This window comes from Vombatus ursinus, unplaced genomic scaffold (genome assembly GCF_900497805.2).
Source record: "Vombatus ursinus unplaced genomic scaffold, bare-nosed wombat genome assembly UNPS02014804.1, whole genome shotgun sequence".
In the NCBI taxonomy this organism is placed as follows: Eukaryota; Metazoa; Chordata; class Mammalia; order Diprotodontia; family Vombatidae; genus Vombatus; species Vombatus ursinus.
In genome coordinates this window covers 13,107,024-13,168,366 of record NW_020954582.1, presented here as the reverse complement: position 1 = coordinate 13,168,366, position 61,343 = coordinate 13,107,024, and the positions used below count along the sequence as shown (strand labels likewise).

The following is a 61,343-nucleotide window of genomic DNA, read 5'->3' as shown; positions in this document are numbered from 1 at the left end:
GGCCCCGGGGCGTGGTGCCCCTGGGTCCTAACGGAGGGTCTATCACAGTACGATCCTCCAAAATAAAGAATGGAGGAACTGGGGTTCTCTGGACTTGTGATTTGACCGTAGCTCTAGAGAACCGCCCGTTCTGGAATGCTTTCCACCTATGCCCATCAACAACTCGATTTCTGGGTCAGTTTCTAAGAGCTGTCTGAAATCCCTGAGGGTTAAAGTCACTGGCTCGAGGTCACAGAGCTCGTAGGGAGGGAGGGAGGACGGAAGCCCGGCTCTCTTAGCCAAGGCTGGCCCAGTCTCCATCACACCAGCCCGACTTGGTGGTCAGGAAAGATGTGTGTGAGCGTGGCTAGGGACCGGCCCGAGGTACATCGCTCTCTTTCTTTTCCTCTCTCAGTCCCAAGTCCATTGCTTTGACCGATCCATCTTTCAGCATCTTATCGCTCCGAGACCCTTCTCATCCCTTCTCTCGTTCTTTTCAGGAAGTTCTCGGCCTCCTTTAACAGTAACCGTGTCCCTTTCAGAGGGGGTGGCGTGGGTAGGAGGCTCACGGGCTGGGCTGGGCTCTGATTGGGCCGGCTAGGGATGGGGAGCTCCTAGTGGGATGAGTTTGGGGCGGGAGTTGGCTCGGTTCCGTGAGGCGGGAAGAAGGCTGGGGCCTGCTCCTGGCTCCTGGCTTCCCATGAGGTTCAGATGAGGTGGGGAAGGATGGGGAAGGAGGACAAAGGCGCTGGCGCTGGCGCTGACGTCGGGGCCCAGTGGAGGGCTCAGAGCTCAGACCAGGTACAGCAGCAAGCTGTCAGGGCTGGGCAGGGGGCGAGATCTGGGCTTGGTGACTGCTGGGGCTCGCCGGACGAGGAGCGGGGGGGGCGGACGGAAGAGGAGGGCTCTGTGCTGGAGGCCAAGCGGGGTCAGGATGGGGACCCCAGCGGGAGGCTGCCGCGTCCTGGGCCTGCGACGCTCTGGGATGGAGATGTACGAGGTGGGGCGGCTGGCGGGGGGGAGTATGGCCAGACGGGGCGGGGCGATCCTAAGGAGATTCCAAGCCGGGGAGCTGGGTGGGGTGCGGGGTGCATTAGCCCTTAGCGAGATGCTGCGGGGCGTGGTCAAACTGAAGGCTGTGGAATGAGGATGCGAGGGCGCGGGCCCCCCCCTCCGAAGAGCTTGGTCCAAAACCAGACGTGGGGGGTGTGGCCAGGCGGGTCTCGGGGGCAGGGGGGCCGGTCCTGGCTTTGAGCGAATAGATCGGGATGCTGCGGGGCGTGGCCAGGCGGGGGGTGGGGCGAGATGGGGGGGGGGCGCGGCCCTGGGGGCGGGGGGCGGCGCCCGGGGGGGCCGGGGGGGGGGGGCGGGGGGGGCCGGGCTGGCCCCGCCAGGCACTGGCTCACACAAGGCGGGGACTGCCCCGGGCTGTAGCAGGAAGCCGGAAGCCAGTGGGGCTCCCGCTCTGGAGACATGGCCGGGATTAAAGGTACCCCCCGCTACTCCCCCGCCCCCACCGCGATCCCTGCGGGGGGCCAGCCCCAGAGGCTGGGGCCATCCGTCCCTTCGCAGTCGGCGTCTGGCCCCGGGAGCCTCTTCTGCGCCCCAGGACCGGCCGTGTCTCCCTCCCACCCCAGCGAGCCGTCCTTCTTCCCTACCGTCATCCTTTCCTTTTCCTCGTCCTGCCCCCGGGACACGTCGTCCAGCGGGCGGTGCGGCTCCTTCCCCGGGAGCCCTCGGGGTGGGACTGGGAGGGCGGACGAGGAGTTGTCCACGGGCGGGAGTGAAAGGGACGCCCTGCTCGGGAGTCTGGACTCCAGCTCCGCGACGCTGGGCAAGTCGCTGTGTCCCTTAGCCTCAGCAAACCGGGGGGTGGCACACTGGGACGGCTGATGGATTGGGAGAGAGCTCCAGGCTTCCGTTCCGGGATCTGCTATTTACTCCCTGTGGGGTCTCCAGCGTGCCGTTCAATTCCTTTGGTCTCAGTTTCCTCGTCTGTAAAATGAGGGGGGTCGGACTGTATGGCTTCTCACGTCCCTTCCAGCCCTCATTCTAAGTCTGTGATCCTGCGGGATGGGCCCAGACCTGGGGTTTCACTGAGACAAAGAAAGCACCTTCACTAATGCAGTCTCACCTTCTTGCCAGTTTATAGTTTTAGAGAGCCTTCACCCTAGAGCACTGAGAGGTGACTTGTAGACGGTCACAAATTTTTGTTCAGCTGGGTTTCAGTCGTGTCTGACTCGACCTCATTTGGGGTTTTCTTGGCAAAGATACTGAAGTGGTTTGCCTTTTCTTTCTCCAGCTCACTTTACAGCGGAGGAAACTGAGGCAAACAGAGTGAAGTGACTAGCTCAAGGTTACACAGCTAGTAAGTATCTGAGGGCCGATTTGAACTCAGGTCGATGATTCTTCTGGCTCTAGGCCTGGTGCTGTATCCATTTCGGGGAAGTCAGGAAGATTCATTTTCCTGATGACAGCTTCCAGATGGGACTTGAAGCCAAGTGTTTCTAACGCCAAGCCTGTCTCCCTAACCACTGTCCTACACTGCTTCTCAAACTAAAACCGCCCAATATAATGATACTGACAGTTCACATTTATATAGTACTTTGAGGTTTATAAAGGACTTTTTTTTACATACATTAAAATATACAAGTATCTATAAATTTAAGGGCTATAGGCTGCTGTCCATAGACCATCTGAGCTAAGTTCTGAGTTCAAGTTTGCTGCAAGGCAGTGAATTTTGTCACTGTAACCCTTAAAGAGGGTGAGGGAGAGTGGGAGAGCTGCTATTAGTGCTGGTGGAAGGACTGTCTGAACTGAAGCAAATAGAAAATAGAAGAAAGAGAAAATGGAGGTTTTGGATACTCAGTATGATGAGGTCTGCTTGTCCCAAGTCAGCAGCTCGGAGGTTGTGTTCCACTAGAAACTAGCCTGTGTTTTCTTCTGGGTCGATTTTCATTTTTAATATCAATTTGTCAGCATTGGGTTCTTGGACTGTTCCCAATGTCAAATGTAAGCCAGAAGAAACTGACCCAGAAAAAAAGAATCTCATTACAGCCCCTTCCCTCCTAACTATGGAGCTCTTAATCAAACTCAAAACATAGACATCCAGGGAGCATGTGAACAGGAAGTGCCGTAGATCAGAGTGGGCAGTGGGAAGGAGGGAGAATAAGGCTTGTGAAGGAAAGACTTCCTGTTGGAGAGAGCATATGGGGAGAGAGATCCACAAGATGAAAAATAAGAAGGGTCAGTTGTCTGTCCATGTAAATTGAGCCTTCCTGCCATTGGGTCCTAAGCCAGAGCTGGGGAGGATGGGGTTTAGAGGTCAACCTTCCTCATTTTCCAGATAAGGAATTTGAATCCCAAAGAAGGCCAGAGACCTGCCCAAGGTCCCAAAGGGCATAAGTGGTGGGATCATAGATTTGGACAGGGGTGACTTGTCTAGGGTCCCACAGCCAAAAAGTAACAATTAAGGTAGCATTTGAACTCCAGCCCTTGACCTCCAGCACCTGTGCGCTTCTCACTGTACCGTGCTGCCTATCAGTGGGAAGTAGCCCATGCCTCATTACTTGCAGGGACATTAATGTAGCACTCAAGCTCCAAGTTGGGGCAGGCGGGGACCTAGACCTAGGTTTTCTGTCAGCTGGGAACACTTTGGTCCATCTGTTTGTAACAGGGAGACAGAAAATTGACTGGGGCAACGAGAAGCTAAGTGACTTAGTGCCTTCTGCCCCACAGCCAGTATCATAAGTGCCAACAAAGGCCTCCAGACATTCAGAGACATTTAGGCTGAGATGCTGCCCACTTTCTGTTGTAAATGGCCACACTGTGCCTGGCACATAGTAGGCATTTAAATGCTTGTTGGTGACCTTCTCAGTAGTCCTTTAGGAGTCTTTTCTCAGTTTTTATTTTGGAAACACACACACACACACACACACACACACACACACACACGTGCTTTGTTATATTGTGCTGAAACAGTTTTTTTTTCCCCTACCCTCTGTCAACTTTTACAAACCATTTAATGGCTACTAAGATTGAAACTACTCTAGGAACACTTTGTGAGCAGCAGCATGGTACAGTGGGAAAAGCCTGTGATTTGGAATCAGAAGTTGTGGATTCAGATTCTAACCCTGCATCATCTATGAAATGAGAGCATTGAATTAATTCTTCTGGGAATTTCTCAACCCAGAGGTCGTCAGATCCTCCTGGAGAGTAATTCTTCCTGTCTTAGTCCCTTTGACTGGGGGAATCAATCAATCAATCAATCCATAAGCATTTATTAAGCATTTACTGTGTGCCAGGCTCAGTGCTAATGGCTGAGAATACCAAAAGAAGCAAAGGACAGGCTACTCTCAAGAAGCCTGTAATCTAACGGGAGACAATGACATGCAAACAAATGATTACAAAACAAGTTATATACGAGATAAATAGGAAATAACTTTAAAAGGGATGGCGCACTGGAATTAAGAGGTTTTGGGGAGGTTTCCTGTAGGCAAGTCTCAAAGCTAAGAAGTTCAGTCAGGCTTAGCAGATGGACAGAGTTGCCAGGTGGCTAAGACCCCCCTAGAACAAAAGGGAGACTCACATAAAGAGGGATTTACACAACCTTGGGCCAAGAGGCAAAAGGAGCCTGTTGGGTGAGACTGCTTGGCCACTTTCCCAACTTGGGAGATTGAGTAATAAAGAGGAACAGCATACCCAGTGATTTGTGGGGAGAAAGGGGAAGAAAATGTCTTAACCAGAGGTAACTTGTTAATGTTGGTGTCCTCGAGTTTCCCTGTAGATAATCTCATCAAGCCTTCTTGGTGGGGTGGGAGATATCTGTTTATCTCATCTCCATCCAAATGCCTTGGTGGAACTAGAAATTTAAGCTAGTGGAGGCCTCCCTTTGAGAAAGAGAAAAGGGCAGAGAATCTCTCCTTGTTCTACCCAACCCTCTAGCTTCCTTTCTTTGACCAGAAATAATAACCCTAACTTCATAATAACCAGACCTAATAATAACCAGAAATAGTAACCCTAAGGTGAGAGAAGATGTTTCCTCCAAACTCATGGCACACAGGTTTTAGCCTCAGTGTCTTCATCTGTGAAATGAGAGGGCTGAGCTAGATGATCTCTTTGGGCCCTTCCCATCCTAATTCTTAGGATTTGGGCAAGGGGAGGGTCTTCAGCTCTCTGGTGTTATGGCTGTGAAGTCAAAGCTAAGCTGGCTTCTCACATGTACAGATTAGATCATTGATTTTGAACTGAAACCGTAATAATAGCAGCCATTAAAGGACCACCTAAGGAAAGTAATGAAAGTAAGCATCTCAACAAGTATTGGCCACGGTGTAATTTTGTTTGGTTTCGGTTTTGGCCGTGGTACTGTTAGAGCATCCAGGGGTTCTGAACTGTCTGAGGCATGAGGGTGGCCCCCAAACAGAGGGAATTAGAGATGCCAGGAATATGAATATGAAAATGAAAATGTATAGATATACAATATGTGGTGAAAGGTGGCTGTTCTTAGAAATCACAAGGTTGCTGTCCTATTTATGTCTCACAGTAGTTATCTGATGCTACTGAGAAAATCAAATTGATTCTGATTCCATTTTGGAATCACCCCTTATAGGTTGAAAAATCGAAAAATTTGTCTCTGAGTTAAGTTCAGATGTTCAGCTTTCCTCTCTGAATTAAGTTGTCCCATAAATCACCCTAATTTAAAGAAATATGTTGTCTCTACACATCTTACTGCCCATGTACAATTAAGGGAGACTTGTTGTCTTGCTAACAAGCCTTGCAAGAGGCAGATGGGTGCCCGGGAGTCTGCTATCTCTGCAAAACTGTCCGTCCTTCAAGTAAGTCTGGACTGTTACCCATGTAGGTGGATACCACCCGGGAGCTTTCTGTAGCAACAAGATAAAAGCAGGGGTTGAGGCCAGCTCTGCATTCCTGACTTCCATGCAATCATGTTGTTATCTATTATCTATGGTACTTTAGACTTTGTAACCAATCATCTGGTTTGATGCTTTCTGTTGCTGGTTCTTTTGTACTTCCCAAAACTGTACGAAGGCTGGTAAACCCCACCTTAGGGTCCTCGGTCATAGAGAGAGGCCATTGACCCAATTTCTGGAGAAGGAAATCCCTAACCCCTCCAGTATCTTTGCCAAGAAAAACCCAGATAGGGTCACCAAGAGTTGGACAGGACTGAAATAATTCAACAACAGCAATTGATCCAACTTACTGGTTTCTGCTAGCCTAACGAAGAAATTGATCAGCTCAAATCATTGCTTCTCAGTTCACATGAATTTTCAAATGTAACAGTTGGTGCCTGTAGGAAAGTCACTAAGGAAGCCTTTTCTAAGTCTCAAGTTCCTCATTTGTAAAATGGAAGGGTGTCCTAGATCAGAGGTGTCAGACACACTGCTGCTGGCTGGTGGCTATACCAGATTAAAATGTAATTGGGAAATGTTTAACCAAGTAAATGCAAATACAATGGAATATAGATAATGTTACTGTGTGGTTTTCCAGTTCAACGTGAGGCTGGCATGGATCATTATGTATGGTTGGCTCATTTCTATTTGAATTGGACACCAGTGCCCAGGGTGAGCTCCACAGATCTGGGTAAATTTAAAAAACAAAACAAAACTAGAAATATTACCCTTTAATTTTTTTTTTTAAGATCACAGCAAGGTCAGTTTGGTGTAGTAGATGGAGAGCCAGCTTTGGAGCCAGGAAGACCTGGGTTCCAGTCATGTCTTGGATACATAGTGGCCATGTGACCTTGAGCAAATCATTAATCGTTGTGTTCTAGACAAATCTCTATGACTATAAGTTACAGAGCAGGTGCTGTCTACCTTTGTCCCTCATCTGGGACCTCCTTATACCTTTGAAATCACAGATCCAGCCCCTTAGCCTAACAATGTCTTGTCCAAATGTAAAAGGAAAAACTTGAGTCAGAAAATATAAACATACTGGCTATAAATCGACTGAAACTGGCACATGTAAAACCAGAAGACAGGAATTTTAGTTCATGAAATAAAATAAAATCATCTTGACAAATATATCTTTTCCAAGCAGAACAAGAACAATGATCTCACAAATAACTATAGCAGGATAAAAGACAGAAGATCAGGAAAGCAAAGAAAAATGTAGTCTGTGGAAAACTTCATTAGGTTAGAAGAAACTTTCTCATTGACTCATTCGATCAGCACACATTAAGCACTTGCTGTATTCAGTATACCTTGGGATCATTGATTTAGAGCTAAAAAAGATCTAATAATGAAAACAGCCGGCCAACCCTTTAACGTTTGCAGAGCTCTCTGCAGGAACTAGCTTATTTGATCCTCCTGACAATCCTGGGAAGCAGAGGCTATTCCCATTTTGCAGATGAGAAAGCAGCCTTGTAAAAGGTGAAGTGACTGCCCAGGGTCACATAGGTAGTGAGTGACTGAAGCAGGATTCACACTCAGGTCTTCATAATTCCAAATCCAGCATCTCTCCATTACACCCCCAGCCCTTCATCTTACAATTGAGGAAACTGAGACACAGAAATGTGAAGGTTTTAACAGGATCTTAGAGTGGGAAAATTTCTCAGGAGTCTTCCAGTCTGACCAGGACCTCAACAAGAATTGTCTCTGTTAGTAATAGCTCCCATTTCTATATGCTGTCTTCATGCTGAGTCTCAGGCAGTGGAGATATCATCCCCATTTTACAGATAGGAAGACTGAAGACTTAGAAAACCTGCTCAGAATTACACAGTTAGTAAATATCGGAGGCATCAGTACATTGATCATCCAGGCTGTCCTTGAAGACCTCCAGGGATGGGGAACTCATTTCAAAGCTGGCCATTCCATTTTTAGATAGCTCTAATTGTCTATGAGGCTGAGGTGAGGAAGGAGAGTTCTAGGCATGGGGGCAGTTTATGAAGAGGAGAGATGGAATGTGTGACCTTTGGGCAATTGACTGAACCTCCTCGGGCCTCGGTTTCCTCATCTGTCAGGAGAAAGGGTGGGACTTTGTGGCCTATGAGTTTCCTCCCAGTTCTAGACCAATGTTCTTCAAGGCCTATGCCACTTATGAGAAACAGTGAATAGGATAATTCTGAATGGAAAATCCGAAAATACTGAAACATAGAACCTGTCATGGCCTCGCCAGCTTACCTCTTCCCCTTTGTCTCCCACAGCCCTTGTTGCTTTGTCCTTCACTGGAGCCATTGGCCTAACTTTTCTGATGTTGGGATGTGCCCTGGAGGGTTATGGGTAAGTTGTCCTTGTCCTTGGAAAGCTTTCTCCTCTGTTCTCCAGGCCTTTCTCCCTCAGATACATCAAGGCTACCCGTGGGTCTGGGCCAGTTAGCTCAACTGGCCAAGGTCATGGGTTCCATTTGTGCCCACCATCTTAGGATTTAGAGGCAAAGGGGACCCCGGGGGTCAGCCTGCTCTCCCTCCCTCTGCCCATTGGTAAAGGAAAACACTGAAGTTTAGAGATGTCACTTAGTGAACAAGCATTTTTTTTTTATGAATTTATTTTGATTTATCAACAATCCCTTCCATAAGCTTTTGAGTTTTAAATTTTTCTCCCCCTCCTTCCCTGGCTCCCTCACCAAGACGGCGCACAATCTGATACAGGCTATACATATATATTCCTATTAAACATATTTTCACATTAGTGATATTGTAAGTAAGACTTAGAATTAATAGGAGGAACCACAAAAAAGAGAAAACAAAACAGAAGAAAAAAGTAACAAATAGTATGCTTCGATCTGCATTCAAACTCTGTAGTTCTTTCTTTGGATGTGGATAGCATTTTCCATCACGAGACTTTTGGAGATGTTTTAGATCCTTGCATTGCTGTAAAGGGCTAAGTCTATCCAAGTTAGTACCTAACTGATTCTGTTACTCCCTTCTTGAGCCAAATCTGATAAGAGTAAGGTTCAAACTATGCTCATCTCCCTCCCTTCTTTCCCTCTGCTGTAATAGGTTTTTGTGCCTTTTCCTGTGATATAATTTACCCTTGTCTGCCTCCTCCTTTCCTTTTCTTTCAGTACATTTTCTTAGTTAGATCAGATTAATCCACTTACTTGGATCCATTTAACCCACTTGATTAGATTTTTTTTTGATCGTTACATCAAAGTCAACTTATACCCACCCCCTTTATGTATACCCCTTTAACTCGGTGTAATAACAATACAATTCTCAAGAGTTGCAAGTGTCATCTTCCCTTGTAGGGATGTAAACAGTTTGCCCTTATTGATAACATGTTATTTCTTTCTGTCCCATTTACCTTTTTATGTCTTTCTTGAGTCTAGTATTTGAAGATCAGATTTTCTGTTGAGCTCTGGTCTTTTTATCAGGAAGGTTTGGAAGTCCCCTATTTAGTTGAATATCCATCTCCTCCCCTGAAAGATCACGCTCATTTTCGCTGGGTGTGAACAAACATTTATTAAGTGTTTACTGGCATTGTGCCAAGTGCTGGGGTTACAAAGACAGGCAAAACCCATCTATTTTCTCAAGGAGCTCACATTCTAACGGGTAAGGTAACATGTAAATAACTCAGTACAAAGAAAATAGGCCCACACTAGATGGAAGGTCATCTCAGAGGGAAGGGTCTAGCTGGGGGCCCAGGAAAGTCTGCCTGCAAAATGTGGGATGTGAGCTGACTCTTGAAGGAAACCAAGACCTGGAGTTGAGGAGGGAGGGATTCTAGGCATGGGGCACAGCCAGTGCAAAGGCATGGAGTCTGGAGATGGGGTTTTATGTGTAAGGAATAGCAAGAGAAGAGACTGGATGTAGGTCAGGCAGGTAGTGAGTATCAGAATTGGGACTGATTCTGGATACCATTGCTCCTGCTAACCATCCATGTGGCCCTGGGGGGTGTATGTGTGTGTGTGTATGTGTGTGTGTGTGTGTGTGTGTGTGTGTGTGTGTGTGTAATACATTTCACCCATCCAGGCTCTATTAGCTTCGTACAAGAGAAAGTTGAATTCTGTCTGTTACATAATGAATGAGTGAATGGGTGGGCATTCATTTATATAGGAGTAACATCACTTCTCTCTTGTTACCTGATATCCTGCTAATTCGGAGAAGTTATCTCACAGATGATTGTAAGGCACGGCACCTTGTATGGTGGCCTGAGTGCTGTAGGCCCCCTCCCCCCCAGTAAATGAAAACTGGATGTCTAAGTAAACCATCACGGCTTCTTACAATGAACTTATCCTGCTCATCTGATTCAGAGCATAATCCCCATGTATGAAGGATGTCATAGGGTTGGTGAGTGGTTTTTAGTGTATTATCTGGAGAAAGGCAGTGTGCTGTCAGGACAGGAGAGCAGGCTTTACAGGCAGGAATTAATTAATTAATGAGTGAAAATGAATGAATGAAAAAAATTATCATGGACTTACTGGGCTATTTGCTGGAGATACAAATATAAAAATGATATAGCCCCTGCCTTCAGGGAACTTACGTTCTTTTAGGGGAAGAAAGTATGTATAGGGAAGTGGAGTCTGGAGAGGTGTGTTGTGGTTTCTAAAAACACAGGTTTGGTGAATGGAATCATAGGGGTTTAGATCCATAGACTGAACCTTTTCCAGTTGCCATGGTACTATTGATCTGATTATGGTTCCTGAGCTTGAAAGTTGGGTAGGGTGGTGGGGGCTCACACTCACCAGCAGGGCAGAGGTAAGAAGGTGGCCACATGGCTGGAGACAGCTTGGATCCTGGGAGATGAAAGAATCAAGTCCTCCAGGGTAAGACCCCTTGGTTTATGTCCTGCCTCTGACAGATGCTGGCTGTGTGTCACTTAATCTCTCAGCACCTGAGGAAACCTTTTGAGATACTGAGTTGTAGAGCAGTTACTGATCCAAATTGGTAGAGAGAGGGCATTGGTAAAGGGAGTTTCCTTGATGGGAGTTCCTTACACTGATGAAATTATGGAGCTGATCCCAAATATGAAAATCTTTCAGCCTCTTCCTGCTCCAGTTCCTGAAGTTGCCAGTTATCTTCCTAAACTTTTCCTAAGTCTGTCTTATTCCTGTGCTCAAGAACCTTCAATGGCTCCCTGTTCCTTACAGGTCAAACTACAAACTTCTCAGCCTCTATTTTAAGGCCCTGTATAGTCAGGCTTCTGCCTTATTTCATGTTAATTCAATTCAATAAACATTCATTAAGTGCCTACTGTGTGCTGTGCTAAGCCCTGGCATACAAAAAAGATAGTGTGATATCTAGTAGAGGAAGACAATACACAAAAGGAGGCTGAAAAACCTGGCTAGGGGCCCCAGGAAGTACCCAACATGAGGTCATGATGGTCCATGGGGAAACCAAGCTGAGCTGCTAATGGAAAATGGAGAGTCACCGGGAAGTTCTGAGAGCTCTGAGCCCTCTCTGTAAGGGAAGGTGTTGGAGGAGTTTCTTGCTCCCCTCCTCCAGTCCTCCAGTCCTCCAGTCAGAGGCTGCTGAGGGAGCTGAGAAGGTTGGTGAGTATCCAAGGCTGAGTCAGCCAGCCAGGTAATGAGATTTCAGATGATCAGTTTATCCTGGAGGAGGCATCATTTCCTTGAAATCCTGCCTTATTCTCTCAGTTGTCAATGCCATCTCCCTATCTGAATTACTTTGTATTTACTAATCTGGGTCTGTTTTTTAGCCTCTAGGAGAATGTAAGTTCCCTGAAGGCAGGAAGTATTTCACGTTTTGCCTTAGTATCGCCAGAACCTAGCCTGCAGCTTTCTACAAAGTTGCTTAACAAATGATGGTTAGATTGAACGGAATTGAAAATCATTGTTACTGAAGTAACAACATCAGGAATGGAGTCTTGTTGCTTTTAATAATGCCAGACAGTATCCCAGTTCCTGAGGGTAAAGAGGCAAAGATGAGACAGTTAACCTACTATCAAAGGGGACATCACGTACACTTCTAAGTCCATACAAAATAGGCATGAGGTCCTTTTTGCAGCGATGGGACAGGATCAGGAAAGATCCACGTAGAAGCCATGAGCTTGAGAAGAGCTTTCATGGAAAGTAGGGATTTGAAGAAGCAAAGGCCAGGAGGGAGTTTCTCCCTAGCATTGGCGACCATGGAAATGTGAGGAAGAGCCAGAAGGCCAGTTTGTCTGGATTGTTTAGTGAGCGAAGGTGAAATAACCCCAAAAAGCCTGGGAAGGTAGACGGGGGCTTGCTCATGAAGGGCTTTACGTGCCAGGTGGAGGAAGCTGTATTGGATCCTAGGCGAAATAGGCAGCCCCTTGAGTTATTGAGGAAGAGAGTGACATGATCACACATCTAGGATAGTTACTTAGAGCAAGTTTCATATTTATGGAGCCCTTAAATATTTGCAAAATTCTATGCATGTGCTATCTCGTTTGAGCCTCACAGCAACTCTGTGAGAGAGATGTTCTTATTATCTCCATTTCACAGATGAGGAAACTGAGGAAGACAAAGGTTAAATAACATGCCTAGGGTGACAACTCAGAAGAGGCCAGACTGAAACCGAGGCATTCCTGACCCCGAGTCAGGTGCTTCCTCCACGTGCCATGTGTTGCAGGGAGGGGAGCTTATCAAATAGCTCGTTAATGTGAGAGCTGGAATTTGGACCAAGCCCAAGTCTGGGGCTTTTTCCGCTAACGTGGGCTGCCTCTACACCATTTTATCTGGCAAGATCCTCTCCAACTGAGACATGCTGAGAATTTGGGATGCCACTGGCTTCTCCTGTGCCAATTTTGACTGTTTGTTGTTTCTCCTCCACCTTCCCCGACAGAGTGTACTGGCCTCTGTTCGTGCTGATATTTCACGTGATCTCCCCCATCCCTTACTTCATTGCCAAGAGAGTCACAGATGACTCGGATGCCTCAAGTAGTGCCTGTCAGGAACTGGCGTACTTCTTCACCACAGGGATCGTTGTGTCTGCCTTTGGACTTCCTATCATCCTCGCAAGAGTTTCTTTGGTAAGAGATACCTTGGGTGTGTTCGTCTGCTTGTGTGTGAGGTCATGCTGAGGCCTGTGACTGAGCTTGGTGTAAGGGGAGGTGCCCTGGCCTTCGAGTCAGGGGCCTGGGTTGGAATCCTGCCACTTAAACCTGTGACCTCGAACAAGTCCCTCCTTGGGTTCTCATCTGTAAAATGAGGAAGTAGGACCAAATGGCCTTGGAGATCTCTTCCAGCTGTCAATCTGTGTCTGTGTCATCCACAGACTTCATTTTTAATCCTTCCATTTAGATTTTTAGCTTTAATTCTCAGGACCAGATGTATTTGTCTGTCTGTCTATGTATCTATCCGTGTGCTTCCATCTGTCTATTGATATTCATTGATCCATCCATCTATGCATCCACCCATCCATCAGTCTATCCATATCTATCCATACATCTAGCTATCCATCAGTCTATCCACACCCATGTATCTATCAGTCTATTTATCCATCTGTACATCTATCTATCCATATATTCATCAGTCTACCCATATCCATTGGTTCTGAATTTCTGATCCTGGGATTCAACATACAGGGTTTTCCTCACCAGGCACATTAAATTTGACAAGGGGTTGACAAAATTGCTCCATTCCTTTTGTCTCCCCTTTGTCCCTTTTCTGTATCGTATTCCTTCCTGGTATGAATTGGACCTAATATCTGCTGAGACCCTGCCCAGCTCTGGGGCTCTGGGATCCTGAGCCAAGCAATCTATCTTAGTAAATACATTCTTGTGGAGCTGATCACTGACTGTTGAGGGATCTAGTACGAAATGATTCTCTTCATCTTAGAAAAGACAGAATCAAAGAATCAACCCAATCCTTCTCAAGACAACAAACTCAACAATCCAATCCAATAAACGTTTGTTACGTGCCTATTATATGTCAGGTACTATGCTAAGTTCTGGGGATACAGTTAATAAAAAGAAAGACCACCCCTGCCCTCAAGGAGTTTATAGTCTGAGGTAGAGCAGTAAAGACAGCGAGATTAAGGAAGTAGGAAAGGGAAAAATTGGATGGAGACAGGGGTAACTGATGGAAAGGCATCCTAGAGCCAGGCCAAGCAGCAGGTGCAGAGAGGAATGACCCGAGAGTCCTGTATCTGCTCTCTATAAAGGATGGCATTGGGAGGAGTTTGGATCTCTCCTTTTCAGCTCTCTAATCAGAAGAAAGATGAAGCTGTGGGAGGTGGTGCCAATCACAGCTTGAGTTAGCAGCATGGAGTATGGGGTATTCAGGGAGGACTAGCGCCTCTTATGAGAGGGCTTGCCAAACCCTTTTTCAGGGCTGCTCATTCATCTTTGCTGTCTACCTGGCACCCAGCTCTCACCTGTGGCTCCAAGAAGCTGTAGCATGAACATCGACCACACCCTGATTAACTGTCTCAGCAGGTGGGGTAAACCAGGTTGAGGGTAACCGATGGGCCTCAAACCCATCAGTGAGTTAGGGGGGTCTCTACCCCATGCATGTGAAGACTTCCCCCTGGCAGAATGAACTGAAGCAGGCACTGTGGAGGGCTTAGAGGTTGGTCAGAAATGGAAGATGCCAAGGTCATCCATCGAATCTCGGGCCATCACCAGTCGCTTGACTTTTGTGCTGCCTCTGGACTTTGATGACTCTGGAGGAGAGAGTGAGGCTGAGGACTTTGTGCAGCTCTGCCTCACTTAAATGCAATTCACATATGAGTCAAGACGTCACCCCTAGGTGATGGATAAAAAACAACAACAAAATATAAACAACAGAGTCACATGGTGCTGAGATTAGAGGTGATGAGCTTAACCCGGGAGGGGCATCTTGCTTCTTGGAGTTGAAATCAGGCAGCCTCCCCAGTAAATAAATGGTCATCCATCCTGTTCTTGAGGACCTTTAGTGAAGAGGAATCCATTACCTCCCAGACATCCCAACTTGCCCATTTGACAAGTCAACAGTCATTATTAAGTGCCTGTGGGGTGCCACGCACTGTGTTAAGCATTGGGCAGAACACCCCCCCCCCCACCCGCCCCAAACAAGAGCATGTTGTTTTTGTTTAGTCATGTCCAACTCCATGCCCTCACTTGGGACATGCCATTTCTTGGCAGAGATCCTGAAGTGGTTTGCCATTTCCTTCTCCAGCTCATTTTACAGATGAGGAAACTGAGGCAAACAGGGTGAAGTGCCTTGCCCAGGGTCACACAGCTAAGTGTCTGAGGCCAGATTTGAATTCTTCCTGACTCCGCTTTGCACTATGGCACTACCTAGCTGCCCCTCAAGGAACCTCACACTCTAACGGGGCTCCAGATGCAAATAAAGATGTACACACCAGAAGCAGATGGGATAAATGTGTGATAATCTTAGAGGGCATTCATCGATAACGGCTCTTTGTTACATTAAATCTAAATCCTGCTCTTTATTACTGTCAGTGAAGCATTCTAATGAGCAAGTCATTCTCTACTGTTCTAATGGCAGTGGATACAGCTAATCCCTCTTCCATATCTGGTCTTTCAGACACTTGATCTCATCTATCTCTTCCCTCCTTAATCTTTTCTCCAGGGTAAATCATGTTTGTTGAACTGATCACATTGCATTAGAGATTCAGAACAGAATTAGAGTCTGTGTCTCAGAAAGGACCGAAACCAAAACCCAGAGCCACTGAATCTCCTAGTTGGAGTTGAACTGGGAGGCCCAGTTCACAAGAGTCTAGTACTCATCCTCTTAATTCTGGTCTTTTCTTCACTTCTGACCTCGCTATTTCACTTCAGTTAGGAGAAATTATTTTGGACATAATGCCGATTCTCCACTGCATTTTTTCCTGTGTTGACTTATGTTATCTTTTCTTAAATTTCTCCTTAAGGGTTTGCCTTTCTCCTCTTCTTACAATGAACACTGCATTATGTCTTGTGATCTATAGCATGGAAAGAACATTAGATTGAGAGTCAGAGGACCTGACTGAAATCCCAATTCTATCACTTACTGTCTGTGTGACCTTGGGAAAATCTTGATACCTCTCTGAGCATCAGTTTTCCTCATCTGTGACACAATGGATAGAATGCCGGGCCTGGAATCAGGAAGACTCATCTTCCTGATTTCAAATCTGGTCTCAGACACTTACTAACTGTGTGATCCTGAGCAAGTCATTTAACCCTGTTTGCCTCAGTTTCTTCATATGTAAAATGATCTGGAAAAGGAAATGGCAAAGCAGTCCAGTAACTCTGCCAAGAAAACACCAAAAAGGAGTCAGGAAGAGTTGGACCTGACTAAAAACAACAAAAATGAGAAATATACAAAATGCAAATTCCTCAAGGACAGGGACTAAATTTTTTTTTGTTTGTTTTTTGTTTTGTTTTTGTTTTTGTTTTTTCTGTTTTTTGTTTTTTGTTTTTTGTTTTTTGCACATCTAGTGCCTAGAATAGTGCCTGGCACACAGCACTTGTTGAATGTATTGATTCCGGGACCCCGAAGGTTTCTTCTAGCTCTAAACTGATGACCGTCTTATCCTGTGTTGGTTGTATCTGAACCAGATTTTCCATTTCTCTAATGATACTTAACTTGGTGTGCATGAACTTAAAAAAAGTTATTTTGGTAATTGTATTTAAATATAATTTATTTTCTTTGCAATCTTCTGTATTTTATTTTATACATTTAAAAATGGAATAATGAGAAGGGGTCCATAGCCTTCTCTAGAAGCTGAAACACTAATGTCCACTAGAGGGCTCTCTCATCTCTCTGTCTGCCATCCCTCAAGACAAAATGTCTGCATCCTGTGTTATCTGGTTTAAGACTCCCCAACTCCAGAAAGCTATTTGCCCGTGTATCAGAAATGATTATGGTTGACATTGTTTTCTCAAAAAACCAATCTCCTACCCTGACTGAGAGCTCTGGATGCATAGAATGGTGACGGGCCTCATTTATTGTTACAATTTTGTTAAGTTAGAGCAATCCTCTCCTTTGAGGGGAAAAGTAGATTGGAGAGATGTGCCTAATGGGGAAAACATTGAGGCTGTTATCGGGCTTAATTAGCGGCCATTGCAGCAGTAATTAGTCTAACAGCCCCATAGTTCTGCCTTTTAGCATCTGCATGTGGTATTTGGTTTGATGTTCTTAATGAGTAAAAATCACAGAGATTTTGTAAACAGTGGCCTGTGTCTAAAATCCAGGTTGATGTAATGGTCTTTCTCCTCTTGCATTTCAGATCAAGTGGGGAGCCTGTGGCCTGGTGTTAGCTGGCAACGCGGTCATTTTTATCACCATTCAAGGCTTCTTCTTTGTATTTGGGAGAGGGGATGACTTTGGCTGGTAGCAGTGGCAGGATGTCGGAGAGTGGCCACTTTGGACTCAGCTCGTGATCACTCATACTCTAGGAGTTCCTCCCGGTAGAAGCGTGTGGGGTGATATCATATCACCTTCCCACATTTTCTTATGCCTTTTTTGTATCTGTATAATCCAGTTTATTAAGGGAAAGTACCAGTCACTTAAAGCCATAGTTCCATTACCAGCAGATGGTTCTTTCCCCATATTCATTTTTATGAGTTATAATATTTAGTTTCCTTTTGTTTCCACTCATTTTCCAAGCTGGGTTTTACGTGCATGTGTGTACGTGCGTGTGTCATTTTTAAAATTATTTAAGACAGCTTTGTAATCCATTACTGCTCACCAGTGCCACACAGCTGGGCAGGTGTGCCTACGGAGATTGCAGGTGGCTTTCGATCTGGGAGTCCCATACTGAGGGAGAGGCATGAAGGGAATTGGCCTCTCAGCATCCAGCACAAACCCCTCACCACATAGTAGGTGCTTAATAAGTGCTGATTGCATAGAGAGGAATTGAATTGCTAAGGTCCCTTGCCCCATCCAACTATGAAATATGAAGGGGGAAAATTCTTTAGAGCAGGGGTTCTTAGCCTGGGTCCACAAATGTCTGAGGATAGGTTTCTGGGGATCTGGGAATTTAGATGGAAAAACAAGTTAGCTCTTCATTCCCACTAACCTTAGGTTTCCTTTGTAATTCTATGTATTTTATTTGATTCTGAGAAAGAGTCCCAAGGCTTTGCCATTTTACAAAGGGAGGGGTCCATGACACCAAGGTTGAGAGCCCTTGCTTTAGAGGGACAGCGGAGTGCAGTGGTTAGTGGAACAGCCTTGGTGTCAGGGAGACCTGGGTTGAAGTCCTTTGGGTGCATTCGAACTGCGTGGCCCTGAGTAAATCACTTCATTCGTTGGGGTCCCCAGGCAACTCTCTTGAAAACAGTTTGAAGGCAAATTGCTGATTTGCATCAGTAGAAGGAAGTCTCACAGGGCTCTTCTCTGCAGGATGAAATAATAGGTGTGGGACACCCCCCAAAATTATTTAGAAGGACTTTACTGGGAAGTAGGAGCCCTGGGTTCTAGTCCTGACTGCCAGTTGTGCCTTATACTCTTTGGGCCTCACTTGGCTTCTTTGTAAAATGGGGCTAATGCTCCCACAGCAGCTTGAAGGCAGAGAGCTAGGTCATGTGCTTCCCATGGGGTCCCTTTCAGTTCTAAGGTTTGTGATGATTTTTGTCATAGTGCATTGCTCCTATGCCACTCTTAGTTGGTAAAGGAAGTTCCCAGTAGGAGATGACCTCTCTTCCCCATCCCTCATTCATTAGACCTGGGTTCAAGTGCCAGCTCTGTTATTGACTGCTTGCATGACCTCATGCAAGTCACTTTCTCTCCCCTATGCCTCGGTTTCCTTATCTGTAAAATGAAGGTATCAGACTACATGGCCTCTAGATCTCTTCCAGCTCTAAATCTATAATCTATAACCTAGGAACATTGATCATTCTAACACAGGTGGTGGTAGATGTGAGGACACTGGTCAGAACACCCCCCACTTCCCCACCCTGAGTCATCGTGGGATGGAGAAGCAGTCTAGAGTGAGTCCTGGTGCGAGAGGATGACTCTTCTTTCCTTCTCATCACTATCCCTTTATTTCTTGTTCTCCCTTATCAGCAGGGTCACTGGGCAGAATTGAGCAGGGATTCTCATACACTACAATTCTTCCTTTTGGGTCCATTTTCTTCTGACTAGTTCTCTTTGTTTTCCTTATTAGCAGGGTCATTGGACAGAGTTGAGCAGGGATGCTTTCTTTCTTTCCTCAGTTCTTCCTTTTGTGGTCACTTTCCTCTTTCAAGTTATTCCCTCGCACCCTGTCCCTTTCTCCAGTGGAACAGTGAATGCAGCATGAGGCAGGTGTGAGGCAGGGTGAACCAGCTGCTGCTTCATTTTAGTAATATGCCTGTGTAATTGAATGGCCTATGTACCTTATACAATCTGTCTGTAGAACTGACACCTTTATACGTCCTGTAAAATATTGTATATTTGATATAATCAACAGACATTTCTGCCTTATGTTTATTTTACTTTTTATGTATATCATTCTGAGTGGAATATAACCTTTTTGAAAAACCTTATTGATGTGTGATAACTCACTTTAGCTTATACATTGAAAAAAATTTCCGTCTTATTATCCACAATTTTAAAAAGCAAACACACACTTTTAGATTCCAACAAGACACCAGAACCTGGACACAAAAGTCATAGCTGTTTTATGGCTAACTTTGAAGATAGCTCTGTGTGTGTGTGTGTGTGTGTGTGTATGTGTGTGTGTGTGTGTGATCATATATACCTTTCTACTTTGTTTTCCATGTGTTTAAATCAACAGTGAATAGCTTCCAATTTTTAGAGTACAGAATATGTATAAGCATGTTGTCATATTTAATAGTTAAATATTTGTACAAATAATAATTTCATTATGATTTCAGATGAATTTGATTTTGGAAAGAAAATATGATTGTAAGGCTTGTTACCAGGACGGGCTTGATTTGAGGCTGACCATGTGACAACGTCAGTTGTCTCCCTCTGAAAAGGGTGCACTTTTGGCACTAGAACATTCTCTGGTAGAATCATGGGCACAGCCTTTGAGATATACATTCTGGATGCAGTACTCTGGCAGGGCTAGCTTTGTTGTTCCCAGGCTGATTCAGCCTAATGCTTTGATGTTGACGGGTGAATAATTTATAATAGATTGCTGTCAACCCTTAAAGGCCTCACCGTTTTAAGAAGGCCCACCCACCCACATCTTTGCTTTGTCTCCACATTTTCTGGGTTTTTTTTTTGTGAGGCAATTGGGGGTTAAGTGACTTGCCAGGGGTCACACAGCTAGTATGTGTCAAGTGTTGGGTCTGAGACCGGATTTGAACTCAGGTCCTCCTGACTCCAGAGCCAGTGCTCTATTCACTGCACCACCTAGCTGCCCCCTTGTCTCCACATTTTAAATGAGCACAGAAGTCTGAATAAAGGATGGCACCATGGTGCCTCTGGACTGGTGAGAAGCCCTCCCCAAGAACTCTGAATGATAGCAATGGCTTAAGGCATGGAGATGTTTAGGTCTGTATGCTTCACTGTCCATCGTGGGCAGAATATTCTCTGCTTGGCAAAAGACACGCTTGATAAATGCATTTGGGGGCTCCAAATACACATGACTAACATTTTTGAGACCTGTGATTATGCTCTTAGGTTATTTTTCGCTAGGAAAGGAAATTGACCTCTCCCACTCCACTGGAAACTTTGAAGATAGCTATGAGCCACTTTCTAGTTGTTTTCCGTGTATATTTGAATAGACAGTGAAATAGTTGCTTCTGATTTTTAGAGCTCCATGTACTACCCATGTTAATCATTCTGTAGAGTCAATAATTTAAGAGTCTGAAGGAAGCTTCATGGCCATTTAGTCCAGTCAATCACTGTCGAGCAAGAAACCTCTCTCTGCCATCCTTGAAGAACTCCAAGAGACAAGGAAGTTGCTCCCTCCTGAGGCAACCCACTTTTGGGGAGGGGAGGAGCTTGAATTATTAAAAAGTTTATCCCCACATTGAGCCCCAGATTTCTTCTTTGTTGTTTCAGCGAGCTGTCCTTGGTTCTGCTTTCTAGCCCTATGGCTAGCCAGGCTAATATGACTTCCATGCCAAGCCCTTGAAACTTGAAGCAGCTAGGTGATGCAGTAGATAGAGCAGCGGGCCTGGAGTCAGGAAGACCTGACTTCAAATTTGGCCTCAGACCCTTACCTTGACCTTGGGCAAGTCAGTTAACCTCTGTCTGCCACAGTTTCTTCAACTGTAAAATGGGATAATAACAGCAGCTACCTCCCAGGATTGTTGTAAAGATCAAATGAGATTATTTTTAGTGCAGTACCTGCCACATAGTAGGCTCTTAATAAATGCTTCTTTATGTTCTTCCTGTCTTCAGGTCTGCCTTAAGTTTTTTTTTCCTTGGCTTTGATATGTGGCATAACCTTGAGCCCCACCGCCATCTTGATAGCCGTTCTCTGGACATCCTCCAGTTTATCAATGTCTTTCCCAGAACTGATCAAAGTATACTAGATGTGATCTCACCAGGCAGAGTGCAGCAACACTCTGGCCTTCATTTTCTTGGACACAATGCCTCTCCTAGTGTTGCCTCAGGTTGCATTAATTTTTTTGCCTGCCACAACACAGTTGACTCATATTGAAATTGAAGGTGACTAAGACCCCAAGATCTTTTTCAGATAAGACAGACATGTCCCACCAGTTTTTACTTGTAAAGTTGACTTCTTGAACCTAAATGTAAAGATATTTTCTAGTAAACTTAACCTATGAGCTGATTAAATTGCCTCTTATTCTATTCAGTCTGACAAGATTTTTTTGAATCCTATCATCCAGTATGCAAGCTATCCTTTCCAGTTTTGTGTCTTCTGTAAATTTGATAGGAAAATTTTGATCCAAATCATTGTTTTCATTTTAGTCACACATGGAGAATGTTTATGATGTTTTCACATCATACCCCAAGGAGATCAATGACCAAGAGAAGGTTTCCTAAACACAAAAAAAATAATAGCAGGATTTTTTTTCACAGAATCAAAGAATTGGAAATGAAGTAAATGCCCATTGATTTAGAAATGCTAAGCAAATTATTGTGCTTGATTTAATGAAATATTATTGTGTTATAAGTAGCCATTAAAATGATAAATTTAGAGACGCGTGGGAAGACATAATGCAAAGTAAGTTAAGCCGAAGCAGGAAAATAATAACCCACAACAAATCAAATAGAACATCAAAATCAAAACATAATGCTTTAAAATGAGAATTATAAGTTTAGCTCCATGTGAGCATGAAAAAAAACCAATCATGTCCTGGGAGAGTTAAGAACAATGGGTACAGCAACCTGCATACAATAGACTTTTTCAATATGTTGGTTAGTTTTGCTTTTTTTTTATTCCTTTTTCCCTCTTTATTATAAGTGATGGCCCCTGGGAGGCCATGGAGAAGGGGATAGCGTCAGAAATGGAAGGTGCGTAAAAACAAAGATATCAATATAATTTCAATTTACAAATGAGAGAGGAATGAATGTCTAGGAAGCATGAGGGTGGTCTACAGTGTCAGTTGTAACATAAGCGATCAAGGAAGATGAGTCTTGAGACAAGACCATCACATTTGGCCTTTAAGAGATCATTGGCACCTTTGGAGAAAGCAGTTTTAGTTTATAGATGTAGTTGGGAGCCTGTCTGAAAGAGGGTTAGGGATAGAGGGAGAGGAGAGAAAGTGGAAATAATGAGTACAGATGACTGAGAAATAGAGGATGGACACAGGATGATAGATTAAGGGGATGGTAGGGTCTAAAGAAGGTTGAAGAGCTATAGATGGAGACAGATTGACTATTACAAAGGGGAAAAGTGAGCAATTTGCTGGGTAGGATGAAAAGGGGTTGGAATCAGCCCCTCCATGTGGAGGGGCTGGCCTTGTTTAGGAGATGGGCCATATTAATGGAGCTTGGAGGAAAGAAGGAGAGGAATGATGACAAGGGATTTTGAGGTGAAGAGAAGGGCGAAAGTGAAAGTTCACAGTGAAAGACTCCAATTTTCTCAGTTAAAAAAAAAGCAAAGTTTTCAGTTGAGAAAGTGGAAGGAAAGGAAGGGGTAAGAGACTGGAGGAGAGAAGGGTTACCTGTTCATAATAGGCTAAGGAATCACGGTGAAACAATTGCTAGTCTGATTGAGAAGAGGCAGTGTGAATTTATAGTGGACTCAATCAGTACAGCTGTGTGACTTTCTTCAGCCCCACTCAGCAACAGATGGTGAGAATAATCCAGGGATAGGATCTGCTGACAAGGAATAATGTTGGGCTAAGGGAATGAGGGAAGAAACCATGTTACAAATGGGGTTTAGGTTCCCAGGCTAGCCCATGGAACGTTGTTCGTGGATAATATGATTATAGGATGGATAGCACTAGTCTGAGTTCTGGAGAGCAGAAGAGGAGGAAGAGCGGTGGTTCTTTCCCTTTTCTTCATCATAGGACTGACTCCAGGTAAAATTTGCAAGTAACTACTTTGTCAGTGATTCCCTCCCTGCTCTTTTTTTTCGAATAGCTTTTCCAACCTTTAGGCTTCTTTTTCTCAAGTGCCCAGCATGCTCAGGCTACCAAACTTGCCAACTCTTCCCCTACCCTGACACACATACGGAGACTCAGGATCAGCCTGAAGGAGTCCAGCTCTGCCTCTGTGGCCTGTTCTAGCTCCAAAAGTCTATGGTCCTACACAGCTGCTCTATTTGGGTGGGGGTGGGTGAGGCCACCAGAGCTAATTTAATGAATCAGTCAGTCAACAGCATTTCTTAGCCACCTATTATAGGCCAGCTGCTGTGCTAAGTCCTGGGTATACAAAGAAAAGAAAAAACCAGGTCCTGCTCTCAAGGAGCTCAAGGGGGAGAGCAAAGAAACAGCTATGTATAGGAAAGACTGAGAGTAGTCTCTAAGGTTAAAGAGTGCTGGGAAAGACTTCTTATGGGAGCTGGGACTTTGACTGAGACCTGGAGAAAGCTAAGGAAGTCAAAAGGTAGAGATGAGGAGGGCAAACATTCCAGGCATAGGGGACAGCCAGAGAGAGTGATGGGGAGTTGAGAGATGGAGTGTTGTGTGCCAGGAACAGGAAGAAGGCCAGTGTCAGTGGATCACAGAATATGTGAAAGGGAGAGAGGTGTAAGGAAACTGGAAAGGTAGGAGGAGGCAGATTATGAAGGGCTTTGGAAGCCAAAAAGGATTTTTTCTGGGATGAAATCAGCAAATGAAACAGTCTGGAAGAAGAAGAGAAGAGGGCCCAGGACAGGGTCTGGGGAGATTACAATGGTTAGCAGGTGAGACCCAGATACAGGTCCAGCTAAGGAGCTTGAGAAGGAGTAGTCAGAGAGGTAGGAGGAGAACCTGGAGAGAGCAGTGGCCTGGAAATGTAGAGAGTAGAGAGTTTCAGGGAGAAAAGGGTGATCGACAGTTTCAAAGACTGCAGAGAACTCAAGAAAGGATGAATATTGAGAAAGACCATTAGATTTGGTAATTAAGAAATTATTAGTACGAGGCATCTGCACAATCTGCAGTTTTAAAGAAGAGCCTTTATTAATTCATTAGGCAACACAAAAATGTGAAACCAAAAAAATCCAGATAGGGTAGGGAAAAGACATTTTGGGCAGGGACTTAGGCAGATGGGTGAGTGTCCTTAATCTGTTTGTTTTTCGTAGCTTCTCTTCCTCTCCTTTTGAACTCTGAGATTCTCACAAAGCTTCAAGTTTTGCTTTTTCCACAAAGAGTTATAGTGTTCATATAGTAGTGAGATCTCAAGATGGATTAAGGATGAAAGTTGGGGAGTAGGGAAGGGAGGGTGAGGAACAGCTATTTACATGGATAATGGTGATTGGCCAGTGATGGCCTGGCCCTTAGAGCATGTATGGATTTGTCCTTCCTTGTGGGTCATACGTGCAAGTACTATATTCCCTGACTGATTTCAGTCCAACGTATGGAGGCTTCATGGGCCCATTTCTGGCCATGAATAACTGAAGGGCTGGTACTGCAGCAGTAAAGAGTCTTCTGACTGTCTGAAGAGCTAGACCTCAATGTGCATGCAAAAGGTTTGTCATCTCTCTCTCTTCCTTGAAGATGATCTACTTCTCTTGGTCCAGTAGCAGATCGAGTCATGAGATGAGATGCTACGTCCTAAAGTGAGCTTGGTGGGGACTCATAGAATGGAAAAAGGGACGTCTGGTACCAGAAACCACCATCCCCATATGTGTGCCTCTGTCTTTGTGCTTTGAGTTTGGGCCTGCCTTCCCAAGATGAGAGTGTGCTGTGAATTGGGTAATTAAAAACAACAACAAAAACCGAACCTGTCTTTGCTATGCATTCTTGGTAAATATCCTTTTGTAAAAGCTAATTGATGTCAATTAGTTGATAGATGTTGGGATGATCACAGCAGATGGGGACCTACACACAATAATGTTGGAAATCCCGACCTCTCTGGGTTACCCTTGGAGTCATAAGGAGAATAGTAAGTCTCCCCTTGGAGTCCTAAACTACCAGTGCAAGTAGAGATTTGTAGAGAGAGCTCAAAGAGCTACATATATGTGTGCTATTTGTAAACTGGGCACTGCTTATGAGTTGAATATTCAATTTGTTTTTCTAGACTCTTGCTGCTCGTTGATTTATTGGAGTGGAATCCAATACAATTGGTATTTATTAAGCATTTGCTATGTGCCTGGCACTGTGCTAGGCATTAAGATAAAAAGACAAGACCAAAATAATCCCTATCCTTAAGGATCTTATATTACGCTAGGGGATCCCAGCATATGTAAAAAAGATAAGTGTATATGTGTACATGTACTTATACACATATGTACACCTATGTGTGTATGTATACATACATGGATACACACACATAAACTTAGGGTCTTCACATAGAAACACATATAGGAAGACTCCAATCATCCTATTGTATAACATCTATATGTTCTTCATATGTATAAACACATACATATAAAGACCCTATTCTCTTGTATATCTACACATACCTCATTTATATATATATATGTATTTATTTTTATTTCTATACACACATACATATATGCACATGCATATAGTGCCCCTAAGTCTAGGTGGAGTTTTAAGTTTAATAAATAAGTGTGTGTATGTGTGTGTGTGTGTGTGTGTGTGCATGTGTGAAAGTCCCAATCATTCTATCATATGTATTCTTTGCTTTTGGAATACCCTGTATGCATGTATACATACATATATACATACATCCCAATCATCTATCATACAATATCAATATAATATTCGTGTACACACATGTGTATATACATAGATATTGACCCCAATGATTCTATTATATATATATCTACCTAAATGTATATCTTGATGTATCTAGATATGCATGTTTATATCTACATCTATCTGTATGAAGACTTCAATCCTTTCATCCTTCTCAAGGTCCATTACAATGAACATTATCCAGTATGTACTAAAACTTGCCATCAGAACCCCTGAGTTCGAATCCTGGCTGTAACCTATTGACTTGTGAGAATTTGGTCAAGCCTCCTAATATCTTCCGGTCTCCTTGCTCCTCTGTCAGATGCTAGGGCTGAACTAGACGAGCTTTTAGGATGCCTTCCAGAGCCAACAATCCTCAGGAAAAGGTAATTATCTTTTAATTTGTCTGTGGATATCAGCATTGCTGTTACCGTGTAACTTTGTTGGAAGATTTGCCAGCTTAAGTAATCGTAATATTCACACATCTACTATTACTTTGCTAAGAAATATTTATAACAATTTCACTGCTTTCCAAGCAGAATTATCAGGTTATGGCCAGGGTCCCTTTGATTTCTCACCATTGTGTGATGTGGATTCCAGAGTCCATCATTCCAAGATACTGTCAACTTTCTGTTTTGGGTGGTGTGTCATTTGCAGAATCTCTGGAGTGCATTTTCCAAGAATTATGGCCAACTTTGCATCACCAATGCTTACGGTGAAGAAGGCAGCACAGATGATTCCCAAGTCTTTTATATTTGACTTGCCAATGGTTTGTACCATTTGTAAGGGATAAAACAGCCAGATAGGCTAGATATACCTTCCTCTTGATGCTTTTCTTTGGGGAATACTAAAGTTCACTCATCTCAAGCACATACCTAGAGGACTTTAGTCTAGGAGTGGCCCAAGGTAGCAGGAACTAGACAGTTTGTGATGGACGTAATAAGAGCTAATAATAATTGCTACATTTATATGGCACTTAAAGGCTTGCCGAGTGCTTTACATTGTCTCATTTGTCTCTCAACAACCCTAGGAGGTAGGTGCTCTTATTATCTTCATTTTATAGATGAGAAAACTGAGGCAGCAGAGAACGTGCCTGAATTCACACAGCTGGTCGGTATCTGAGACCAGAATTGAACTGAGCTCTTCTTGGTTCCAGGTCTAGATCCTTGCTGCTCTGATTGACTAGCAATTGGCTGTGACTAATCCACCTGCAGACAGTTCAGAATTTCCTCCCCTGGGGAGAGATGTGGAGAGATACAGGTCGGAAGAAGTAAAAACAACATATGGACAGGCTAGAAAGCCCACTAAGGTCGTGGGACCCTAACTTTGGGACCGAAAGGACTTTGGAGATGATCTAGTCCTGTCGCTGTCCTTTCTTATATCACAGACTCCATTGGCAGTATGATGAGGCCTATGGATTCCTCAGAATCATGTTTTTACATGCATAAAATAAAGTAAATAGGATTACAAAGGAAATAAACTATATTGAGATACAGGGTGTAGACAGGAAGGCTGTGATTATATGTGATTAGAGGCAAGTCTAATGATTGCTGTAATTTTACTGTCATGATGACTGTAAATGCAATATCAAGCTATCTACCATGACTGGAATGTGATATGAAAAGATTCATGATTTCTGGTCACAAAGTCACAGATACTTCTACAACTACCAGGGTTCGTTGCCTACATTCATAATGGAAAGAAATGCTCAATTTCAATGAAAGGTTAGCACAAATAAAGATAGAATTTTTCCCCTGTCCAAGTTCATGGATTCCCTCAGATCTATCCATGGACCCTCTTGGAGGTCTGTGGACTCCCAGTAGAGAGCACTGGTTCTAGATCAACTACTTCATTTTATAAATGGGGAATTTGAGGCTCCAAAAGTGAAGCTACCTGTTGGTGGACGAGAGCAAGGATCTGAACCCAAGTCCTCTGATTCCAAACAACAGTGTGCATTCGTAGAGTGCTTTAAGATTTGCAAAGGGTTTTATGGATGTTATCTGATCCTTACAATAACCCTATGAGGTAAGTGCTATTCTTTCCCTCATTTTACAGATGAAGAAATCGAGGATGAGAGATGTTAAGTGACTTTCTTAGGGTCACACAGAGAGTTACATATCTAAGGCAGAATTTGAATTCATGTCTTCCTGACTCCAAATCCAGTACTATCCACTTTCCCACATAGATCTATTTTCCCCTGTTTCCCAAAGTCTCTATTTTAAATTGTTTTACCCCCTCTCCTCTAAATAACCCACTTGGCACTGAAGCCAACTTTGTCTTACAAAACATGACTCAAATGAATACTTTATTGACCTTATATTGAACCTTAATTGGAAACACAGCTTTGTTCCATACAATTAAGGGAAGGTTTGTGTAACTAGCTTGAAAACAGAATATGGTTCCAGTTATTTCTTATTTATGTCCTCAGTGAAGGGCAAAGTCAACATTTCAATGGAAATATCAGGGTCAAGGGATATTCAGGAGACCATCTGAGTATATATGATTGATGAAAGTGGCCCATTGGCTGTGTAGGGAGAATGGATGATCATGAATGAATAGCTGGTCCCCATAGAATGCTAATAGCAATGTGAGATAAAGACTAAGGGGTAGCAACTGGGGAAGTTCATGGAACTCAGCATGACACCATAGAAAGAGAAATTCATTTATTGTGAGAGGATGTGGGTTCAAATCCTACCTTTAATACTTATTACCTGTGTGACCTTGCACAGATTTCTTCACTTCTTGGGACCTTAGTTTCCTCATGTGTCAAATGAAGGGGTTGGGCTGGTTGACTTCTATTCTAATGTGGCCATCCACATGAGTTTTGGACAGTCTTAGATCTTCACTTTTTCTGCAATGTTAAATTCCTTTCCCATTGGTACTTCTTGCTACCATAAGTCCCTTCAGCCACAGGGTGATAGCAACACCTCTCTGAAGGGCCAAGGAAAAGACATTGGGAAAACTGCCCCAACCCGTAGGCATCCATCCTGTTTTTCCTGATCTCCTTAGAGATGACTGCAGAACAGTGAAGACAGTGTTACCTTAGGGTGGCTCTTAAATGCCTATTCCTTTCAATGATTGAACAAGGTTGATCCATTTTCTTTTTTCCTAACTACAAATGAGAGGCAGAGATGGCCCAATGGTTAGAGCATTGGGCTTAGAGTCATAATGACACAGATTAGAATCTAACCTCTGAGGCTTACTAGCTGGGTGTCCTTAGGCAAGTTTCTTTACTTCTGAGCCCTAGACAGCTCCATAAGGTTTATCAGAGATGGTTTGCAGTTGTCTTGGTAGAGGGAGCCATGGATGAAATTTCCACATTCAGTTTCTTCTCCTTAACCCTTCAGAGTTTTCCATGGAAATGATCCACACTGAAGACATTTTGACTAGTGTGGGAAATTTGTGGAAGGAGTCCTGTATTAGTGGAGGGAACGGGTAGAAAAAGTTCCTTGGTGTCCCATGCTGAAGTCACAGAGGCATCTGGAAAGGGCATTGAACCTAGAGTTTGAGGATCTTGGTTCAAATCCTGGCTTTGCCATTCATTAGCTCCATAAAATTGAGTAAGTCACTTCTTTGATATTGATCTCCCTTTCCTTATCCATAAAATGAGAGATTTGGACAAGATAAACTCTAAAGTCCCTTCTAATTCTAAATCTATGACCCTGTCATATAATTTCTACAATGTACCAACACCCCCCCATTTTAACAACCAGTGAGTAGAAAATTGAATCTCATGCTTTCAGTTCCTGTCACTCCTATACTATTTTGTACGTTCCTTTCGAAATTCCCATTTGCACAGAAGTGTGGCATTCACTCATTTGAGACAACGGACCTTAATCCTTTTTATCACACAATCAACAAGCATTTATTAAGAACCTTAATTAAATGTACCTGGCATTGAACCCTAAGGGTGCTCACCAGAAGCTGGTGAGTACATTGGAAGTTACTGTCAGATTTAATGGAAGCTGTGTGTGTGTGTGTGTGTGTGTGTGTGTGTAAAGCATGAAGCAGACATTCACAGTTCCTTATCCTCAAGTGGCCAGTTAGGAGAAGGTGGGCTAAGTTTTATATATGAGATAGGTAAAGTTTGGGCTACCAGAAAAGTACAGAATCAGAGGAACCTGGATTCTTTGGGTCCAAATCCCAACACGGGTATTTACTTCTTGTATGATCTTGGCCAACTCACAACTTCTCTTGGCCTCAGTTTCCTCAGCTGTGAAAGGAAGGGTTAGATTAGATGGCAACTGGGGTCTCTTCCAGTTCCAAGATACTGGAATTTGATTGTCCATGGTTTTCTAATTCTAAGAAGGCATTGTTACACATTTCACTTTCAGGGTTGACTATTCCTGAATGAAAGTACAGAGGCCATGATATGAAATCTTGAATTATTAAAGTCTATTTATAAAACTTGCTCATTCATGTTTCCCATAGGAGGTATACATCATAAAACTGCCTCATTCAATTATTGTTGCAAAATTGTTTCACTTATTTAGCAGAAAAAAGCGAAGGCCTTAAGGCTTGGGATTCTAGTGTTTTTACATTTTCTGCATTCCACAAATCCAGTTAAAATGAGTCTGTGGCCATTTGGTATTTCTATGTATGTGATCAGCCCAAAGGCTGCAATAAGAGTGGGCTGCTTGATACCATGGGAAGGACAGTTACTCTCGCATCAGAGAACTTCAGTGGTTCAGTGGATAAAAGGCTAAACTTGGAGTCAGGAGGACTTGAATTCATATCCATCCACGCCCTGTGGCCCTGGCCATGTTGCTTAAGCTCATCTGTAAAATGCAGGAGTTCCTGATCCTCTGCTATGAATTGGAATCCCAGGTCAGCCTTGGTTTTCCCACCTGTGAAATGAGGTGTGTAAATATGATGACTTTTGAGATCTCTTCCAGGTCTAAGTGTCTGAACCTATGAATGACAAATGACTCAGGAGACCTCTAGTCTGTTGGGTAAGTTCTCAGTGGGTGACTTAAGGGAGAGACATGAAAGAGGATCTTTCAGGATAAAAATGTGTGGGTGGATTTCTTCCTTTGTCCTCAGGGTAGGGGCTCATATTCATGAGATCATAGTTCCGTTGAAGTATGTGATGCAGATGAGAGAGCTCTAGATCCAGAGCCAGAGAACCTGAGTTCAAAGCCTGGCTCTGCTACTTATTACCTATGGGACCTTGGACAAGTCACTTCATTTGTCTGGGCCTCAGTTTCCCCAACTGTCAAATGAAGAGGTTGGATCTGATGACTTCCAACATTACTCTCAGCTCTAAGTCTGTGACCTAACTGTGATCAAACCTTGAGTTTTATTCAGAAACAGACAAGAGGAAATTACTTGCCCCAATTTAGAAAACTTTTGTGAATACATGTTAGATTTTATTTTAAATCTTATATCGTTGATATCTTTTATTTTTTATATCACTTTGCTTCCTATTATATCTCTATCTTCTCCATTATCCAGTGATCCATCTTTTATAATACACATTAAAAAAGGAAAGAGAAAATAAGGCATTTCAGTAAAATCAGCCAACACACCAACTGTCTGGCTGAAGATGCAATATTCCACACCTCTGCAAAGGCAGGAGGGAGGGGCATTTTCTTAATTCTTCTCTGGAGTTAATTCTTTTCTTGGCCATTTTGATTGAAGTCTTCCATTTCACTTTATTCTTTCCACTTTGATGATCTTTTTGTATATTGGATTCCTGGTTCTGCTTGCTTCACTGCAACAGATTTATTTTAAGTGTATCAGGAAAGAAAGACAAATAGATAGAAATATATTAAGCTCCTTAAGGCAGAAATGGTTTAATTTTCATCATTGTATTCTTATCACCCAGCAGAGGACTTGGCATATAGTAGGTGCCTAATATATACTTCTTGATTGGTTGATTAATACTTTAGATTTCCAGGTTTTCAGGAAAGTCGAATGAGAAATCATTTAATGTTCTAGTTAAGATGTAATATATACCTTACCATATATATCATTGGTAATACATGCCAGTATAAGATTTAATATATAGCATATTCTACCTTGGAATGATGTAAATTTTAGCTCCTATTACAACTCTGAATCTAGCCTTTTTGCACATATGTAGAATTTTATTTACTAAATACAAATGTTTATTCATTATAGTTGGAGCCATGTGGTTGAATGAAAAGGATCTTGGATCCAGAGTCAGAGGAAGTGAATTCAAGTCTAAATTCTGCCATTTTTGTGATCTTGGGCAGATCATTTCTCCTCTGAGCCACAGATTCCTTATCCTAAAATGATGGACATAGATTACTTCATATCCAGTCCTAAACCTATGAAACTATATTCCTCATGGAGAGCTTGGAGATTTATTTCTAGGGAAGCATTTTAATTTTGGCTTGAATTTTAATGGGTACCTAAAAGAAAAGGGAAGAGAAAGAAAATTATTTTCCCTATTAAATTCTTACAGCTAGCATGTATATAACCCTTTAAGGTTTACAAAGCACTTTATACCCTATGAGGTAGATGTGATTATTATTACAACCATTTTAGGAAACAGACTCAGAGATATTAAATGACTTGCCCAGGGTCACTCAGGTAGTGTATGAGGCAAGATTTGAATTCAGCAAGATTGTTATTACTGTATCATATAACTTATCTTCCTGAAGAAGATCTGGGTTGTAGTTTGACCTGGATGTGTGATTCTGGGAAAGGTCATAGCCACTTAATTCTATAGACCACTCTTTAAGACTCTGAACAGAGAAGGCTTGTGGAAGATGGTAGAATAAGGAAGGAAATTACCTGGCTCTCCCAAATTAACTTCCAAATAACTTAAAATAACACCCCAAATTGAATTTTAAAGCAGCAGAAATAATTAAAAGTTGTATCATGACAGTTGTCTAGACTAAGACAACTTGGGAAGATGTTAGGAAAAATCTGACCTGGGGGTGGTGGTCTGGCCTGAGTGAAGTGCAGATACCCCAGTTTCAATAAAGAGCAAGCTCTGGGGGTAGCTTATTTGGCTACTCTCAGACAGTGGGGAGGTTCAGGTGGCTTATCAGGGGAAGACTGGGGGGCCTTCCACTGATGAGTTGTGGACACAGAGGGGTGGGAGCCCTGCTTGGGGTTCTGTTGTGATCACTCATACTAGAGCAGAATCACTGGTTTTGGTTCCAGGGCAGAGGGGTGAACTGATGCTTATGGTCACAGGAGAATGGAGACAAGTGGTATATTTCTGGGACCACAGAGAGTTAGAGTGTTTGTGGTAGAGTGGCAGTGGTGGGAGGGGGGTAAGTCCTGGTCATGGCTTGGGGCTTAAGAAAAGTACCTGAGGTAGCTTATAAACCACAGTGTAGAGAGGCAGAGAGCATACCTGGTTTTAGATCACAGCACATTGGAAGAACCAAAAAGTCAAAGATAGAGTTTTAAAAACAAAATGAAAAACTTGAAGCTTGAGACATTATCCCCCACTCCCTGGGAGCTGAGTCTGACCCTAATATAAAGTTAACAGCCAGGAAATTGGCCATTGAACATGAATAAACAACAGAAAAAGAACCTGAAATAGAGTTACTTTGATGGCAGAGAAGATCAGGGTTCAAACTCAGAAAAAGACAATAAAGTCAAAACAGCTATTTGTAAAGCTTGTAAAAAAGAAAATGGTCACAAACCTGAAAAGAGTTCTTAGAGAAGCTTTAAAAAAACTTTAAAAATCAAAATGAAAACTCCCTATAGCCGTTTCAAAGTTCCTAGGTCAAGGAAAAAATATTACAATCAACTAGAAAGAAACAATTCAAATATTGTGGTGCTACAGTTAGGATAATACAAGATTTAGCAGCTTCTACATTAAAAGACTGAAGAATGTGGAATTTGATATTCCAAAGAGCAAAGGAGCTGAATTCATAACCAAAAATAACCAAAAATAACTCAGCAAAGCTAAGTGTAATCCTGAAGGGAAAAAATGTATATTTAATGAATTTTAAAAATGTTCATTTTTAAAAAATAGTATTTCATTTTTTCCAATTACATGTAAAGACAAATTTTAATATTCATTTAAAAAAATTGAGTTCCAAATTTTCTCTCTCCTTCCCGCCCCCCTGTAAAACATGTGAAACATATTTACATATTAGCCATGCTGTAAAAGAAGAAACAGAACAAAAGGGGGAAAAAACTATGAAAAAATAAAGTGAAAATAGTATGTTTTGATCTGCATTCAGACTATATCATTTCTTTGTCTGGATGTGGATAGAATTTTCCATCTTGAGTCTTTTGGAATTGATTTGGATCATGGTACTGCTGAGAAGAGCTAAGTCATTCATAACTGATCATCGCACAATGTTGCTTTTACTGTGTATAACGTTCTCCCGGTTCTGCTCACTTCACTTTGCATAAATTTATGTAAGTCTTCCCAACTTTTTCTGAAATCTGCCTGCTCATAATTTCAGTACATTAGTGTCTCAATTTTCCCACATCCTTTCTAACATTTATAATTTTCCTTTTCTGTTATATTAGTCAATTTGATAGGTGTGAGGTGGTACCTCAGAGTTGCTTTAATTTTCATTTTTCTTATCAATAGTGATTTAGAGCATTTTTTCATGTGACTGCAGATAACTTAGATTTCTTTATCTGAAAACTGCCTGCTCATATCCTTTGACCATTTATCAATCAGGGAATGGATTATATTCTTGTGAATTTGACTCAGTTCTCTATATATTTGAGAAATGAGGCCTTTATCAGAAACACTGACTGTAAAAATTTTTACCCAGCTTTCTGCTTCCCTTCTAATCTTGGTTGCACTGGTTTCGTTTGTGCAAAACCTTTTTAATTTAATGTAATCAAAATTACCCATTTTGCATTTCATAACATTCTCTGTCTCTTGTTTGATCATAAATTCTTCCCTTCTCCATGGATCTAACAGGTAAACTTTTCCTTGCTCTCCCAATTTGTTTATAGCATCAGCCTTTATGTCTAAATCATGTACCCATTTTGACCTTATCTTGGTATAAAGTGTAAAATGTGGGTTTATATCCACTTTCTGCCTGTTTATGCCTAGTTTCATACTGCTTTCCAATTTTGCCAGCAGTTTTTGTCAAATAACGAGTTCTTATCCCAGAAGCTGGGGCCTTTGGATTTATCAAACACAAGATTACTATGGTCATTTACTACTGTGTCTTCTGTACCTAATTTATTCCACTGCTCCACTCCTCTGTTTCCTGGCCAGCACCAGATAGTTTTGATGACTACTACTTTATAATATAATTTGAGATCTGTTAAGGCTAGGCCACCTGCCTTTGCATTTCTTTTTCATTAATTCCCTTGATATTCTTCGCTTTTTGTATTTTCAGATGAATTTTGTTATTATTTTTCTAGCTCTATAAAATAATTTTTGGTAATTTAATTGGTATGCTGAATAAATAAATTAATTTAGGTAGAGTTGTCATTGTTATTATATTGGGTCAGCCTACCTGTGAGCAATTGGTAATTTTCTAGTTGTTTAGGTCTGACTTTATTTGTGTGAGAACTATTTTGTAATTGTGTTTATATAATCCCTGGGTTTCTGTTGGCAGGTAGACTCCCAAATATTTTATATTGTTTATAATTATTTTAAATGGAATTTTTCTTTCTTCCTCTTGCTGCTGGGCTTTGTTGGTAATATATAGAAATGCTGCTGATTTGTGTAGGTTTATTTTATATCCTGTGACTGCTGAAGTTGTTAAATTATTTCAACTAGTTTTTTAGTTGATTCTCTAGGATTTTCCAAGTATACCATCATTTCACCTCCAAAGAGTGATAGTTTTGTTTCCTCATTGCCTATTCTAATTCCTTCTTCATCTCTTATTGCTGTAGTTAACATTTCTACTACAATATTGAATAATAGTGGTGATAATAAGTATCTTTACTTCATCCCTTGTTCTTATTGAAAAGGCTTCTAGCTTATCCCTATTACAGATAATGCTTGCTGATGGTTTCAGATAAATTCTACTTATCATTTTAAGGAAAGCTCCATTTATTCCTGTGCTCTCTAGTGTTTTTAATAGGAATAGGTGCTGTATTTGCTAAAAAAGCTTTTTCTGCATCTATTGAGATAATTATATGATTTTTGTTGCTTCGTTATTGATGTGGTCACTTATGCTGATATTTTTCCTAGTATTGAACTGGCCCTGTATTTTAGTATAAATCTCTCCTGGTCATAGTGTATGATCCTTGTGATATATTGCTGTAATCTCCTTGCTAATATTTTATATAAATTGTTTGCATCAATATTCATTAGGGAAATTGGTCTATAGTTTTCTTTCTCTGTTTTGGTTCTTTTTGTTTTAGGTATCAGCACTGTATTTATGTCATAAAATGAATTTCATAAGAGTCTTTCTTTGTCTATTTTCCCAAATAGTTTATATAGTATTGGAATCAGTTGTTCTTCAAATATTTGGTAGAATTCACTTGTAAATCCATGTGGTCTTGGATATTTTTCCTTAGGGAGTTCACTGATGGCTTGTTCAATTTCTTTTTCTAAAATGAGGTTAAGTATTCTATTTCCTCTTCTGTTAATCTGGGCAATTTATGTTTTTGTAAATATTCATCCATTTCACTTATTTGTCAGATTTATTGGCATACAATTGGGCGAATAGTTCCTAATCATTGCCTCTTCATTGGTGGTGAATTTACCCTTTTCATTTTTGATGCTGGTAATTTAGTTCTCTTCTCTTCTCTTCTCTTCTCTTCTCTTCTCTTCTCTTCTCTTCTCTCTTAACAAATTAACCAGTGCTTTATCTATTTCACTGTTTCCCCCCCCATAAAACCAGCTCTTAGTTTTATTTATTGGTTCAATGGTTTTCTTACTTTCAATTTTATTAATCTCTCCCTCAATTTTCAGGATTTCCAATTTGATGTTTAATTGGGAATTTTAAATTTTTTCCACAGTTTTTTTTAAAGTTGTATGCCCAATTCATTGATCTACTCTTCTTCTATGTTATTGATATAAGCATGTGGAGCTATAATTTTCCCTCTAAATACTGCTTTGGCTGTACAACCATAAATGTTGATATGTTGTTTCATTATTGTCATTCTCTTTGATGAAATTCTTGTTTCTATGATTTTTTTCTTTGACCCACTCATCCTCTAGGATTAGATTATTTAGTTTCCAATTAATTTTTAATCTATCTTTCCATGACCCTTTATTAAATGTAATTTTTATTGCATCATGATCTGAAAAGGATGCACTTAACATTTCTGCCTTTCTGCATTTGTTATTTTTATGGTCAATTTTAAATTTCTGCATTATGCTTCAGCTGATGTAAAAAATGCAGGGTTAGCAATCATGATCTCAGACAAAGTTAAAATTAAAATTGATCTAATTAAAAGATATCCAGGGAAACTACATTATGTTAAAAGGTACCATAGATAATGACATAATATCAATACTAAAAAAATTGCACCAAATTCTATTGCACCAAATTCTAAATGAATTGCAGGTGGAGATAGATAGAAAAACTAGAATAGTAGGAGACTTAACTTACCCCTCTCAGAACTAGCTAAATCTAACTAAAAAATAAATAAGAAAGAAGTCAAGGAGATGAATAGAATCTTAGATAAGCCAGATAGGATAGACATCTGGAGAGAACTGAATGGGAATAGAAAGGAATGCAAGCATACCTCATTTCATTATGCTTCATTTTATTACACTTCACACATCATGCGTTTCTTACAACTTGAAGGTTTGTGACAACCATGTTGAGTAAATCTATTAGCACCATTTTTCCAACAGCATGTGCTCACATCGTGTCTCTGGGTTCCATATGATAATTCTTGCAATATTCCAAACTTTTTCATTATTGTTATTATTACTGTTATGATGATCTGTGATCATTGATCTTTGATGTTACTGTTGTAATTGTTTCTGGGGTGCCACAAGCCACTCCCATATAAGATGGCAAATTTAATCCATAAATGCTGTGTGTGTTCTGGGTGATCCACTGACCTCTCCCACATCTCTCTCTCTCCTTGGACCTCCCCATTCCCTGAGACACAACAATATTGAAGAATATTACATAAATTTAGTTGATAAAGCAGAGGCAGGGTTTGAGAGAATTGTCTCCAATTTTGAATGAAGTTATACCACTGGTTAAATGTTATCAAATAGCATCACATGCTACAGAGAAATCTTTCATAAAGGGAAGAATCAAATAATGCAGCCAATTTTATTATCATATTATTTTAAAGAAATTGCCACAGCCACTCCAACCTTCAGCAATCACCAACCTGGTCAGTCAGCAGCCAACAACATCAAGCCAAGACCCTTCACCAGCAAAACAATTATGACTTTCTAAAAACTCAAATGATGGTTAGCATTTTTTAGCAATGAAATATTTTTTAATTAAGGTATGTACATTTTTGAAGTGGGGGCAGTTAGGTGGGTACTGGGCCTGGAGTTAGGAAGACTTCTCTTCTTTAGATCAAATCAGGTCTCAGACATTTGCTAACTGTGTGACCCTGGGGAACTTACTTAACTCTGTTTGTCTGTTTCTTCATTTGTAAAATGAGCTGAAGAAAGAAATGGCAAACTACTCCACTATCTTTGCCAAGAAAACCACAAATGGGGTCACGAAGAGTCTAACATAACTGAAAAATGACTGAACAACACATTTTTGAGACATAATACTATTGCACACTTAATAGACTACAGTATAATGTAAACATAACTTTTGTATGTACTGGCATATCAAAAAATCCATGTGACTCATTTTATTTGTGATATTCACTTTATTGTGGTGGTCTGGAACTGAACCACAATATCTCTGAGGTATGCCTGTATACCTTTTTCTCTACATGGCACTTTAACAAAAAGTGATCATATATTAGGGTATTAAAATCTTATAGTCAAATGAAGAGAAGCAGAAATAGTAAATGCATTCTTTTCAGATCATAAAGCCATAAAAATTACATTTAATAAAAGGCTATGGAAACACAGATTAAAAATTAATTGGAAACTAAATAACCTAATCTTAAAGAATGAGTCAAAGAACAAATCATAGAAATGATAAATAATTTTATTAAAGAGAATGATTATAATGACAATGGGATGCATCAAAAGCAGTAATCAGAGGAAAATTTGTATCTTTAAATGCTTACATCAATAAAATAGAGAACGAGCAGATCAATGAATTGGGTATGCAATTTAAAAAAAAAAAAGAAAAAGAACAAATTAAAGATCCTCAATTAAACACCATATTGGAAATCCTGAAAATTAAAGGTGAGATTAATAAAATTGAATGTAAGAAAACCATTGAGTTAATAAATAAAATTAGGAACTGGTTTTATGAGAAAGCCAATAAAATAGATTAACCCTTGTTTAATATGATTAAAAAAAGAGAGAGAAGAAAACCAAATAACTAGTAATAAAATAAAAAAGGTGAATATATTGCTAATGAAGATAAAATTAAAGTAATTGTTAGGTGTTATTTTGCCCAATCACATGCCAATAAATTTAACAATTTAAGTGAAATGGAAGAATATTTATAAAAATATAAGTTACCCAGATTAACAGAAAAAGAAAATCTAAATAAACCTATTTTAGAAAAAGAAATTGAATAGGCCACAAATGAACTTCCTAAGAAAAAAGCATCAGGACCAGATGGATTTACAAGTGAATTCTACCAAACATTTGAAGAGTAGCTAATTCCAATATTAAACATATTATTTGGAATAATAGGCAAAGAAGGAGTCCTACCAAACTCCTTTATGAAGTGAATATGGTTCAAATACTCAAACCAGGAAGAGGAAAGAAAGAAAATGATATATCAATTTCACTATTGAACATTGATGCAAAATCTTAAATAAAATATTAGCCTGGAGATCATGGCAAATGTATGACAAAAATTATACATTATGACCAAATGGGATTTATGCCAGGAATATAGGACTGGTTCAGTATAAGGAAAACTATTAACAGAATTGATTATATCAATAACAAAAGTAACAAAAATCACATAATTATATTAACAAATGCATGAAAAGCTTTTTGACAAAATACAATGCTCATTCCTTTTCAAAACACTTGAAAACATAGGTACAAATTGATTTTTCCCTTAAAATGATAAGAAATATCTACCAAAAAATGTCAGCAAACATGAAGTCATTCTCCAATTGATAAATGGTCAAAGGATATGAACAGATAGTTTTTTTTAAAGAAATCAAAGCTATATATAGTCATGAAAAATACTCTAAATCATTCATTAGAGAATGCAAATTCAAACAACTTTGAGCTACCATCTCACACTTATCAGATTGGCTAAAATGGTAGAAGGGGAAAATGACAAATATTGGTGGGGAAATAGAAAAATTGGGACACTACTACACTGTTGGTGGAATTGTGAACTGATTCAACCATTCTGGAGAGCAATTTGGAATTATGTCCAAAGAGTTATAAAACTGTGTACAACCTTTGACCCAGCAATACTACCATTAGGTCCGTTTCCCAAGATGATCAGGGAAAAAGGAAAAGAACCAGTATGTTCCAAAAATATTTATAGCAGCCCTCTTTGGAGTGGTTAGGAACTGGAAAGTGATGGGCTGCCTATCAATTGGAGAATGGCTGAATAAGTTGTAGTATATGATTGTGATGGAATACTAGTGTGCTCTAAGAAATGACGAGCAGGTTGATTTTAGAAAAAACACAGAAAGACTTGCATGAAATAATGAAGAATGAAACCAAAAGAACCAAGAGAATGTTGTATATAGTAACAATAATATTGTTCGATGAGTAATTGTGAATGACTACACTATTGTGAGTAATATGAATACTCAAATCAATGACAAAGAACTTATGAAGGAAGGTGCAATTCACCTCCAGAGAAAGAACTGATATACGGACGTATGTATTGTATGGTTCCACATATATATCCACATCAAATGTTGGTCTTCTTTAATGTGGGGTTAGAAGGGAGAAACGTGAAATTCAAAATGCAACAAAATAAATTATTTTTTCTTTTTATTATTTTTCCTTACTATTCTTCTCACCCTATTCCTATCCCTTCTCACTCCTCTGTTTTACATCTACCTGCTACTATTTCTTGCCTTCCTATTTCTTAACCTACCCACCCTTCCAAGAGTCCCTCCCTTATCCTCTCCCCTTGCCCTCTTTTTACTTTCTGAATTTAGAAGACTTTTATACCCTTCTAGATAAATATGTTGTTCCCTCTTTAACCCAATCTTGATGGGAATAAAGTTTCAGCACTACCCACTCTCCACCCCAACTAGTTTCTTATGTATCAGTTTTTCCTTTTATGTCTCATTTGTATGAGATAATTGCTCCTTTTTATCTCTCCCTATACAGTTTTTTTTAGAATCACCCCATCATACTCAACTCTGCCCAAACATTTCTTTCAAACTACCCAAATAAAAATGACAGTCATAAAAGAACTAAATTTATTTTTACGTATAAGAAGTAAACAATTTGACCTTATTGAGTCCCTTATAATTGGTCCTTAATGTTTACCTGATATTTCTCCTGGATGTTATATGTTGAATTTTCCCTTAAGTTTTGCTGTTTTTGTCACAAATATCTGAAGGTCTTTCAGTTCAGGATTATACTTTACTGGGTAAGTTACCATTGGTCATAACCCCAGCTCTTTTGCTCTATGAAATGTAGTATTACAAGACCTACAGTCCTTTAATGTAGTAGCTGCTAGGTCTTGTGTAATCCTCATTGTAGCTCCACAATATTTAAATTGTATTTTCTTCTTGTTGCTTCCAATATTTTCTTCTTAACCTGGGAATTTTGAAAATTGGCTATGATATTCCTATAAGTTTTCCTCTTGGGCTCTCTTTCAGGTGGTGATTGGTGGATTTTTTTTCTATTTCTGCTTTGCTTTCTTGTTCTAGAACTTCAGGGGAATATTCCTTGATAATTTCTTGTAATGTTGTATCAAGATTTTTTTAAATCATAATTTTCAGGTAGTCTGACTATTCTCATATTAGTTCTCCTTGATCTGTTCTCCAAATCAGTTATTTTCTGATGAGATGTTTGATATTCTCTTCTATTTTTTAATTCTTTTGATTTTGTTTTATGATTTCTTGGCATCTTAGAATGCCATTAGCTTCCCTTTGCACAATTCTAGTTTGCAAGGAATTATTTTCTTCCTTAAGTTTTCGATTCTCTATTTCAAGTTGGTTGACTTTCTTTTCATAATTTTCTTGATTTTCTTGGATTGCTCTTATTTTTTTTTCTATTTTTTATTGATCTCTCTTATGTGATTTACAAAAGTCCTTTTTAAGTTCATTCAAAAACTTTTTGTGCTTGGGATCACGATGTTTCTCATTGAAAAAGGAATGGTGTTTTTTTTTTTTTTAGCTCCATTATCTTCCTCTGAATATGAACCCAGATCTTCTCTATCCCCAATAGTAGCTATCTATGGTTACTTTGCTTACTCACTTTTATTGATTTAGTAGCTATTAGTGTAATCAAGTTGTAGTCCAGAGATATGGGGAATGATGCCCCAAGCCTCAGGTCCTTATTGCTGTTATTTTCTGGAGTCTGTCCTGGGGCTCAACCTTGGCTTCTCTTTTACACTCCTAAGCCACAGCTAGGGCCTTCAACCACACTGTCCTGAAAATGATCTTGCTCCTTGTGGTCCATCCAGTGGCTGAAAACTACAGCTGTCCTCTATGCCCTGGAACTGAAACCAGGGACTCTGTTGCCCTGCAAGTGCTCACAGCCAGCAGGGTCCCCAGCCCTCTGCTACTGCACTCACCAGGTGTGTGCTGGCTCCTTCTCCCCACAGCCATAGCCCAGGATGGGTCTAGCGAGCACAGCCATGCTTGGCATCCCTCTATAGTGGAAAGTCCTTGGACCTTTCCCTACTCAGGGGTCAGACCCTCACAGTATTCAGGAGATCAAAGTTTCTAGGGTGGAAGCTGCCTCCCAGCTCCTCCCAGTTGCCCCCAGAGTTTGTTGTTTGTTGATTCTGCGGAGTTGGCCCAGAAGTGTTTGCACTTCACTCAGGCCAACCTGTGCTTGGGGAGGGTAGATCTTTCCTGGATCTTCTTAGGTTGTATTAGGAGAACAACTGTTTTACCCTGACTTTTGTTTATTTCCACTGCTCTACCCAATGTTCTGTCTTTTTTCTATGGAGGAAATTTTGAAAGCCGAAAGTTTTCTGACCTACTCCACCATCTTCCCAGAATCCTCTCCCTCCAAATAAATAAAATTTTAAAAGATTTTAAGTTACAAAGAGGGTGCCAAACTGCATTGGTAGAGGGACTTATGTCATCTCAGAGTTTCCTACACCAATTCGAACGCAAGTCCTATTTCTATCTGGTCTCTATCCCTATCTTATTATGTCGTATTAAATAAGAGGCAGCTTGACATAATGGATAAAGAGTTATCTTTGAACTTAGGAAGACCTGGGTTCAAATCCTGCCTTTGATATATACTGACTATGACTATGGAAACTTAATATCTCAGGTCCCCTAGGCAAGTCTTCAAGGTTGTAAGGTTGATGCTTCCATAGAGGAAGTTTCCACATAGAGAGTTCTCCAGAGTGATGAAATCACAGGTTGGGACCAAAAATAGACAAATGCTTAACGTTTACAAAATATGAACACAGAAAATAGAAGTAGGACCCAGGAAAAGAGTAAACAAATGGTGCTAGTACAGGGCTGGGCTTCAGAACAATATTTGGGCTGGGTGACTGATGTTAATGGGGCTGACTCACCAAGCTGTAGAGTCATTGCTGAACAGAAGGACTCAGGAAATGACCAGATCCCTAATTAATTAGTCCATGTTTTCAAACTCCGCACAGATAAATTTAGCTCATGTTCAGTGGAATGAGATGAACCTTGATAAAAACATGTTTTCAGCAACCTGTGAAAAGTGTAATGTGAAAAAAAACCAAAATAACTGCTTCAATAATGGGCATCTTTGGGAACCTGTGTCCTTGGTAGGTAATTCCACTTGGGTGGGAGGGTTCAGGAGGATTTAAATTCAATACAATGCAATTCAAATCAATTCATTTCTTTTGAAATATTTATTGAGCATCCACTATGGACAAATTATTGTGCTAGTCACTGGAATTACAAGTTAATGAAAATAACCTCTACCCTCAGGGGGTTTTTATTCTTCTAGGGCTAAGCAATCTCTACACACGTAAGTATGACTAGAGAGATGGATGGATGGATGGATGGACAAATCGATGAATGGATAGATTAATGATAGGTAGATAGATAAGTAAATATGAGTGGAGGATGGGAAGTGCTTTGTTTTTTAATTTTTACTTAAACTGGAACTGTGATTTCATAAGGACAAGGAGCTCCAGGGAGAAACTCTTACCAGTACAGACTGATATATTTCCTGAAACTTTTTTGACTTGAGTTGCCTGGGTCACTGAAAAATTAAATGTCTTGTCAAGGGTCGGCAGCCAGCATGTGTTGGGGGCAGGCTTGAACTCATGTCTTCTTAACTCTGAGGCCAGCTTTCTAGTCACTGCACCCTGTTGCCTTTAAACAGAATATATACTAAGTAAAGTACAAAATCATTTTGGGAGGGCGAGGAGCACTAACTACTGGGAGATCCAGAAAGTCTTCATGCAGGAAATGGTACCTGATCTCTGCTTTGAGGGAAGTTGGGATTTAGTGACATGAGAGTCAGGAAGGAAAGCCTCCCAGGTGTGAGGGACAGCCTGGGGCAAAGGAGTGAAGATGGGAGAGGGAATTTGGAGTTTGAGAAAACAGCACATATGCTAGAACATAAAGTGGAATAAGCATGGTAAGGAGCCGGATTGTGAAAAGCTTTACAGGCTAAACAGCACAGTATATCATTTATCCTAGAGGCAAGAGGGAGCCACTGACAGTTCTTGAGCAGTGGAGGGACTTGGTCAGACCTGTGCTTTAGAAATATCAAGTTGGTGGTTTCATGACAAGTGTCTCTTTTGCCCACATCTGATCTTGGCAGTCAGTCTCTGCCTTAGCAGTCTACCACACCTCCTCCTGAATGCCCAGCTGGAGTTCCTTGAAGAGCAAGGGAAGAAGCTGTCAGTGTTTGACCTGAAGAGAGGGATTTGGAGCAGGTATGTTGACTGAATTTAAGGGCTATCATGTGGAAGTTGGTTTAAGCAGGTTCTATTCAGTCCAGGAGGGCAGAATGAGGATCAATGGATGCAGGCTTCAGAGAGGTAGATTGGGCTCAAGGTAAGTGGTGTGTGTGCTTGTGTGTGACACATACCAGTGGCAGCTAGGGGCTGCCTGTGAGGTAGAGGGGTCCCTGCCACTGGAGGCCTATTTTCTCTCTCTGTGTCTCTGTCTCTGTCTGTCTGTCTGTCTGTCTGTCTCCTCCCCACCACATTTCTCCCCCTTTCTTTCTTTCCTTAACCCTTAGCACCATGCCTGGTATATATATATAAGCCACTTATTAATATTTGGTGATTAATGTGAATTCTTTGATAGGGATTCTAAGCCATCACCCTCTGGATTAAACTCAGTAAGCAGTTCTTCAAGTCAGATCGCTGCAAAGCCTGAGTAAGCATTATCATTCTGATTCAACAAGTGAATTAGAAAGGTGTTTTAAGGGCCTACTGTTTGCCAGGCTAAGGGCTAGACACTTTGCATTCAAAGACCCCAGTGAGGCAATTTTGGCCTCCAGGACAGACCATTGGGGGAATACAACATAATGGGATAAGTAAATACAAGATAATTTGAGGAGGGAAAATACTCCAATAATCAAAGGAATCTTCACAGATTTCCCAAAGGAAGTTACACCTGAGCAGAGCCTTGGTGGAAGCTAGGGATTAAAAGATTTATTAATAAGAAGAAAATAATCTTTAAATCTAGAATGTAGCTCCTTCAGGACTTTAAACTACTCCTTTCATTTTAGCTAATTAAAAAATGTAGGGGGGCAGAGCCAAGATGGCAGAGGGAAAGCAGTGACTTACTAGAGCTCTCCCCCAAACCCCTCCAAATACCTATAAAAAATGGCTCTAAACAAATTCTAAAGCAGCAGAACCCACAAAAAAACAAAGTAAAACAAATTTCCAGCCCAAGACAACCTGGATGGTTGATCAGAAAGGTATATTGCGCCGGGCGGGGGAAGGAGCACAGTTAGGCGTGGGCGCATAGGCCGCAGTGACCCGGGAGTAGGCTTCAGAGGACTGAATCATGGGCAGCTGTGGCAGTTTCCAGATTTCTCAACCCATGAATGCCAAAGGCAATTTAGAAGGTCAGTCGGAAAAGTCTGTGACTGCTGTGAGAGAAGGAGCTAGGTCTCAGCCGCAAGTCTCGAGCGCGGTCTCTGGGACAGTGGCTACCTCCTGAGTTTCTGGCCCACAGACTGAGGGGGAATCTAGTGGCTGATCAGAGGAGGATTGCAGGGATCTCTTTGCCAGGGTTGAGGCAGGAATCTCTTGCTTTGCCCTTGCTTGGATCTGGGTCACAGTTCTGAGGGGTGGTCCTGGGGCAAGTAGCAGAGCCGGCGTGGTGGAGCTTGTTGTGGCGGTGGAGAGGAAACACCTCACCCCTTATTATAGCACCTTGGAAGAACTGAAAATTTACAGGTCCCTAGAAGTACCTCTGAAAACAGCTGTACTAACCCCCGAAGCTTGGGACATTCTCCATGTTGGAAACACTCTTACCTTAACAAAGAGTTTAAAACTCAAGTAATTGGTTGGGATCATGAGCAAGTAGTGCAAAAAGAGTCAGATTATATTATCTTACTTTGGTGACAAAGAAGATCAAAACATATAACCAGAAGAAGAAAAGAAAGTCAAAGCTCCTACATCCAAAGCCTCCAAGAAAAATATGAATCAGTCCCAGGCCTTGGAAGAGCTCAAAAGGGATTTTGAGAAGCAAGTAAGAGAAGTAGAGGAAAAACTGGGAAGAGAAATGAGCATGAAGCAAGAAAATCATAAAAAGCAAGTTAACAGCTTGCTAAAGGAGACCCCAACAAATACTGAAGAAAATAACACCTTAAAAAATAGCCTAACCCAAATGGCAAAAGAGGTCCAAAAAGCCAATGAGGAGAAGACTGCCCTAAAGAGCAAAATTGGACAAATGGAAAAGGAAGTCCAAAAGATTACTGAAGAAAATACATCCTTAAAAATTAGAATAGAGCAATTGGAAGCTAGTGACTTTATGAGAAATCAAGACACTGTAAAACAAATCCAAAAGAATGAAAAATTAGAAAACAATGTGAAATATCTCATTGGAAAAACAACTGACCTGGAAAATAGATCCAGGAGAGAGAATTTAAAAATTATTGGACTATCTGAAAGCCATGATCAAAAAAAGAGCTTAGACATCATCTTTCCAGAAATTATCAAGGAAAACTGCCCTGATATTTTAGAACCAGAGGGCAAAATAAAAATTGAAAGAATCCACCCATCTCCTCCTTAAAGAGATATCCAAAGGAAAACTCCTAGAATATTGTAGCCAAATTCCAGAGTTCCCAGGTCAAGGAGAAAATATTCCAAGCAGCCAGAAAGAAACAATTCAAGTATTGTGGAAACACAATCAGGATAACACAAGATTTAGCTGCTTCTACATTAAGGGACCGCAGGGCATGGAATATAATATTCTGGAGGGCAAAGGAGATAGGATTACAACCAAGAATCACCTACCCAGCAAAACTGAGTATAATTCTTCAGGGGAAAAAATGGTCATTCAGTGAAATAGAGGACTTTCAAGCATTTTTGATTAAAAGACTAGAGCTGAATAGAAAATTTGACTTTCCAGTAGAAGACTCAAGTGGAACATGAAGAGGTAAACAGGAAAGAGAAATCATAAGATACTTATTAAAGTTGAACTGTTTACATTCCTGCATGGAAAGATGACATTTGTAACTCATGAGACCTTTGTCAGTATTAGGGTAGTTGGAGGGAAAAAGTTATATGTATGTAGATAGATAGATAGAGGGCACAAGGTGAGTTGAAGATGAAGTGGTCATATTTGGAGAATAAAATTAAGGGGTGAGAAAGGATTATACTAGGAGAAGGAGAAAGGGAAAGGTAGAATGGGGTAAATTGTCTCACAAAAAACAGAAAAGAAAAGGCTCTTACAGTGGAGGGGAAATGGGGGAAGGTGAGAGGGAATGAGTGAATCTTCTTCTCATAGAATTTGACTTAAGGAGGGAATAACATACACACTCAACTGGGTATGGAAATCTGTCTTACCCTACAGGAAAATAGGAGGGGAAGGGGACAAGAGAGTAGGGGGATGATAGAGAGGAGGGCAGATTGGGAAAGGGGGTATCAAAAGCAAATACTTCTGAGGAGGGACAGGGACAAAAGAAAGAATAGAATAAATGGGGGGGCAGGATAGGATTAAGGGAAATAGTGTTAGTTTTTCACTGCATGTCTACTATGGAAGTGTTTTGTATAACTGCACATGTATAGCCTATACTGAGTTGCTTGCCTTTTCAATGAAGGTGGGTGGGGAGGGAGGAAGGGAGAAAAATTGGAACCCAAAGTTTTAAAAACACATGTTTAAAAAAATGTTTTCACATGCAACTGGGAAATAAGAAATACAGAAAATGGAGTACAGAAATCTATCCTGCCCTACAGGAAAATAGAAGGGGATGGGGGGTAGAGATAGCAGGGAAAGCAGACTAGGGGAAGGGGTATTCAGAATGCATACCATCTTGGGGTGGGGGGAGGGGCAAGGGGTAAGATGGGTTGAAAATTTGGAACTCAAAATCTTGTGGAAGTAAATGTTGAAACCTAAAAATAAAAGAAAAGAATAAAAAAATAATGCAGATGGATAAAGTAGGTACTTCATGTCAGCCACAGATTAGAAGAGGAGATTTCAGTTTTACTGACGTTACCTGAGCATATACATGAGTGTTACACCTGTGCCCTACCCTAAAAACCCTGAGTGGCACTTAATAAGGAGTGTAGGATTCAATTGGAGGTTAAGAATTATCTGGGGACAGTTGCCTTTAATTAAGCTGGCCTTGCCAATTACTACGTTTTGTCCATAGCAGACACTCAATAAATGTTTGCTTATTATCAAATTGATCTGCAAATTATTTTCAAGGTTAGCCCAGTTCTCTCTAGAAAAAAAAAATCATAGTCTCTGATTCTCTTGGTAGCTGAATAAAGTCATTCCTCCCTTGGGATTAAAAAAAAAGGACCAGTTGTAATAAAAAAAAAATCAGGGGTTGTCATTCCAGGTAGGGCCTTAGTTACACAAAGCACATTAGGGGAAAATTGCATATGATTTTAACCTGAACATCAAAGAAGAAATAGCCAAGAGCTCTCTTGGAAATGAAGCATGATGGATTACAATTCTAAGTATGTTATGGAATAAATATGGTAAAACTCCTTGGAAAAAGAACTTTTGTACACTTATTTTGTGCAGATTTTTTTTTTTTTTGGTGAGGGATGGTGAAGACAGAAGGTCTGAATCTGTGATTTCATTGGTGCAGGGAATCTGCCAGTGCATATCAGCAATTTATAAGCAAACTGACCCCTTAGAGAATTTCATGGGGAGGTGGAGCAGCTAAGTGGCTTAATTGTGGTCAAATATTGAAGGTGTGCCAGGGAATGGATTTGAACTTTGAGTCTGAGCCCAGTATTCTCTCCAGCACACCACTCACAGGAAACCATGAAATTGATCAACTATTGAAATCAATCAACCAACAAGCCTTTATTAAGTGCCTAACATATGCTAAGTGCTGGGCTAAACTCTAGGGACACCAAGACAAAGATTAAATATGAAGAGGTCTAGAGGTTTTGGGGTGCTGGGACCCCCCAGATCGTGATGTGGGCTTGCCTGAAAGAATTCAACCCAAATCTTTTTCCAGCCAGAGAAATAGTTTATTAAAGATAAAGCATATAGGCCAGACTCCCAAGGAACCCAAACATCAGCAATGCAGGTAAGGAGATGCGGGCATGCGAGTCTCAACCTTTTGGGCGTAAGATGCTCAGCATCTGAATGGGGGCTAAGTAGATCTTAAGCCAGGTGACGCCCTCAGGTGATATAGTCTCATGCCAGGTGACGCCCTTGGGCGAGTGGGCAGGAGACAGTCTCAGCCTTTTGGGCATGAGAAAAGCTCAACATCTGAATAGAGACAAGATGGACCTTATATGCAGAAAGACCGTGGGGGGGGGATCTAGGAGTGGCCAAGTAGTTTCTGGTGACTGAAGGAAGGGCCTAAGGAGATCTGGATGGGAGTGGCTAGTAAGCTGGGTGAACAGAACTCCTGGGTCCTGAACTTCCTGGAGCCTAGCTAGGATTAAGGGTGGGAAATGGCCAGGGGCCATAGGGAGGTAAAACAATGGAGGAGAGATTGGGTGTAGTCACAATGAAAGGTCAGTTGATGGGACTATAGCCTCAGGGGAAGTAACTTTGGGTGGCCAGAGGAAGGGGGGTTGGTTGGGTCAGTTTGGAAGGTAATTAACAATGAGAATAGATAATGAAGGGAACTGAAAGGTAGAAGTTTGCTTTCAAAGGGAGATAAAGAGAGTAGATAAGGAACCTAAAAGTTTAAGGGTTTTCTGGGGCCTGTAGACAAACTTCTTTTTAGGGCTAGGGGCAAAGGTGCATTTGAATAAGATTAAAAGGTAAGGTTAAGGCTTTCAAAGAGAGATGAGGTGAATCTATAAGGAATCTATAACTTTAAGGTTTTCCTGGGAATCACAGACAAACTGGAGCCAGGTTCTTTTTAGGGCTAAGGAGGAAGGCCATCTGAATAAGATCAAAAGGTGAGGCTAAGGCTTTGGAAGGAAGATAGGGTTTTCACCAAATGGGAGCCAAATTCCTTTTGGCAAAAAGGGGCAAAGGGAAAAGGGGCAAAGGTCTTGGCTTCTGAAACTGAATGAAACTGCGTCAAATACACTCTGTCCTCAAGGAGCTTGCATTCGAAATGAGGAGACAATTTGGATATACGTAATGGTGCTTGAGCTGAGCCTTGAAGGGGAACAAGGATTCCAAGAGGAAGAGATAAGAGGGAGGGCATAGCAGGCCTAGGGGACAGCTTGTGTAAAGGCACCTGTGTGAGGAACAGTGAGTAGGCCAGTATGACTAGACCATAGAGTGAGTGAAGGGAATAAGGTGTAAGAAGATGGGAAAGGTGGAAAGAGGCAAGGTTGAGAAGAGCTTTAAATGTCAAACAAAGTGTTTATATTTGATCTAGAAGTAATAGTGAGCCACTGAAGTTTATCAAATGAGGGTGGATGGAGAAGGTTTTGATGGCAAGTCAACAAGTATTTATTAATCACCTTTTGTGTACCTGGAACTGTGCCAAGAATTCAGTATGACATGGTCAAACATAATGCAGGCTTGGCATGTTCTACCAAGCTGGATGAATCTTAAGTTGTTGTCCAAGAACCTGCCTCTCTAAGGGCAAAAAGATTCATCACTAGGTTCATCATAAGGGCAATAAACATTGAAATAAGGCTTTAAGGTTTGCAAAGCACTTTCCATGTATTATTCCATTTTAGCCCCACAACAACCCTGGGAGGTAGGTGCTATTATTTGTCCCATTTTACAGGCAAAGAAACTGAGGCAATCAGAAGTTAAATGACTTGCCAAAGGTCACACTGCAAATAAGTACCTGAAGGAGGATTCAAACCTGGGTCTTCATTGTACAACAACTCCAGCATTCTTTCACAATGACTGACAACATAATGTAGTAGAATGAGAGCTGCCTCAGGAGTCAGAAGACCTGGGTTCAAATAATGCTTGATACCTGTGTGATATTGGGCAAATCATTTAATCAACCTACTTGGATGTCAATATAGTAAGTACATGTACTGTCTGGAGTTGCCACTCAGCTCTCAGGGCACATCTCCCCATGTAAGGTTCTAGGGGTAACCCTAAGGGATATTGTATAATGAGTCAATTTGTTAGGAATTATATTCTAATTCCCTCCCCCCAAGCAAGTAGGCTTGTATTTCCTTAAAAGGTATTGAAACTGCTCTTGAGATTAATTGCCTCTAGATAACTAAGGTTCTGGCCATTGATGGAGCTTCCTGAATACCTGAGCACAAGAGGACCAGACCATGAAGGGCCAGAGCCTCTCCTGAAGCTTTGGAACATAAAACCCTGGTGTGACCAAGGCTGGGAAGCTGTGTCCCACTGAATCAGTGCTTTATTCTGAACTAGCACCTTTGCCCTGCTTTGAACATCCTTTCTTTGATGTAGTTAAGCAAACCTCCTTTTGTTAGCAGTTAGACAAGGAGTTCTTAGCTTGGAATCAATAGATCTCTATAGAGTCCATCTGCCGATTCAGGGGAATCTGAATTTGGGTGGAGAAAAAAAAATCTTTATTTTCACTAACCTCTGATTGAAATTGAGCATTTCTTTCAATTATGAATTCAAAATAAAAAGAAAAACATGATTCTGAGAAGAGGTCTGCAGCCAGACTGCCACAGGGGCCCATGACACCACAAGGTTAAGGACCCTTGCCTTAGATGGTTTATGATTGTCTCATGGGATTCCCTTTTCTGGCCTGATTCAGGCAGACTGACCCATCTGCTGTGGAAGAGCTGCATTTGGGGTATAGGTTGGATAGGTTGCTGACTACATTGTTGGAGGAAATATCTGCCCTAACTGATGCCATTGAAGATCCACCGAAGTATATGGAGGGAACCAGGCTAGTCACTGGGAGATAAAGACTAAAGCCAAGTAACCCTTGCCCACAGGGAACTTGTACTCTACACATACTGTGCAAAGATAGAGAAGTACAAGGTAATTTGAAGATGAGGACATAATATTACAAAGATAATTGAAACTTTTTACTTCTATTGCTTTGTTTCAATTCAACAAACACTAATTAAGCACCTACTAAGGTATAGTGATAGGTGCTGGAGATGCAAATTTTTTTTAAAAAAAACAACACGTTTTTGAACAACTCATTAAGTCATGTACTAATTGTCAGCTAAAGTTTCTCCCTGCTGCCAAGGCTAATTTACACTGTCCCCCCCCCCCCCAAATTCTTATTTGGTTTTGAGATCTTAGTGGGTTCAATGTGACTCCATGAGATGATGTCTGTCTTCCATTTGTTTTTCTGGTACCTAACATGTTTTATTGCTCATGTCCACACTAAGTGTGGTATAAGGCATCAGACTTTATTGACTCTCATTTGATTCTCCTTTTTAAGGTCCCTTGTAATGTGTAGGTAATGAGGGTGTCTCAGGGTAAATTCATTATCAAGAACAATCAATGCCTGTTTTCTTGTAGCACCTTCCATAATCACATTATCTGGAGGATATTTTTTCCAGGTTTTGGGCAAAGTTTCTGATTTGTTAGGGCAGAATATATTTGTACTGCAGTTATACTTAAGATAGAAAAGGTGGGGAAGGGGTTTAGGGGATATTTTATTCCTATTGCCAATGACCAAAAGAGGAGGCATTAATAGTCTGCTATCCAGAGGCTCCGTGGCAAAGCTTACCAAGGAAGGAAGGGAAGTAGTGATGGCGGGCATGATGAGAGGGGAGACTGTCCCTTGGAGATAACAGAAAGACAACTGCAAAGGGGGTAGAGGGTGATGTAAAGTACAGTAATTGTCACTTGTTATTAATGAGAATATAATACCACCTAATAGAAGGTAGCTTGACTGAAAAACTGGCATACCCTGATGTACAAAGAAACGTTGAAAGGCTAGTGTCCCAACATGGGTATTCATCTGCTGGCAACTATTGCTAATTACTTCCCATCATTAACCACTAAGGACTGAGTTCTGTAAGGCAATTACTGGTCCAGGACTGACACCGATGATCACTCGATTCACTCGATTACTTCTGGAGAATAATAATAATAACTAACACTTATGTGTTCCTCTGGGGTTTGCAAAGTGCTTCGCATGTATCATCTCATTTGATGCTTGCAACAATCCTGTGAAGTAAAGGCTGGCATTAGCCTCATTTTACAAGTGAGGAAACTGAGGCTCAGGTATTAGGTGACTTGGGTAGGGTCACAGACCAACAAGCACTTGAGTCTTTCGGAATGCTAGTCTAGGTCATTAATTCTTCCAATCAAGCTTCTTCTCCGAGACAGAGTGACTACATGAGATGCTGGCAGTGGGTTTATCTTTTCAGAGAGCTTGGGTCAGGCTCTGTAGGGGAGCTTCTGTTCTAGTGGTAGCCTTGAGATCCTCTCCTCCTTTGTCCTGTGTAGGAGTGATGGCAATTTCCTTCGATCATGTTCAGGGCCGGGGGGCTTCCCCTGTTTATTTGTTTGATGATAGTAGGGATTCTAGGGTCAGAGATGTGCTCTGACTCATCTAGCTATGGATTATAGAGGCAAACCGGGATGTGTTCAGTTCTACTCTCGTCACAGCCTGTGTTATGAAAGGGCCCCAGAGACAAGGGTGAGCCAGGATAGCAGCTTTTGGCAGCTTTCATCCATGACTCTTACTTCTTGAATGGGTGAGTGAGGGTCCCACCCTTAGAGCATGCAGTATTCCATGACTACTTCTAATCCATGTGGAAGCTTAATGATCTCACATACAGGCATTTGTAATGGAAGGGTCTTGCCCCCAACTTCAGAGCACACCGGGACCTACTCTGCCTCTTGTTAGCTTTCTATGTAGTCACCAAAAGCCTTTTAATTGCCTACTGTGCTGGAACTAAGTTCTTATGAAAGGAATTGATATGTCCTTCCCTCAGCTGGTTTTTAGCTTAACTCTTCCCTTATGGCTTTTGAGAAAGAACTGCTTGCTGTAGCTACTGGGCAGAAGGGACGGCAACTTTGGCTGCCTTGTCTCCCCACCCAGCTGCTATTTGTCCGTAAATGCATGGTACATCTTTTCTTGGCATATCTCTTCTTTACTCATCTCTGGTGAACAAAATCCTGAGATAGAAGTGGCTAGACAACCAGTGAGTTTAGGAAATCCATTAAGGAGAGCACCCAAGTGACCAGAGAGACTTGATGGTCCTATACTAAAGCCATTGGAGATCTAATTAATAGCCAGAGTCCTGGAGCCAGTGGCAACTGTAACTAAGTCCAATGAGGAGACTGAGCAGGAACCTTCCTGACCTAGCCTAACAAGGAGCCAGCTCAGTTAAGCAAGGGAGCAACTGGTCCATTGACTATCTGGCTCTCAAAAGTGAACTTGGTGGGGGCTCTAAAAAGTAGAAGAAGACTCCAAGGATCAGGAACTTCTCAGGCTGGAGAGTAGGGGAGCAGCTTTGTAGCAACCACATTAAATATGAGTCTACTTTCCCCAGGGACTTAGTAGATGTGTAGAAAAAAGAATGCCTCTCCTATCTGGGGAAGTGTTATTCTACTTTGGTCCATATGGCTTCTCAGTAAATCATCCTTTCAAAAAAGCTAATTGATGTTAATCCACTACTTGATGTTGGAGAGGCTCATTAAATGGTATTGGAAGCACACTAGTGGGGGCTCATAAATATTAAAGAACTAAAGAAATTGAAGATAGCTATTAGGTTTCTCAACTCAATCTCCTCTTCTTCAGGTGAAAAAGTCAAAGTTTCTTCAATTCAAATGGCTTAGTTTCTAGACTCTCACTTTCCTGGGACCTACCTTTCCTCTGAAAGATTACCAATATCCTTCCTATCCTACTGATATCCTATGGTGCCCAGAATCAAAGACAACATAGTGCATTGGAAAGGCCTTTGGATTTGGAGTCAGAGGAACTGGGTTTGAATCTTGGTACTGACCCTTACTTATCTGTGTGAACTTGGACAGTCATTTCACTTCCTTACACCCCAATTTATTCATCTGTAAAATGAGGGAGTTGTGCTAGATGGTCTCTGAGACCTCTTCCAGTTCTAAATATCTGTATCTCTGATTGCTTTTTCTCCATGATAACTCTTAGAGGTAGCTGTTAGGATCCAATTAATCTCTTTTTCTTCAGGCTAGAGTCCTTGTTTTTTTTCAATTAATATTCACATAGCTTGGTTTCTAAACCTTCTGACTTTCCTGGGATCTGTCCTCTAGAAGGTTACTAATATCATTTTTAAAACACGGTGCCCAGAACTAAACAACGCTCCAGATGCGATTTGACAAAGGAGAAGTATTGTGGATTATGCCTTTTTTTGTTCTGAAGACCCAGAAAAGAAAGGTCTTGCCGCCAAAGTCTTTAGCTCTGTCAAATAGCTCAACATTAGAAACCAATATGATTTTATCATTGCAAATGATATTAAAAGTACATTAATATCTTCTTTGCTGTTGTGGCCTAAGAACAATGGGATTTCCAGTTGATTTGTAAACGAAATCTTCCATGTATGCTGTCTCTCCCATTAGAACATGAACTCCTGGATAGCTGGAACTGGTTGACTTCTCTCTTTGTATTCCTAGCACTTAGCACAGTGCAAAGCACATAGTTTTGTTGTTCAGTCATTTCAGTGGTATTTGACTCTTCATGACCCCATTTGAGGTTTTCTTGGCAAAGATATTGGCAAGGTTTGTCATTTCCTTCTCCAGCTCATTTTACTATTGAACATAGTAATCAGTTAATAAATGCTTCATTCATTGATTCATTGATTCATGATGCATGCATGCATTCCTAGTGTAGGAGAGTTGGTGTTTTAATACAAAGGTCACTGACATGTCTGGAACCCAATGGATTTTGCTCATCCATATGCCATTCATTTTACAAGACAGCTTCTCCTCTGTTATATGACATTTTGCATAATGCCTTAGACTATTATTTAAATGGAAGTAGATTATGTTTTGAAGCTCAAAGTGATCTTTACACATAAGAAAACTTAAGCATAAAGAGTTGAAGAGATTGACCAAAGGGGTCTTTTTTTTTTATGTACTGCACTTGTGATTTCATTGATGTAGGCAATTGACAATGAGGAAATACCCTCTATCAATACAGGTCCACACTTGATCTGCAGTTATTAGTCTTATAGAATTGCCTGGGATCACTGAGAGGCTTAAGTGACCTACGCATTTAGTGACTTACTACCTCCTGGCTCCAGATAATTTAGGTAGTAAATAATAAAAGGAAAATTTAGAATTCAGGTCCTCCTACTCCCAGTCTAATCTTCCTATTTTGCCATTTGGGCAGTGGGAAGAGAGCTGACTGGATACACATGCAAGGATAAATGGCAGAGGGTCTTCAGACAGGCTAAGGCTTCTGGGCTTTCCTTTAGGCAGTAGAAAGCCAATGTCAATGTTCTCTGGGACCAAGTCCAGGGTGGAGATCTGGAAGCAGCACAACATGCCTGATATGGCGACCCTAACTCTCAGAAAGAATAGAAAGCAGACCAGAATAACATGCCCTGACTAATTAAAGCCACTGGGCTATGTCAGTAACAGTTAGCGATGTGTATGTGCGTGTTTTTATATATTTACTTAGTACCTACCTTTCTGTTTTGTTGAGAGGTTTCTACCACTAAGGAAAGACATTGATAAGCTAGACAGAGTTCAGAAGAGCACATCCCAGATGGTGAAGGGTCTCGAGTTCATGATATAAAGGGATCTGTTGGAAGAACTAGAGACATTTAGCTTGGAGAAGAGAGGACTCATTGGGGGTATTGAAGATCAGTGTCATCACAGGTATTTGAGTTGCGGTTGTGGGGAGGAGGAAATAGTTTTTTTTTTCCCTGCTGGTTGGATAAAGCCAAAAAAAAAGCCTGATTAAGTTGTATTCAAGCAACTCTCCATAATAACAACAACAGCTGCCCCAGAGCTTCCTGTCATTAAAAGTCTTCAACTGGATGAACACTTGTCAGGAATGCTATCTGAGAATTTTTATTCAATAATTCAACCAATAATCTTTTATTACTGGAGATACAAAGCAAGGCAAATTCATGATGCCTGCCCTCATGAACACACATTCTAAAGGGAATGGGCAGGAGACAACATGCATGTGCACGATATCTGGCTATGGGTTGAAATATATGGCAGCTAAGCTCCCTCCTGCTCCCTTCCACTCCCAATATACATTTTATTTTTTTAAACATTCATTTTTTTTGAGTTCCAAATTCTCTCCCTTCCTCTAGCCCCTTCCCTTGCCCATTGAGAAGGCAAGCAATATAATAACAGATGCCTTTTGTTGATAAAATTCTGTGATTCTGTAGCCTACCATCATAGGCTGTGCTGTGTTTTTCTAGACACAGGTCATACGGGCCTTAGCTTTCCAAACACAAGCAAACAAGAAGTTTTTCCTTCTTATTTGTGTCTTAGAGCAAGGATTCTTAAGCTTTTTTCTGTGTCATGGACTGCCTTGGCAGCTTGGTGAAGCCTATAGGTCCCTTCTCAGAATAATACTTTTAAATAATTAAAAGAAATGTTACTTTTCAGTTAGTGAAAATAGTGGGAAAAAAGTTTTTAGTGAAAATAAAGATATATTTTTTCTTCCTATTAAAGCTCACCAATCTCATGAAATATGCCCATGGAAATCTTATGAAACCCTTTCCTAGAAACTTCTTACCTCAAAGCATTTATTCCAGAGACCTCAAGGTATATAGACTAAGAAACTGAGCAGATGTGACTTTATTGGGAAAGTAGCTCAGAAATAAAGTTGACAGCTAGAAAACTCTTCTGCCTTTGGGGCACCCCACCGAAAAGGAAGCATACACCCATATGTAGGTGCCCCCCACTCACAGAACTCCATCTTTTAGGCTCCATTTGGGAGGGTGGGGATCCCCCTCTCCTCAGCTCACCTCAGCTACCTTTTGCTTTGGGGGACAGTCAGCAGTTTACTTTAGCCTACCCAGAAATTTCACTGAATCTGGCCTCATTGAGTTTCCTCCCCTAAACAACTGCTACATACTTGAGGTTCTTGGGGCTTGCGTTCCAAGGTTTTTCAGGGCAAGAGAAGCTGGAGCAGCTGTGCAGGGAGATTACAAGTCAGAGACTTGGCAAAGCTTGAGGATACAGTTTATAGGCTTTGTGGGAACCCCTTTATGACCCAACTATGGAAAAAATGAGGTCTGGAACAGATAGAGATATTGGCTCTGGAAAGGCCCTGGGGAGTTGGGGTGTGGAATATCACCCATGTCATCAGATACCATCAACATGCTAGTTTTACTTAATTCTTTTTCCTTATTATAAGGGAAGGCTCTCTCTCTCTCTCTCTCTCTCTCTCTGTCTCTGTGTGTGTGTGTGTATGTGTTGAGGGGTAGAAGTAGGGAGAAGGCACATTAGGAAATTTTTGTGATAAAAAAATAAAAGATATCATTGGAAATCAAAGGGATGCCCATCAATTGGGGAATGGCTAAACAAGCTGTGGTATGTAATTGTAATGGAATATTATTGTGCTGTAAGTAATGACAAGCAGGATGATTTCAGAAAAAACCTGGAAAGACCAACGTGAACTGATGCAAAGTGAAGCGAACAGCAGCAGGAGAACGTAGTACACAGAAACAGCGATATTGTTCGATTAAGAACTGTGAATAACTTGGCTATTTTCAGTAATACAATGATCTAAGATAATCCCAAAAGACTCATGATGAAGCTTGCTATCCGCCTCCAGAGAAAGTATTGATGTTTGAATACAAACTGAAACAGGCTATTTTTCACCTTCTTTCTTTCTTTTTTCTTTTATTTGAGTCTTCTTGTACAAAATGACTAATATGGAAATGTTTTACATAATTGCACATGTATAATCTATATCTGATTGCTCACTGTCTCAGGGAGGGAGGGATAGGATTTGGAACTCAAAACTTAAAATAAAAATGTTGATTAAAAATAAAAGATATCAGCAAAACATAAAAAGAAAAAAGGAAAAGCTTATAGGATTTAGAGCTGAAAAGAAGTTATAGATCATGTTCTTCAATCCTTTTGTTTTATAGATAAGGGGCCAAAGGCCCAAAGAGGTGAATTCCAGCATCACACCAGTAAGGAGTAGTAGAGTTGGTCTTGAGACTTGCACCTTCTCATGCCAGGTCCAGGATGCTTTCCACAGCGCCATCGTGCCTTGCCATCAACTATGCCATAGTCAGGAAGAGAAATCCTGGTCAGAGCTTCCCCTGGCACAGACACTGAATGACTTATCAAACATGGCACCCCAGCCAACTTACTGCATTATCCTTCTGGGTCCCTCATTCCTTGTTCCAATGGTAAGAATCTATGATTTTTTTTCTACTATGGATACTTATCCCACCAAGGCAGGATATGCCTTAGGAGATGGACTTCTAGGGTTGCTATGGCCAAATAAATTATCACTCTGTGGTCAGTCCCTGGCCTTTTCTTTCCTCAGATGACAGCCACACAGTCTGTCCTCTGATCTCCCACTCAAAGGTCTGGATGATCTGCCAGGGCTTATACTCCTCTGGTATAGGCTTCAAGAGTCCAGTGCCACATCTATGCTGTGGATGAGGTATCAGAGGAGGACAATATGACATACATGGGGCAGCTAGGTGTCACAATGGATAGAGCACCAGGCTTGGAGTCAGAAAAACCCAAGTTCAAATCTGGCCTCAGACACTTACTAGCTGTGTGATTTTGGGCAAGTAATTTAACTCTGCCTCAGTTTCTTCATAGGAAATGGCAAACCACTCCAGTATCTTTGCCAAGAAAACCCCAAATGGGGTCATGAACAGTAAAACACAACTGTGGATAACAACAACAACAAAAAGTATGTAAATACATATCTATCTATCTGTCAATCTATTTATCTATCTATCCAGATAACTATCATCTTTCTTTTCCTTCCCTTCTTCCCTCCCTTCCTTCTTTCATTTCTGCCTGTATAGTGATGTTCAAATTACTTGGGGACAAGGTAAAATATCAAAGTGAAATGATTTTCACAATAAACCTGACAGCTTTCCCCCTGCTGTTGTTGGCTTTCATTCTTATTTTATTTTAATTTATGGAATAAAACAAGCTTGTTCATAACATAGTACAATAAAAATGTAATTTTACATGAACTGGAAATCTACTATCCACAATTTGCTATTCCTTTCAAACATACAACAAAATTTTCTTTTTTTCTTCCCTTTCCCTCCTGCTGTAGAGATGGCTACCATTAGACACAAATTATATATCTATCTATCTATATATATATATATATATATATATATGCATATACAACATTTTATTTTAAAAATTAAAATGCATTATATCCTTTTGTTTTAAACACGTTTTACAAGATTTAGTATTGAGATCATAAGATTTTGACACATATTTTAAAATTCATCATCATGAAACCACAAATCACACTGAGTATTTAATGTGCCTTTGATGAACAATTCATTTTTTCAAATCTACTGGTGATTATAGCCCATAAGTCTTCAATGGGATTTATATCAGGTAAGTTTCCAGGTCACTGAAGTATATTTATTTCTATCTCTTGGATAAATTTCTGAATCTTTTATGTCACATAGCAAGGTATAAGAACAGTTATACCATTCTATATCTGTGTGAAAAATTTGGAAATTCTTCAATAACTCTGCTTCTCAATTTTTAATATATTTTTCAACATTCATTATTCTTTTAATGGAAACAAACCTTCCAGGTCCATTGTAAGTAAAAGATTCCTAA

The 61,343-nt window shown here is 41.1% G+C and overlaps 1 protein-coding gene across 1 annotated transcript; it reads left to right on the top strand.

Annotated features, from left to right (window-relative positions):
- Positions 1–1,361: 1,361 nt before the first annotated feature.
- LEPROT lies at positions 1,362–19,313 on the top strand. Its single transcript, XM_027874049.1, has 4 exons — positions 1,362–1,468; positions 8,141–8,216; positions 12,704–12,890; positions 17,075–19,313. Exons 1-4 carry the CDS (start codon positions 1,453–1,455, stop codon positions 17,180–17,182), a joined length of 387 nt encoding a protein of 128 aa, XP_027729850.1. The 5' UTR covers positions 1,362–1,452; the 3' UTR covers positions 17,183–19,313.
- Positions 19,314–61,343: the final 42,030 nt, after the last annotated feature.

What these genes read in the sequence shown, in the direction of transcription:
- LEPROT (XM_027874049.1), top strand. An exon ending in TGTGCCCTGGAGGGTTATGG is followed by an intron (nt 8,217 to 12,703) that starts GTAAGTTGTCCT and finishes CTTCCCCGACAG; the next exon opens with AGTGTACTGGCCTCTGTTCG. An exon ending in TCCTCGCAAGAGTTTCTTTG is followed by an intron (nt 12,891 to 17,074) that starts GTAAGAGATACC and finishes CTTGCATTTCAG; the next exon opens with ATCAAGTGGGGAGCCTGTGG.